The 71,796-nt window shown below is 38.5% G+C and overlaps 3 protein-coding genes across 4 annotated transcripts; 1 reads left to right on the top strand and 2 right to left on the bottom strand.

Moving 5' to 3' along the window:
• Positions 1-5,249: 5,249 nt before the first annotated feature.
• metap2 (methionyl aminopeptidase 2) lies at positions 5,250-12,947 on the top strand. Its single transcript, XM_023350591.1, has 11 exons — positions 5,250-5,431; positions 7,319-7,414; positions 7,500-7,562; positions 7,660-7,762; positions 7,851-8,012; positions 8,833-9,014; positions 9,110-9,204; positions 9,281-9,377; positions 10,712-10,815; positions 10,889-11,004; positions 12,060-12,947. The coding sequence occupies exons 1-11, from the start codon at positions 5,275-5,277 to the stop codon at positions 12,310-12,312; spliced, it is 1,428 nt and encodes a 475-aa protein (XP_023206359.1). The 5' UTR covers positions 5,250-5,274; the 3' UTR covers positions 12,313-12,947.
• A 1,433-nt stretch (positions 12,948-14,380) lies between these two features.
• Positions 14,381-27,007, bottom strand: usp44 (ubiquitin specific peptidase 44). Of its 2 annotated transcripts, none has more exons than XM_014474618.2 (6): positions 26,923-27,007; positions 22,397-24,105; positions 20,826-21,024; positions 19,819-19,927; positions 19,515-19,720; positions 14,381-15,615 (listed from the first exon to the last, which is right to left on the bottom strand). In XM_014474618.2, the coding sequence occupies exons 2-6, from the start codon at positions 23,933-23,935 to the stop codon at positions 15,491-15,493; spliced, it is 2,178 nt and encodes a 725-aa protein (XP_014330104.1). In that variant the 5' UTR covers positions 23,936-24,105; positions 26,923-27,007; the 3' UTR covers positions 14,381-15,490. The 2 variants fall into 2 exon arrangements, with proteins under 2 accessions (XP_014330104.1, XP_023206072.1); XM_023350304.1 differs by having other exon boundaries at positions 19,819-19,924.
• Positions 27,008-35,620: 8,613 nt separating this feature from the next.
• ntn4 (netrin 4) lies at positions 35,621-70,559 on the bottom strand. Its single transcript, XM_005814228.3, has 10 exons — positions 70,107-70,559; positions 67,173-67,726; positions 54,296-54,574; positions 47,593-47,719; positions 46,464-46,649; positions 40,291-40,504; positions 39,466-39,560; positions 39,153-39,221; positions 37,188-37,361; positions 35,621-36,437 (listed from the first exon to the last, which is right to left on the bottom strand). Exons 1-10 carry the CDS (start codon positions 70,150-70,152, stop codon positions 36,298-36,300), a joined length of 1,884 nt encoding a protein of 627 aa, XP_005814285.2. The 5' UTR covers positions 70,153-70,559; the 3' UTR covers positions 35,621-36,297.
• Positions 70,560-71,796: the final 1,237 nt, after the last annotated feature.

Raw genomic sequence — 71,796 nt, 5'->3', positions numbered from 1 at the left:
TTTTGTAAACAAAGTCTGCTTAGTGGATACTTGTACAAGTTTGAATCGGTCGGTTTTCAGTTGCCTGGCTGGCGCAACCGATAGTGTCTGTGCTTTGGACACCTGAATCCTGTGTTCAAGTCCAGCTTGTGACCTGTTATCATCATTTTGGAAGCAAAGTCTGCTTAGTGGATACTTGTACAAGTTCGAATCGATGGGTTTTCAGTTGCCTGGCTGGCGCAACGGATAGTGTCTGTGCTTTGGACACCTGAATCCTGTGTTCGAGTCCAGCTTGTGATCTCTTATCATCATTTTGTAAGCAAAGTCTGCTTAGTGGATACTTGTACAAGTTCAAATCGATCGGTTTTCAGTTGCCTGGCTGGCGCAACGGATAGTGTCTGTGCTTTGGACACCTGAATCCTGTGTTCGAGTCCAGCTTGTGATCTCTTATCATCAATTTGTAAGCAAAGTCTGCTTAGTGGATACTTGTACAAGTTCGAATCGATCGGTTTTCAGTTGCCTGGCTGGCGCAACGGATAGTATCTGTGCTTTGGACACCTGAATCCTGTGTTCGAGTCCAGCTCGTGACCTGTTATCATCATTTTGGAAGCAAAGTCTGCTTAGTGGATACTTGTACAAGTTCGAATCGATCGGTTTTCAGTTGCCTGGCTGGCGCAACGGATAGTGTCTGTGCTTTGGACACCTGAATCCCGTGTTCGAGTCCAGCTCGTGACCTGTTATCATAATTTTGTAAGCAAAATCTGCTTAGTGGATACTTGTACAAGTTTGTATCGGTGGGTTTTCAGTTGCCTGGCTGGCGCAACGGATAGTGTCTGTGCTTTGGACACCTGAATCCTGTGTTCGAGTCCAGCTTGTGATCTGTTATCATCAATTTGTAAGCAAAGTCTGCTTAGTGGATACTTGTACAAGTTCGAATCGATCGGTTTTCAGTTGCCTGGCTGGCGCAACGGATAGCGTCTGCGCTTTGGACAACTGAATCCTGTGTTCGAGTCCAGCTCGTGACCTGTTGTCATAATTTTGTAAGCAAAATGGTCATGGCTTTTAGATCTTATGTGAAAATGCTGTGGTATTTGTATACGTTCGAGCGACTCATCTGTTGGGCGCTCTGGTGGCACAGTGGTTTGAGACTGTGCATGTGGCCCAGTTACCCCGGGTTCAAGGCTCGCGCCTGGAGAGAGATAGAGAGAGAACGAACTACGTAGGTTGAGTGAGTGACCCTGGATCTCTCCCTCTACTTTATCTTTGAAACATGACTATTCTTGTATTATGAATTTATTCTTGAAGTATTATGACTATTCTCAAAATACGACTTTATATTTCATTATTTCGACTTTTATTCTTGTAATTTTATTTTGTTTATTTGTTCTTAGTATGGCCCTAGTACTACATCGTGGAGGAGGTCTCACTCAGACTAAATATTTTTACAACAGTTTGTAAAAATAAATGGATAATTCCTGCAGCATTCTGTATAGCTGATGCTCTATTTTTATTCTCTTCTTAAGTGAAAATAAGTTTTATACTCGTATTTGTCTTGTAAGTGAAACATTCAGCTGAACAAGATATTTGAGAAAACGATCCATCTTTTTATCAGCTTACAATAAATATCTGACTAACCTGTATCATAAACACTTCTAGAAGAATTAGCTGGCTATTTAAAAATTTTATTATTTATAAAATGTTGAAAATTACAATCCATTGAGTCTTAAGTGATTTTATAATTTTGGTCACTGGAACAGCGTTGCCATCTAGTGGGGTTTTCTATAGCTGCTGGTCCCAGTGGTAAAAACTTCTATCAGTAATAGAAACATTTTCATACATGCATATATTACAGTAGGCAGGTACTAAAATACATATGTAATAAAAAAATATACAGTGCAAATTGTAATATATTAAGTTAATTTATGAAAAATAAACTTTTTATATAGTATTATATAATGTAATACATTTTATCCCATATTTGTTTTATTTGCTGAAAATATTTTAATTATATGACTATATTGTATAATCTATTGCCGTCTTTTTTCTTTTTTTTTGCATAGCACACATTAGTTATTATTTTTATTATTATTATTATGAAACATGTTTAATGCATGCGTTATCTAAAGGTATTCCATCTTTGGCCTTCGCTGAGTCGGCAACTTTTTACCTTGTGAGGCGTTTTGTTGCTTAAATCTAGCTCGGATATTTACCCACTACGCTCATAGCTGTAGATTTTAGTTCATAAATATTGAGTTGCTTGACATATTAACCTTTTGAAGACGATGTTTAAGTCTATTTTTGGTTTTGGAACAAAAACATACATTGCAGGAAATAATATAAATAAATTTATAAACAAAGGCTAAAACTGTAATGCAGCGACGACTGCGGTTTTTGTTTTTTTGTTGTTTAAAAAAAGCTCGCTAATATTTTAGAGACTTTTGGTCTAACACAACATGTCAAACAAGCAACACACACTCAAGGACACACTGGACCTGGTTATCAGTAAGGGTGTGAATATTTCCAATGTCTCTGTAACTGATGTCGCCCTGTCCGATCACTTCCTGTTATCTTTGAAAGTTCTTTATCCTTTAACACACTTATACAAACAGAAACCATCACAAAACGTTCTCTCACTGAAAACACAGCAGAAACTTTTAATCAAATCTACTCTTCTTCCTCACCCTTAAGCTGTAATGATGTAGATAAGTTGGTGAATGATTTTCAGTCTAAAGTCTCAGATATTATTGATTCCATTTGTTGCTCGGCTCAGGCACAGATGACATTCGGAGTTGTCTTTGCGAATTACAAAGAAGATTGTATTTACCTTTATACAAAAATACAGCTTGACATACTCGGTGCCTAACGCTCCCCAGAAGAACAGAAACCGAGCACTGGACCCCAACGTCCCAGGAACATTCAATGACATAAAGGAAATATAAGTTACTAAGTTATCAAGCTACAATGAAAAATGAATGAACTTATTATAATGAACAAAACAAATTGGGAGGGGTACCTGTGAACTATAATACACATGAACAGTATAATAAATAAATAAACTAATAAATTCGGTGTCTCTCACACATTGCCCCAATTAAAATGAAGGTTGTGTCTGATAAAAAGAAATCTCCATGGAGAAATACACAAACAGTTAGATCTGCAAGACAACTCTGTTGTAGGGCAGAACAAAAATGGCGTAAAACTCAACTCCACGTTCATTGTGACATATATAAGGAAAGACTACGTAACTATCATTTAACACTAAAACATGCAAGAGAGGCTTTCTTTGCAGATGTCATAAACAAAAACATTTACAATGCTCGAGCTTTATTTGCAACAGTTGACAGAATCACAAACCCTCCTGTGACGTTACCGCCTGAATTCCAATGTATTGCCGCCTGCAACCAGTTTTCCAGCTTCTTTTCAGAGAAAATTCAAAAAATCAGAGGATTAATCTGTACATCCACTATAAAGTCAGTACCAATGCCCAAACAAAACAAATAGAGGAAAAATGACCCAATTTCAACTACTTAATTATAAAACCTTAGAGGAAATTATAAGTCAGCTAAGCTCCAGTTCCTGCTGTCTGGATGTTTTACCCACACATTTCTTTAAGAAAGTCCTGCCTGTTATTGCTGCGGATCTGATCCAGATAGTAAACTCATCGCTCTCATCAGGCGTTTTCCCCCAGGCTCTAAAAACAGCAGTAATCAAACCACTTATAAAAAAGAACAATCTGGACAAATCACTAATGCAGAATTACAGGCTGACCTCTGACCTCCCATTCATCAGCAAAGTTATTGAAAAAGCTGTTTAAACAATTAACTAGCTTCCTAACTATAACCAACCTCTTTGACTCCTTCCAGTCTGGTTTCCATGGTTACCACAGCACAGAGACCACCCTCGTAAAAGTGTTCAATGACATCCATATAAATACGGACTGTGGCAGAACCACAGTGCTGGTTCTGTTGGACCTCAGTGCAGCTTTTGACACTGTTGACCATGACATATTACTGAATCGACTGGAGAGTTGGGTCAGACTCTCCGGTCCAGTGCTAAACTGGTTTGAATCCTACATAAAGAACAGGGATTTCTTTGTTTCAATTGGAAACTTCTCATCAAAGAGGTCAAAGGTCACATGTGGGGTACCCCAAGGTTCAATTCTAGGACCCCTTTTATTCAATATTTATATGCTCCCACTAGCTCAGGTTATAACAGGAAATAATATTAGCTACCATAACTATGCAGATGACACACAGCTCTACATTACGATGTCACCAGGTGACCTTTGACCCCATCCAATCACTGAACAGATGCTTAGAACAGATAAATGTGTGGATGTGCCAAAACTTTCTCCAGCTGAACAGAAACAAAACTGAAGTTATTATTTTTGGACCTAAAGAGGAACGATCTAGAGTTATAGATCTAGAGTTATAGATCTAGAGTCAATGCACAGCTTCAGTTATTACAACTGAAAACCAGCGATCAGGCCCGAAACCTGGGAGTAGTGATGGACTCTGACCTGAACATCCAGAGCCACATAAAGACAGTTACAAAGTCAGCCTTCTATCAGCTGAAGAACATTTCCAGGATTAAAGGACTAATGTCTCAGCCAGATCTAGAGAAACTCATCCATGCGTTCATCTTCAGTCGTATTGATTATTGCAACAGCGTCTTCACAGGTCTGTCCAACAAATCAATCAAACAGCTGCAGCTGATCCAGAATGCTGCTGCTCGCGTTCTCACTAAAACCAGGAAGATAGAGCACATAACACCAGTTTTAAAGTCCCTCCACTGGCTCCCTGTAGCTCAAAGAATAAACTTTAAAATACTCTTGTTAGTTTACAAATCACTGAACGGCTTAGCACCACAATACATTAAAGATCTGCTGTTATTGTATCAACCTTCCAGACCTCTCAGGTCTTCCGGTTCTGGTCTGCTCTGCATCCCCAGAACAAGAACCAAACGAGGAGAAGCAGCTTTCAGCATCTATGCACCACAAATTTGGAACAAACTTCCAGAAAACTGTAAAACAGCTGAAACATTGACTTCTTTTAAATCTCAACTAAAAACCCACCTGTTTAGGATTGTATTTGAAATGTAATCAATTACAAATTTATTGATGGAACTTGATTCTATATTGCATTGTGTTTCTGTGTTTGTAATGATGTAAAGCGCTTTGAAATGCCTTGCTGCTGAAATGTGCTATACAAATAAAATTTGATTGATTGATTAACGAGTGTCCGTGAACGCAGCAACACTTCCCTCCTGCTTCCTTTTCCAGCAGCGCCTGCGATCATGGCGGACGTTGTGGCGGAGCAGATAGTGAACCAGAAGCCTGTCCACGATAGGGAGCTGAACGGGGACGCCGAGGTCCGGGAAGAGGCCGACCCAGTGGACGAGGCAGCAAAAAAGAAGAAGAAAAAGAAGAAAAAGAGCAAGTCTGCAACGACAGGTGAGGGTTTTCTGTGGCTGCTGTTGTGCTAACAGGCTAACGAAGCTAACATTAGCTTAGTTAAAGCTGCGTCAAACTAGCCAGGGTTAGCCGCGTCGGAGTCGGAAATGTTTAAATGTAGCCCTATAATGTACATGACATAAATGCACACACACTTATATTTACTACTCTTACATTGCATACTTGTTTTAGAGTGAGTTTGAAATATTTACCTTGAAGTTTTGAGTTATAGCGGATCGCTAATGATAGCAAACTTTCTACGTTAATTACAGCTGTGAAACGCTAAGCCAGCTGCAGTTTCTTTAGTCTTCAGCCTGTGAGAAAGTAGATTATATGTTGCTTTAAAAACAGGTAAACTAAAAGATGTCAGTTAATAAAAACTATTAAACTTGTGCTGCGTTATTCCACTCACTTTAAAAATACTGGTTATGATATCTGAAGTGGGTGAAACATTTCCAAATTGGATGAATTCAGTGTTATTGTTTTTAAATGTAACAAACCAAAATGAGAACCTTTCAGTTTCCCCAGGTTTGTTTTCAACAAATGTATTCAATGTACGACAGTTCTGTTTTTATAGTCTTGTTTTTAAAGCCTATTCTCGTGCTCTTCGGTTTAATTGACAAAATTTTTTTTTAAAAAGGCTTCAATAAAGCCAATGTTACGTAGAATGACGTAGCTTAGGATTAACTAGTTACATTTTTTAACTATTTGTGTTACTTTAAAGGTTGAACTTGCCCTCTAATGGATTGCCATTGTTGTTTAACATGGCAATTTTTAGTTACTAAAACTTTCCTTCAGAAATAAGTGAATCTCCTTACTTCCGGTAAGTTAAAGTCAGCGTTGACAAAATCCGACAGCTTTTCTAGCAAAACAAGTAAAACTCAATTTAGCTTGCATAAGCTTTTCAGGCACCCAGTTTTATAGTCTTAAAAAAACCTATACATCTACGGGCGTTTATTTTGAAAGGGAAACCGGAAACACCGCAGCTAACGGGCGGAACTTGACGTTTCCCGTCTTTTAGCCATGCGTGTTTTACAGCAGAGTATATTGGACTTTGTCAGGCCTCAGCAAACGCTTCAGAACAAGAAACACGTCTTTAAGTATAAATTGCATAAAATTAGTGTTTCAGAATATTTGTAAAACTCCTTCCTGTTATCCGATCCCACCTTTTGGCTGCTGCTTACCGATGGCGTTGAAACTCTGCCAAGTTTTCCTGTTTCGTAATTCTCTTTTGAATGTAGTTATTAGGTAAGAAAACAGGAGAATGTGTCATCAGTAATCAGCAAATTAAATAATAAATTAATCAGATTGTCTCAGCCGCTCTCAAACCAAACTTTGCATTATATTTCACTTTTGTTTGTTACAAAAAATTAAAAGCCAACTCTAATGATTACAACTTATATTTTGCATATCTAATTATTATTATTATTATTATAATTATTATTATTGTTGAATAAAGTGTTTGTGTAGGCAAAGTATTGTACATATTTTTTCACTTCAAATAAACTTTAATAACTTGTTTTATATTTTAATTATTTAAAAGTTGTAGTCCATATCACCTAAATGTGGACTTTATTTGTTTGTTGCTTATTTTACAAAAATGCACCGTGTGATGTAGTTTAAAGTTTAACATTTTAATTTAACGGTACACAGAAATAATTAGTTTATGCTTTTTAGCCGTAAAGAAAACAAAACAAGTCTTTCTTTCCTCATTTTATTCAACAATGTGCAAATTATGAAATTTAATACCTTCCTTAAGAGATAAAAAATGTCAATTATAAACTAGATATTGTCCAAAGAACGTTTAGTAGTCGTTCTTTTAACTGTGAAAAAGCACTGGTAAATACTGCAGTAGCTGAATCATCTCCACCTGTTTCCCTGCTGCAGCTTTGGAGCCTGAGGCGGACGGCGTGGTGGAAGTGACTAAGCAGCTGGAGAAGCAGGCGATCGAGGACAAGGAGAAGGACGAAGAAGGCGAGGAGGGTAAATATTTAAACAAATCAGCAGTTTGTTATTCGGTTACTTTAACGTCTCAACGTGTCGGTTTAACGGCTGTTTGTTTGTTCAGATGGAGACGACGGCGAAAACGCAGCAGGGAAAAAGAAGAAGAAGAAAAAGAAGAAGAAAGGATGTAAGAGGACAATTTTTTTTTTTTGAAGATTCAAATTCTAAGATAAAGTCATGCATTGTTTTTTATTTATTTGTTTATTTTTTGGTAAACTTTTCAGCCAAAGCTCAAACGGATCCTCCGTCTGTTCCCATCTGTGAGTTGTACCCAAGCGGCGTGTTTCCCATCGGACAGGAGTGCGAATATCCCGTCTGTCAGGACGGGTGAGTGTTTTTGCTGTCTCTTTATTTTCGGTGAACATCATTTGGTTCTCCGAGGTTGTCGGTGCTAACCCATGTTGTGGTTTCCCAGTCGGAGTGCGACGTGGCGTATGACCATGGAGGAGAGGCGGGTGATGGACAAAGCCAACGAGGAAGTGTGGAACGACTTCCGGCAGGCGGCCGAGGCCCACAGACAAGTTCGGAAACATGTCCGCAGCTTCCTGAAACCCGGACTCACCATGATAGAGATCTGGTGAGGTGGCTCACATCTCAGACACACACTTGTTTAATAAAACGGTTATTTTCTAAATGCCTACACATTACTTTATTTTATAATTATTAGAGATGAACCCCTCTGGAAAAAATTAAGAGACCACTTAAAATTATCAGTTTCTCTGATTTTACTTCTTTTTATAGGTTTAAGTTTGAGGAAAATGAACATTGTTCTTTTATTCTATGAACTACTGACAAAATGTCTCTGAAATTCCAAGCAATAATTTAGTATTTATTAGCAGAAAATGAGAAATGGTCAAAATAACGAAAAAGATGCAGTGATCTCAGACCTCAAATGAAGCAAAGGAAACAAATTCATATTAACTTAGAAACAAGAATACTAATGTTTTCATCAAGAAGAGTTCAGAAATCAGTATTTGGTGGAAAAACCAGGAGGTTTTCAGTGCAGTGGACCCTGCTGGACTCTGGCCTTTTAATTTTGAGACAATCCAGAACTAATACCCATTTTTTAAAAGCATTGGATTCCCATTCACACAATTTCTCAGTCTTTCTAATACAATAACTTCAGAAATTAAGTTTTTCCCCAACTGGATTGAAGAATCAATAAACTAATCAATTATGGACTTCCTACACATTATTTTTATATTAAAGTTAAAAAGTCTGAACTAAGAAGAGTATTGGTGTGAAATTATCTAAATTTTCCACAAATTAAGACTTCAAAGTTAATAAATAAATAAAACTGATTCATCACTCAGTTCTATTTGTGGTTTTTAGCCGGTCAAGCCTCTTTTGTTTGGACGTTTTCCTTCCCGGTTTTAATGTTTTGCTCCTCCGTCCAGCGAGCGCCTGGAGGATTGCTCCCGTAAGCTGATAAAGGAGAACGGGCTGAACGCCGGGCTGGCCTTCCCCACCGGCTGCTCCCTCAACCACTGTGCAGCCCACTACACCCCCAACGCGGGAGACGCCACCGTCCTGCAGTACGACGACGTCTGCAAGATCGACTTCGGCACGCACATCAACGGTAAAACGCTGCTTCAGCTTCGCTCTCCGACAACAGCTCAAACATCAGATCTCTAAATTTTCCGCCATTCTCCTCGCTTCCTGTGTTTCCTGCAGGGAGAATCATTGACTGTGCCTTCACCGTCACGTTTAACCCAAAGTACGACAAGCTGCTGGAGGCCGTGCAGGACGCCACCAACACTGGAATCAAAGTAGGACTCAAACACGTCGGCCATGTTTGATCTGTAAGGAACCTGCAGCTGACGCGCTGCTGTTTGTCTGTTGCAGAACGCCGGCATCGATGTGCGTCTGTGTGACGTCGGCGAGGCGATTCAGGAGGTGATGGAGTCCTACGAGGTGGAGCTCGACGGGAAAACATACCAAGGTGTTTATTAGACCTGGTTTTATAACAACGTCCGAATAGCGGATTAGCAAGGTTGCTAAACTTGCTAAGCCCGGTGGTTGGGCGCTTGGGGAGTCATTCATCCAGCGGCCCGTCGTGTTTTTGAGTGAAGAAATGTTTAAAGTTGACAGGAAATTCTAAAATATCACTTGATAACCATGTGTTATTGGAAGATTAATACCTGAACACTGAATATTAAGTCTTAAAAAATCCAAACATTTTTTAAAAACTTAAATAAATAAGCAGTGGTTAGCCTGGTGGGGGCACAAATAAGCCTGGTGGCCCGCCAGGCTTATATTACACTGGAGGAAACCCTCTGATTAGAAATGAATGAGTTTTTCTTTTTCATACCAGATACAATTTCTGATTTTACTGGTTAGTATATTTACTGAAAGGTTTTTATTAAAAATATACAAATGTATTGAAACCACCAATGAGAAAAATAAAATAATAATAATAAAATCCACCTATAATAACGAACAAACCCAGTCCATACTCTCATTTTAGCTCTATAATACCAGATCAACCAGTTTAACTAAAATCCATTTATTTCTGAAGCTGCAACGAGAGTTGATTTAAAAATAAATAAATAAAAAATAATATTTATAGTCACATTTTATTTTATTATATTTTTAGACACTATTTTATTAGAACATCTTTAAATTTTGAGGAAAAAAAGTTGTTTGAAGAAGAAAAAAGCTTGGATAGTTCATTGTTCTGTTTCATTTTGGAGTTCTCTTAAAATTGCAACTACATTCGCCTAATATTATGACTTTTTTTTGTGCATTTTGACTTTATTGCCGTATCACTTTATTCTTATTTTTATTGCTACTACGACTGTATTATCGAAACATTATGACTTTATTGTAAAAAAAACTTTCGCTTCACCTTAATATGACCTAAAATCAAAGTCCAAATAAATAAAACACTTGTTAAACACGATGGCGGCCATCACTCTGAAATTTGGAAGCACAAGGAGTTCATTGGTGGAAAAGAAATTTTCAAAAACTGGATTAGTCATAATATTATCAAAATAAAATAGATCTTTCACCCCGCTCCAGGTCCAAGATATGCTTCCTTAAAGCTAATAAATGTTTATTAAGTGTAACAAACATGTTGCACCACACAGCAACAACAATAAAGGAATATAAGAGACGTAAAGTTGTAGAAAATCATCTCATGTTCCTGTAAATATTTAGATTCACACCGACTGGAAGCAGCTGAAATATTGATAGAAATGGATTTAAGATGCTTCTAATAGCATAAAAATACGGAAAAGTTTTTTATGTTCTTATTGGTTTTATTTATTTCTTCAGTGAAGCCAATCAGAAACCTGAACGGTCACTCCATCGGCCAGTACAGGATACATGCTGGGAAGACGGTTCCCATCGTTAAGGGAGGCGAAGCCACCAGGATGGAGGTGGGTGGTGTTTACTGGTTTTAATGGTTGAACTGGGATGTCGGTCTGTGCTGAGTGTGTTTTCTGTGTTTAGGAGGGAGAGGTTTACGCCATCGAGACGTTCGGCAGCACGGGGAAAGGCGTCGTCCACGACGACATGGAGTGCTCCCACTACATGAAGAACTTTGACGTCGGCCATGTTCCAATCAGGTGAGGCCGCGCCGCATTCGCCGCTCAGTTCAGAGAAGATTTCGATCCCATTTCACTTTATTCTTGTTGACTGAAGACAGAAAATATTCTGTCAAAACTGTCCAGCTGAAGTTTACTGAATCCAAAAGTTTTCCACATTTTGTCACGACAACTTTGAAGTTGACATTTTATGTGAATCGTAATCATAATTATTGGAATAATCAGCTGATTTAGTAATTGGACAAACTTAAAAAAGAAAATCTGCTGAAAGAAGATCAGCAATTAATCCAAAACTGTATTAAAAAAATATAAGTTTCTATGTAAAAATTAAAAATCTTTGTAAATATGTCCTCAAAAATTAAATTAAATTTAAAATGAATCTCTTATTAAACTCTGTTTTGTAATTATTAATCAATTAACCCAAATTAATAATGGGATTAGCCCTTTAATGTATTGATAAGTCAAGCAGAAAGAGCTGAGATTCTCACCTGCTGTTATTAGAAATATTTTCCTTAACTACAAATGATCCGATGTTCACTAAAGGAATGCTGTTGTTGCGTTTTAGACAATAAAATGTTTATTTTCCTATTTAAAACAGAAATTGAGTTATTAATTTGCATGTTTTAATGTATTTCTAATATTGTATGAAAGAGTATTAAATGTAAAATCTGCAGAATATACCCAATTTTAAAATCTGACTAATCGATAACTAAAATAATCACTAGTTGAATATGAATGTGCATCCTATTCTTCAGATGTTTATTTTTGGTTCACTTGATAATGACACAACTTTTTGTTACGGTTGAATCGATTCATCAGCGCAAATTTCCTTAACTTTGGGAGCGTCTTTCTTGCTACATTTAACGACATTTCAGACAAAAAAAAAATTGGTATTGGCCAAAATTGGAATCAGAAGGTCAGGCTTTTTAAAGATTGCCCAGAAAACCCCCTTTTTAAAATTTTGATCAATCTATCAAATAAAATCTCTATAAACACATTAAAATTTGTGAATGAACACAACATAGGTATTGTGTGAAAGTTAGAGTTAAATCCTGCTGCTCTTCTTTTCCCTCCAGGCTGCCGCGAGCGAAGCACCTGCTGAACGTGATCAACGAGAACTTTGGCACGCTGGCGTTCTGCCGCCGCTGGTTGGACCGCCTGGGCGAGAGCAAGTACCTGATGGCACTGAAGAACCTGTGCGACCTGGGCATTGTGGACCCCTACCCCCCGCTCTGCGACACCAAGGGCTGCTACACGGCTCAGTTCGAGCACACCATCCTGCTCCGGCCCACCTGCAAGGAGGTGGTGAGCCGAGGAGACGACTACTGACCCCTGACCCGACCTTTCCACCCGGCGCCCCCTCACCGCTCCTCCAGACACTGATTGAGAAACAGCAGAACAGAGCCGTTTTATTCAGAAGAGTCATTAAAACTATGAGAAATGTTGTTGTAGGCCGCCTACAATGCACTCCTCAGCTTCCAAGGAGAGATAAAACTCAACAGCAAACTTTGGACCTTGTTTAGAAACGTGTTGCAGCTGCCAGCGAACTCGGTGCGACCCCCAGTATTAAGAGAAACGCAAACCCAGAACCTCCCTGTCAGGTCTAACGACTCCACTCTGAGACCTTAGTTCCATAATCAACGAAGATGCAGATGATTTTACGAAGTATTCAGCTCAATGCATGATGGGAAATCACTGCATACAGACTTTACTGCACATTTAAGCGCAGGTTGCTGTAGTAATAGATGCCATCTTCATTCAGACGCCACATCCCTGCAGCTGTGTGTCCGGCTTCTGTCGCTACAGGAGGGAAATCTGCACTCTGACCCTCCAGTCTCTGTAAAATATCGTAGAAAAGCAGCAGCAGAGACTGTATGCTCCCAGTTAAGATGCTTCATTTGGAACTCTCCTTGGAAATGTTTTTGTAAGAAAAAAAAGATTGATTAAAATAATTTTTGCTCATTGCTTGTTGTTTTTAATGTTTATAAAAAAGAGATATTTGACAAATTCTTCTAACTTTTTAATATTTAGATCTAGTCTGACTACTCTGTTGAATAAACATTTTATTGAACACTTGATAATTTGTAGCAAAGGATGCATCTGTAGCTAAATAATACTGCTAGCGTCAACATATGGTTAACTGGTTAATAATTACATAGCAAAAGCTGGTTACTAAAGTTTTTGTTTTATTTTTTTTAGCTAATTTTATCCAATATGTAAGCTAAAACCGTCACATATTTCTATATGAAACATTTACATACAAGTTTTATTTATTTTTATCTTAAACACAGAATGTTCATACATATTTTGAAAGTTTTGGATTAGTTACTGCTCTGAGTATGTTCAAATTGCCTTTTTGAGTGTAAATTCCAGTTAACGATTAATTGCTTACCAAATTAGTTGAATCTGATAAATCGTTTCAGCCCTAAATATTTCTATATTTTTATTGTTTTGTTCCATTATAATAAAACACATAAATATACAATTGAATGTCAATTAGTATTTACTTAAAATTTTTTAAGTTTAGAATAAGTTAAAAACGTAAATCAGTCGTCCGTAGTCTTTACCTCTTTACCAGTGGTTTCCTAACTCCAACGGTCATTTGGTGGGACAACATAAAAACACACTAAATTAAATCTAAAAAATACGGAAATTAAATGTTGGCAAGGCAAAAGTCCAGCATCTTTAGCTGGTAAATTACTATTTGTATTTTATTGTACGTAAGCACCAGACAATTTAATTTTTCGATTGGCTACTTGAAACGAAACGGCATTAGTAAAAAAAAAAAAAATATATATATATATATATATATATATATATATAGGCTATATATTTATAATCAAATGTCTCAAATTCATTTAAAAAAAATGCAGGTTAGCATGACATGTTAATCACAGAACCTAAATTTTGTTGTATCAGGACTATTTTATCTATTTTTTCTGGCGGGGGCGAGCAGACATCTTGATTGCTCCAGGCGGTTAAATCTACAGCTAGCTAGCTGCTAATAAACTGCTGCTAGCTAGTTAACTTTTTACATCTATCATAAGTAGAAATATATCGCCAATTGGCCCAATTTTGTTGCCAACCATATAATGTAAGGCACATTATGTGCAAAGAAAGACATACACAGTATTACAAAAATAAGAAATACACAAAGCCGCTGACAAGAAACCCCAAAATGTCAGTTTTTGCTAGCATGATCTCCCAACCAACCCCTGTATTTGTATTTTTTTTTCTAAAATTTTATGTAAGGTGGAATTAGGAAGTCCTAAATTTTTCTTAAATTGGACATGCTCTAACCTGTTGATAAACTTTTTTTAAATAAAGTAATAATCAAATATTGACTTTGTTTAAAGTGGTCAGATACCATATTTTAAAAAAGACAAAAACTCCCATCTTTGTAGAAAAATGAAAAAATAATCTCATTTATTGAGGTAATTTTTTCTAGACATAAAAATTGAGGTAACAATTTGCATAGCATAACTTCCATAAAATTTACACACACACACAAACACACCGTGAAGTAGTAACCAAAATGCCAGAAACCGACCATTCAACAGTGAAAGGAAAACCAAGTGTGCTGTGATTCTTCTCTAATGAACAGATTCATACAGTAAAATCTTTATAAAAACAGATGCTGGTGTTGAACAATGGATCATAAAAAAATTTAACATTTGATGGTCGAGTTCGTAAAACCACTGAAGATTGTATAAAAAATACATTCATAGACTAAATGCTGGTTTTTATGGATCACAGTGCTGCTGAATTGATAAGAACTATAAAAATACTTCTGCTGAATTGATAAGAACTATAAAAATACTTTGAGACAAAAGGGCACTTTTTCTATTATTGTCTGCTTGGGGATGTTTCTGTTAAAGCAGTTACATTCTGGAGCAGAAGGGTGGCAGCACAATGCTACAGATCATCCCTTGGGAAAGTTTCCACCATGTTGAATATTTATTCAAACCCAAACTTCCTGTCCTGTAGGTTTCCATATTTTTTTTTAAACAACCGTAATTTGAGTACAAAAAGAAGTTAAAAACTGTATAAACTAGTGCATTTCTGGCAGGAAAATGACCCGAATGCCATCTTGAGTGACTGACATGTTAACCTACATCCACTTCAACAATCTAAAGTGACTGAGAAACATTTCAGCTGCTAAACAGACAAACATTTACAATCAACAAGCGGGCAGATGAGAACTCTCCCTGCCGGAGACAAACCTTGGCTGATACTCTCTTCTTAATAAAATACAAATTTACATAAATCACATCAGCATTTTCTTTTAAAATACCTACATATATAAACACCATTTACAACAAGTTCACAAAGCAGAACTGGGTTTTTACAAAAGGAGTCCTTCCTCTTATTTTTCCTAACTTAGAAATACAGACAAAAAAAAAAAAAAAGTCCCATGATCCCAGGTTTTAGAAGAAATACTGGAAAAGGAGCGACAGGTTGGGTCGGGATACAGTGGAGGTCAAAGTTCAGGAGAGAGGTCCTGATTCTATAGTGGCCGGTCTTTGTCCTGAGTTACTCGCTGTGTGTAGAAGAGGATGTAGGCCTGAGCCCGACAAACCTCGTCCACTGAGCACACATTCAGTTTAGAGTCATTACAGTGAACCCAGAAGCCTGGAAAAGAGAAGATTAGAACAAAAATTTACTTTTTCCATCAAAACAATGTAATTACTTTTTATACAATAAAACAGTTATTTGTTGAACAGTCGAGTTCAGAATAAAGAGAGAAATTTAATCAAGTCGGTTATATAAAACCCCAAAACAAGGAAAAACTTGCTACAAGAATATAGGCAACATCTGAAGTTTGATAAAAATGTACAAGTTATGATATGCCTGCTGTTTTATTTACACTTTCCCCTCTTATATTAAAATCCTGATAGGATTTTATCGTGAACGTTTTATGTTGTCAAATGTTTTTGATTTGAGGTCTGCATTCTTAGGTGGGTTGAAGTTTTTAGTGATTTAAAAAAATAAATAAAAAATTTAAACCTCATGTTCTTTTACACTCATTTTATTCAGGCACTTGGCAGACACAGTAATAGAAAGTACCGTAGGTTAATCATGGATCGTTAATCTATCTGTGTTCAGAGATTAAGTCACGGGGCTGGAGTGTAGCATGAAATTAAATTTTTGATCAAACTCAGTAGTGAGGAGATACTTTATTGCTAGCATAATAAAAGAAAACGGGTTTTATTTACAGAAAAAAAGGGATGATTCACTTTATTTGGGAAATGCGTATCAACAAAGCTATGTATTATATATTTTACAACATTGCTGGTCTGTGTCAACACTGATCCATATCAGATGAACAACAGATGTTCTTCCAGTCATGATCCATTTCCTATGTAAATATGTTTGAATGTAGAAAAAAACTGATAAGAGTTATACTTTTTGGCTCAGAGAATTCAAATTACAATTAATTGTCAATAAATAGTTACTTTGATTAGAATTAGTTCCAGTCTATTAACTAGTCACGTCCGTTGGACTTTCTTTTAGTGTTGTAGTTTGGCCGCCATCCAGCAGAGGGCGCCGTTGGTCATCCTTAAACGGAGCCGTTCATACAGAAACAAAGATGGCGGCCATATAAGAACGTTAAAAAAAAAAAGAAACGGTCCTAATAGAGTCAGGTGCGGCATGTAAAACGCACTTTATGCGGTTCTGTTTAGAAATATAAACACTTCTGAAGTTATTTTGAAATATAAATAGTCGACAAGTTCTTTAAATTTCACCTTAATAGGGCTCATTTAGCCGAGCTACATGACGGAGCAGTCTACTTCTCAACAGAAAATAATGATCTGCTACGAAGGTGAGGATGTGAAGACGGAAAAGCGAAGGAGATAACGCAGAAAAATTAAGAAAAACATGATTTTGAGGGTTGTCGTGAGTTAATATACTTCATGGAGCGGGGTTTTGACATTCGTTCGAGTAATTACAAACTGTACGAATATCTGCTCGTATTTAACTTATTTTAGTCTTTTCATCTTTTATTTTTTTAATCGGCTGTAATACCTGTTTTGTTTTAATAACATGTCTAAGTTTGATCATTCAAGAAAATTCAATGAGTATTTAATACAGATAAAACAAAAATAATGTTAAAATGTAATGTTTTTTAAGTCAGCATATTATGAAAAAATGAGCCCTTCGTGTTACTGCTACAGAAAAAAAATTCTGGTTTTAGTAACATGACCGCTTATTAATTAATTGTTAATCGAGCTATAAGATTAACTAACTGTAGATTGACTCATTAATCAATAACTATGGCTGACTAAAAAAAACAGTCATTGACGCACTACTTCACCATATTTTTACTCAAGTAAAAGTAAAAAGTAGCCATCCATGAAATTACCCGAGTAAGAGTGAAAAAGGTGTAAAAAGGCTACTCGTGTTATTTTATGTCACCAGATGGACTAAAAATATAAAATTATGCACAAATTCTGGAATATTTAAACCTAAAATGAAAACAGTGATGCATACAAATATCACAATTACAAAAAATTAAAGCAGAAGAAGCACTTTTAAATTTTTTTTTCAATATAAAACGTATGTAACTCGTGCCTATAGTAGGTTATGTTAAAACAGGATAGCATACTTCCAGTAGTAATGCATAGTGGTACATTCACTTGATCATTAAATGGCACAAGAGGCTCGACAGCAGATAAAAAATAACATGAGAACAACAAAACAAGAAGTCTCACTTTAACATAAAATGTAGATTTGCAACTGATGCATTTTTGGTAAAATATTTTCATCCAGTCAAGTTGTTCATAGTAGAGTATTCAAAATTTTTACTCATTTAAGAGTCGTGATACTTCATAACGATATCACTCAAGTAAATGTAATTAGTTACATCCAGGGGTGGAAATTAAAAATTTTTCACCAGCCACTGTTTTTTTCTTCTTCTTTCAATTACAAATCCCACCAGTACAATCAAATGACATAAAATACATGATTTACTCTTAGCTCTATGAAAACTAATTTACTGACAATACGTTTGCCATACATATGTACACATACAAACTAATTTAACATAAAGCATGGATACCTTAACAGAGGTGTAGTGCAATAAGTTCACTTGTAGTAATTGCTAACAGCAAATTTAACTACACAACCCAAACATTTTTGCAATCATTTTCCATGTTGAACATTTCCACATTTTGGCTACAACTCCCCCAGACAATATTTACTGAAGATGTCTTAAGTAATTTTTAAAATTTTTTAAAATGGTATCAATAGCTGTTTTCTAACAGCTATTTGTTGTTCCTACGTTTTCTATTGAAATTCACAATTATTCTTATTACTAAAAACATCTCAAAACGTGATCATTATTCATTCCACATGCCCTCATCATTCCTGTGTTATCCCCATACCTGTCCAGTCTTCCGTTTTTTCCAGGAAACTATTGTATTTTACCTACTGTGTTTTATATCCCCCATTTACTTCCCTCCCACATTAGCTTCTCTCCCTCCCCGCCTTTACAGTAGTAATACTTTTGTGACGTGGTAATTAACATATCGGTTAGCTTGACACATTTTTCTGAATAGACTTACGCACTTTTTAGCTTTAGTTGTTGTAGTTTTTCTGACCGATTAGCTGAAATGGCTCTATTTATAACCTCGGTGGAGAGGGGCGGGCCAAGGAGGACTGAGGGATTTCATTGGATAAGCCCAATGTCCATCAATGAAATCAATCAATGTGCTGCCGTGGTTGTTAAAATTTAGATTTGATATATTTTTTTTGTTAAATTATGACAGCCTGGTTCCATCCCACATACAGTATGTACATCAGTCTGTAGTTCAGTCAGCCACTCCTTCCCTGGACAGAAGTTGAAACTGAATGCAGCTTTTTTTTTCTGTTCAAATTGTCAACCTGCCACAAGTGTTGCTCCAATTTACACGCCACTTCATACTTTTACCCGCATTTGGCCAGTGGCAGGTAGTAATTTCCACCCTGGTTACAACCCAACTCTGGTGATACAAATCAGGTTTAATCCATGCAGGACCAGAACTATGGATGCACCGATCCACTTTTTTTACTCTCTGAGGTTTAATATTGATGGATCTGATACAAAAAAAAGTTCTGGATTAACTTAAAACATATTTTTAAACATAAATGTACTGAATTACAAATGTATTTGATAACTCTGCACCAGTACAGCTCACTTAAATACACCAATGGCTTCAAAAGTTTTGTCAAACATGTAAAAACAACAATTTGCTCAATCAGTACAATTAGGAGTATAACAGCCAATGGAAAGTAAATAATCAACAAACTGATAAAAGCAATAAGCTGACTACCTTGGTCAAACATGTCAAAACAAACTGTAAAACTTTCTTTCAAATGGAGCAGAAAGATAAATTAGAAATTCTAGCATGAAGTTGTTCAGCGAACAAAGCATAGAATTAGACTGAATAGATGTGCCCTTAAGGATACCTGATTTATTTTTTATGTCATGACCGATACAAACTGTATTTCTTTTTTGTTCATTCTAATAATTTCAGCTTTTTCCCCCTCACCTCCTTCTGTGTTGTAGCAGTAGGCAGTGTAGTGGCCTGACCCAAATCCCTTCCCATGATGCATCACGACAGCAGAGAGCTCGTAGAGGAAGTGCTTGGGGCGCGGAGACCCCGCGGCGCTGGGGCTGCAGTAGGACTCCATGTTGAGGAGCTGGTCGAAGCTGACGTGGACTCCGATCTTCTCCCGGTGGTTCCGCCCGGACCACCTGACCATCAGACACAGTGAGTCAACCAGCTGAAACCTGCTGCCGTTTTACCAAATCTGTGCGGCTAATTAGCATGCTAACTTGAAGCATGATCTCACCTGAAGCGTTTGAGGTGGAGCCTGAGGACCTGAGGCAGTTTAAAGACCATCAGCTGTTTCTTTGCTTCGGTCAAGATGACTGTTTTGGAGCATGTGCGTCGTCGGGCTGCTGCGAGAGGAAGGTAAAATATAAACTTCTATTACACTAAATGCTTTTAATACAGAGCATTTAGCTTAGAAACAGGTTCGGAGAGGTCTATACAAAACATCGCTCTTAGAAAATTAAATTTTAGTCTTGTCAGTTCTGCCTTTTTTGAGCTTCTTTCAGAATGAGCAGTTTCAGGGCCTCTGTCACTTTAAATCCTGATAAGCTGCTGCTGGCCAAGCCCCCAAACTCAATGTTTACACTCACACGTGAAAATGGCTGCAAACAGATATGCAATTATTGAAACAGCTGAAACAATTGATCGGATTAATCGATTATTAAAATATTAGTCGACTAGTTTAGTAATCAATTAATTAACTGGAGTACACACTCCAAAAAATGGCATTTGCTGAAAGAATTAAGACAAAGCAATCAAGTCAAAGCTGTAAAAAAAAATTAAACATTTTGCATTTAAGATGAAAACAAAAACCTTTTTAGTCTCTAGATATGCTCTGCCAAAAACTTCTTTTGATCATCAACATAATCGATAGAATAATTGATTACTAAAATACCCCTAGAATTTATATAACTTTACATCTTTGAAAAGCAGAAGTACAGCCTCCTTCACAAGCAACAAGAATGCAACATGTAGTTTGTGAACGTTGGGCAGCTAGTCTTTTACAGCGGCCATTGTACAGCACATACCGCTGTATGTGCGGTATGTGCGGTACCAATCAGCTGGTAAAACCAGCTTGGTTTTACCAGCTGAGGGTTTTTTTAAGCACTTGGGTTTTTTCCAGAAGCAGTAGAGACCCAAATGGAAGTAAAAAAATGTTGCACAGTAGGTCCCCATTAAATAAAATAAAGTATCAGGTGTAAATGTTTTAAAAGCGAGGCGGCTCAGAGTGTTGCACTCACTCACCGTTGCACTGATCGCAAGCATAAATGTTTCCCTCCAGCGCTTCTGTTTCTGTAAACTTGGCCAGCATCTCGGTCAGGTGGCACGGCGCCTGCGTGGCCGACTCCCTGCTGTTTCTATGGTAACGCTCGGGGAACTCCAGAGACAAATCCCAGAAAGGCTCCACAGTGTTGGAGCGATGGCTGCAGGCCAGGCACGTCACCTGCATAGATGAGTCGGGATGAGTGGAGCTTCCCTCTTTGTCATGCAGTCTGAGTCGGGGTTACGGTGAGCAGTCAGAGTAGAGAGTAGCTGAAGACACTTGGCCTTCTGTCCAGCTAGAGCAGGTGTCTCAGTGTGTGCCCATGCTACAAGGAGGCATTGCTCATCTTCTTCCACATACACATCCTCTACAGAGCCCTGCAAAAGTATTTATTAGGGATGCTCCGATCAGGTTTTTTGCTGATCACCCATGAGGGCCCATCATCTGGATTGGCTGTTAATTTTTCGCTTTAGGTATGAATGCTACTATGTGATCTGGCAAAATGGAAAAATTATCTGGCTATAAATTGACCTAATTTAGACATAAAACATGTAAAGTACTTGCAGCAGCTATTCAGTCAACAGGACAACTGAAAAACCTGAAATCAACAAAACAATATTTAACAGTAAGATTCTCTGTACCATAAATTATATGAGTCAAATAAATCTCAACACTGCATATATCAAATAATGTCAACAAAAAAAGAAAACATTCATTCCAAGTCAAATGCAGGTTGCATCAAAATAAACAATCCCGAGTTACTAAATCAAAGTTTCCTGAGAGCATGGCTAGCTGATTAATGCTGTCTCTGATTGGCTAGCTGATTAATGCGGGCTCTGCTTGGCTGTTTCTGACTGAGCTGAGTAATGCTGCAGGACACAGTGAGGAGCCTGAGGAGATTGATTTTTTTTTTCTCCAGAGATGATCTGTTTTAGCGAAAGTTTTAATTATGTAAAATAATGTTTTTGTTTAAGTTACATGCTGCAGATTAAGCAGACGTTCGGTGTGAAAGTTCACTGCCGGATGGAGGTTGAGCGGTGCTACGTCTGTAGCGCATAGCAGCGGTCCAACAGCGAGAGCGAAACCAGCGTCTTACAGCGCTAGCTCGTTAACTTAAATAATTTTTTGGGTTATTTGTTTAGCTTTCTCACCATGATGCTCTTCCGGGTGAGTGTTGACAATTTCTTTACCTGTTGTCTAATCGCTCCGGATGACTTTGTTTTTTCTGCAGTGAGCCTTGATGTAGCCAAACTCTGTCAAGTGCTTGTTTTTTAAATTACATATTAGATTTGTGGTGTTGACGCATTTTGACGTACTGCACCCCAAGATGTTTTTATGCAACACTTAACTCTGGTCACATTCGAAAAAATCCAATCTGTGTTGCTCAAACTGTCATAAAACAATCAGACGCAGGTCACTTTATGGCAAAAAAAAATTTATTTGGGTCACTTCAGGCTGCAGCCTCAGTCACTAAATGCATCTGTGAAGCTTAGAGCAGAAGCTGGACAACAGGGTTAAAGGTGTATGTTGTGTGTGTGTGTGTGTCTCATACCTGGCTGAGAAGCTGGCCGTGGAAGATGGTGTTGACGACGCTCAGAACCTGCTTGATGAGGCGTTTCTGTGGGACTCCGGCTGTGTTGGTGTGCTTTCCGGTGCTCTCCAGCTCCTGCTGCACCTTGTCCAGCAGTTCGCACAGGAACTCCTGCGCATCCTGCTGGGCGTAGCCCCTGAACGCGGGGATCAGCTGCCACACCGAGTGCAACATGGCAAAAGGCGAGACCAGCGCCCACTTGCCGGACCACATGACCTGGAACAGGGTGTGCAGCTCGTGGCAGAGGGAGATGTGCTTGGAGCTGGGCTCTTTGGGTTGGATTAGCTCCATGCTGCGGCCGCGCGACGCCCCGCCGCTCAGCCCCGACGTCGACTGGAGCCCCTTTCTCTGAGACAGGGGGAACTGCGTTGTGGTTTTCACCGTCAGCTGGCCGTGGACGGCAGACGCCAGCAGCTCCAGCGCCTGGGTCAGGTCCAGTCGGAGAAAGCACTCCCTGAAAACGTGCAGATGGCTTAAAACCTGCAGGATGGAGTTCATGTAGCAGGTGTTCCCCAGATTCCTCAGACCCGTCACGCCAGGAGTAACGGTGGGACGCCGTTTGAAAGGCGAGCCTTCCTGCTTGCTCCTCTGCCGGCGGCGGACTGGCGTCTGGGCTCCGCGGGACAAGGATGGTGTAGTTCTGGGCTTAGATTTGGGGTTAGAGGAACGTCTGTGGGATTTGGGACATGGAGGGGACTTTTTCGTCCGACTCACTTTCTTAGGCGCAGCAGCAGAAGGACTTCGAGTCCGTGACCTGCGAGAACGAGATGAGACCGTTTGCCTTTTTCTCTTCTTGCGATCTTTTTGAACAGTCGGCACGATTGTCGCATCCACGACTCTCTGGCTCTTCCGACGCAGACGACGGCTCTTTCTGATCGGAACGTTCTCCAGTACCTCCTGCAGCTGCCGTTTCAGAGCACGCCGCCTCTCCCTGGCCTCCCGTTTCTGCTCCTCCTCTACCTCCCTCCTCCTCTCCTCTTCCTCTCTTCTCTTCCCACAATCGGTTAAACCAAACCAGAGGCGGAAGATGCGTCCGATGAGGGCCCGGCGGCGATGCCAGAGGGCGGTAAACATTCGGTCCTCGTCTCTCAGCTGCAGCTCGCTGGCGCCGCATGGTATGAGCGCGTCCGATCCGAAGCTAGCCGAGCGCAGGGTTCGCCCGCTGCGCGTTGTGACTTCATAGCGCTGGCTCTGGATGGCGCTGAGGGTGCTGCGGAGTAGCTTCAGATCCCCAGTAGCGTTATCGTTCAGCACGTAGTCATCACACAAGTAGCAAAACACATACAGCTCGTTAACCTCCATCGCCAGCGGGTGGCGCTGCTGCTGGAAGTGCTGAAGAGCATGCTCCTCGATGTAGCGGCCGCACGCCACATGCGCGCAGCCCAGGCAGGCCCAAATAGACTCGGTGGTGTTGCAGTCCACGCAGTGCCACTTCTGGGGGTTGAGGATGGAGTGGTCTGGGGCCAGGCGCAGCCGCCCCACGTGTTTACACCTGTCCATCACACAGGCCTGCCGGCCGGCTGAGCACTCTGCCTGCGACAGTCAACGCCTGACTGCGGGTTCGCGTACGAGGCAGAGAGTGCGTGTGTCTCTTTCAAACTAGCCTCATATTACCATGGTAACCACAGTGAGCGGAGAAATGGGAACATCCCAGGACATGGCTGTGGTTTCTGGAAGAGAAAAAAGCTGTATCTAGTCTGTACTGAAGGTTTTATCAACTCTAAACTGACAGGCGGCAAACAAATTCTAACATTACATTTAAAAAATAAACCAACTTTTCAGTAAATAAGAGTTTACTTTGTGCTTTCAAACAGTTTAGAAAACATTGACAAAATTCTACTGTAGAGCCATTTAGCCAACCATTTAACATAGAGCTGAAATGACTCCTCTGAATAACTGATTATTGAAGTATCTGTCAGCTACTTTTGTAATCCATTAATCATTATATGTGTTTACAGACTCAAGCTGTCATTTACTGAAAGAACACATTCAGAGCAGTAATTAAGTCAAAACTGTACAAAAATATAAACATTTTGTACTTAAGATAAAATATCCCTTTGTCTTTAAATATGTTCTACTTAAAACTTCCTATTTTGCAGTTTTATCTTTGGCTGGTCCAGATTCTGTGTAATAAAATCTCTAATTAAGAACCTTTTGCTATCCAATTATTAATCAGTTAATCCAAAAAATTGTCAACAGATCAGCCCTACACTTTATTGATTAGTCACTGCTGATTTAGAGTACACAAAAAAATGTAGGCAATAAAAGGTATTTCTTATTTAAAAGACAAATTGTTTATTTGAACCTTTTCATGTATTTCTAATGCTGTGTAACAAAACTTAAATGAAAAATCTTCAAATTAATCATCAGTATAATCTATAGATTAATTAATAACTAAAATAATTTCAGCCCTAATTTACTATTTCTTTCATTTAAAAACTGAAAATAAAAATTGATTGGTGCAGTAGTACATCTGCTAAATGTAGTAGTAGCGTTCAAAAACTTACTGCAGAGTAGATGAAACATTTTTATTATTCTTCCCAAAATAAAGAAACAAAAAAATTTCCAGACCACCAATTTGGCCTTGTAAAAAGAGAGAAAAAAAGGGATATTAGCTCTTCTTTTAGCCACCTGACCAGCAGTGTGCAGCAACAGTTAGACAGTCTGTGCTTCATTAACTCTATGAAGATAAAGGTCAGCGCAAAAAAATTAACGACTTGTGTTTTAAAGTAATCCTTTAAATTAAGAAAAAATAACATTCTATGATAAAAGATTCCTGGCTGATGGAAAATAATCTTGTATATTTTAGAATTTAAAAACCAACCCAGGCCTAAAATAGCCAGTTAAACTTGGATGTGAAACATCAACCTAAACCTTTTCTAAAAATAGTAACAGAAACACAAACTCACTGAGCCCAGAGACACAAACAGCATTAGAGAGGCATGGATTAGCACTTCCTGTTATGAGCTAATATGGATGTTTTAGTTGTAGATAATAAACACATGTCGTGTTAGTTTCAAACCACTTTTAAATGTAATTAAACAATCATTCCGGAAATACATTTGAGTAAATCTCTTCTTCTTTTGGATTCAAAACTACAACCAATAAAAATACTCAGACCACCAATTTTACTCAGACCACCAACGTTAGGCATAAAAAAAATAATCTGAAATTGGCATCACTCAGTAAAAGCCTGACATCATTTATGGTTATAATGAGGATGTTGAAATTTCCACACCAAGGTATAATCATCTGTCCTTTGTACTGTTACTCTCCTGCATAAATCCCTCAAGGAAAAGCAATTTCTTCATTTATGGACAGTGTGTGACTCACTCAACCGTTGTTCCGACTAGATCAGGAAGTCAACACGCTACGACTGCATTGGAATAACTAAATTAAACCGCATTCTTTCTGCCTTATTAAAACTACAAAACTCTTCAACTTCAAATAAAGAAATGAGACAATCAGCACGTTTTGATCTACAGTAACAAACGTGCTGTTTGGTCTGAATAAGTCTATTACATGTTTATTAACTCATAATATTCTGGTGTTAATTCTCCTTCAGAGGATTTTTTTTTTTTTTTTGACAGACAGCTCTTTAAACTTTTGCAAACTTTACGTACTAAAAAGTTTATATGCAAATCACCGATCATAAAAGCTAAACGTTGTTCATGGACTCGAGTCGATAATTGCGCTTGTTTACCTTTTTATAGTGCAGGAGTGGGCGTGTTTATTTGTTTTATAAACCGTAAATATCAAGGATTATACAGTAATATAATATATTTGACTTTTCTTAAGACGTATCCACTTATAGCTGCAAAAGAACATTCACTTAATATGTTAAAATAAGAGTGGTGTAATTTAGCATTAAGAGTCGTGATTGTTCAGGGAGCCAGCCAGGATTTCTTAGCGAGTTAGCGCGCTTTACCAGGGTTGTCCTTGTGGTTGCCTGGTCTGAACATGAAGCTTCATTGTTGCATAAATGCATAATAAATACGCCCAAACTGAAGACAACCATTAAACGGTAAAAGAAACAACAATTCATTTCACATCAGTATGAGAATGCCTTCTGTTTTATTATGCTAATATTTCAAAAAGTGGTACATCCCCAGTTGCTAACTTGAGCCAGCTAGCTTCGGCTAACCCGAGATCTCTGAGGTTTATAAAACAAAATATAAACCCAGCGACTCATCAAACACGAGGAACAACACCGTCGAGCAATTTAAACTTAAATTAGAGTTCATTCACAGTTTCCGGTGCATATTATTCCTGATCTCAGATTTGTGATTAAGAGATTAGTGAGCTGCTAATTTTAACCTAGCATGCTAACTAGCATTAGCATGCCGGGCTGATATCCTAACTAGTTCACGCGTTTATCGGCCCGCCTTTCACTGCGTCCGTCGGGACTTTCCACCAACTCCCAGATTATGATCAAACACAGCTCTCATGAACAAGACAAGTCGTTATTTTAGAAGGACGCAGCTTACCGAGGCTCCCCTTCACGGTTGTTACTCCTCTGTTTCTAAAATGTTCGCCATCTTGTCAATCCCTGTCGCGTGGTGTTAGTTCGAGCGCGTCCACGAGACGTGACGTTTTTGTTGTTGTTTATATTGTTGCGGGTAGTTTATTACTATTTAGTTATCATTTACAACCAAACTTGTGCGTCACATTCACTTTTTCATTTGCTTTCTTCAGTTTGACAGCTTCAAAATATTCTTACGTATCTTGATGAATTTATTAAACACCAAATTTGGATTTATTAAAATGATTATTTTTATGAAATAATTGCAGAGGAATCATTTACAAAAGAGAATAATATCACCACAGTTAGATAGGTGTTATACATCCTCTATAGCGTGTATATTACTCTACATTTAATATATGCTTATCAAAATCACACTACCTTACTGACACAACAGATGACCAACTTTAATCGCTAGAGGGAGCTGTTGCAGTAATTTTGAATTGCGTCAAACAGTGAGTTAAGCAAGTCTGTAAAACAAATGTAATATCGTTTTTAGTTTTGACTAGTTTTCTGTTAAACCAGACATTTTTACCTGCCAAGCTCCAATTTTGTTTGGCATGAAACTGAAAAACTGGACCTTCAGCTAGAAGTAAAGAACATAAGGTTTACAATTCAATCCACAGGCTGGATTTTGATTTATCATTTTCCAAATCTTGATTTTAGATAAAGACGATGGACAAATATTGACTTTGAACATCCAAGTCTGGAAAAGTCGACATAACTCTGGTCCATCCTTTGAGTTTTTCCTTCTTTTTTTTTTTTTTAGTTAATGAAACAATTGAAAGATATTTTTATTCTAATCTGTTTCAGGTAGCGTGGTGATGTCACTTTCCAGGACGTAACATGTGTATTTATTTTCTGTTGGCTTGTGTTCCTGTTTGTGTACCTTCAGAGTCTCTGAGCTACTGTAGGATACAGGTGCAGAGCTTCATGCTGGCTTATGGAGGCTGCATGGTGGTAGTCACCATCTAGATCCCATCAGTGCAAAGAAAACATCATTACGTCATCTGTGATAGCAGGAAACAGTGCAATAACCATATGATAACTGTGCATAAATATATGAAATCTTTCTGTGCATTTTTCTGCAGAGGCTCAAAGGCATGAGTTAGGTTTCATCCAGGAAAGTTTGCTTGAAGGCTCGTGCTTTTCATCTCAACACATGCTCCCTGATTGCATGTGAGGAATCCCTCTCATGTTCTGATTAGTGGGGAACTGATCCATTCAAACCTTGTTAAATCTTCCTGTGAGAAGGGGGGAGAGTGCAGATTAAGGATCGTTTGTGACTTGGAGAAAGAGGTATGTGTTGATGTACCATGCAACGCCTGTGAATCATCTCTAATGTTTTTTCTCCCTTAATGTCCCCGGGCAATAACTGCTTTCATGTCCACACATGCAAACCCTCGTTCCCTCGCGTGTTCTTTTTATGCACCCTTCTCATAAACACTTTATTCACTATTATTTAACTGCTAAAGATCTTGTGAGATGAAGCATATTAAGTAATTTAGCGTCAATATTTAATAGGATTTTTACTACTGGCGAGATGAACAGATTTCTATTCGTTGTTGTGGTTCGCCTGCTTTGCCTTTACGGAACATTTAATCTCATTCAGTGTCACAATTTTCTCAGGAAACCTTGTTTTCAGTTAGCAGGCTGAGAAAACCTGCTGTACTCAATATTTTCAGCACCAAACAGCAGAAATGATAAAGTCGAATGTAGATTTTCCCATGAGCTGATGGAGATTTCCAGTCACATCTTAATGCCTGACAGATTTGAAGATATGGATGGATAACATCAATTTTCACAATGCAAACAAAGACCTTTCTGTTAAATTGAATAAATATGCAGTCCTTGTTAGTAGTAGATTAAAACACCCCAATGTTTATTCCCTCTTGAAATGGCATTACTTAAACCTCAGACATTTAGGCTGGTGTGCTCCTGACAGTTGAAGTGACTGTGAACTTCATGGTAAGATCCAAAAAGCTTTCTGGTTACAGATTTAAGGAGATCTGAAAAAAGAAATAAAGGAAATCAGCTATTTTGCTATGCAGAAAAAAAACTCCCAACATTCCCAGGTCTCTATGCAAGTTTACCTTTAAAGCAGGCTGAAAAACGCTAAAAGAAGAGTCCAAAACCATGCCTGCAAAATCATAACATAGATTACACAACCTAGAACTTCTGGAATAATGACAGATGAGTGAAAAATGAAAATATTTGGACAGTATATTAGGAAAAGAGCTTCATGCTAACTGTGGAGCATGGAGGGGGAAGTGTGATGGTTTGGGTTGCTTTGCTGCAGCAGGAACTGACCAGATCATCATAAAAACCAACATGAATAATTCTGGGTATCAAAGAGGGATTGAGGGAAGTATCTGTTTAAAAACAACAACAACCAAAAGAAAGTTGAAGCAGAACTGAACCTGCAGCGTGATGATATTTTGTTGCTTTGGAGACTTCTTGTAGCATTTTGCGATCTGCTTTAAGGATTAACATATTGCAAAAACACAAAGTTTTATCAAATATTTTTGTCTAGTTTCTAATCCAAACATCTTAGCACACTTGAAATAAGACAAAACTAACTTACAAATAGAACTTACAAGTAGATATTTTCTTAGTATTGATAAAAAAAAGGTACTAATCCCACTGGCAGATCCTTTCACTTACAAGAAAGTTATAAGTGTGAAAGAATAACGAATTCTTGACTTAAAATAAGCTCCTTTATCTTGCTAAAAATGGTACTTGTAAGTCAATTTAGTCTAATTTAAAGTGTACTAAAATATTTGCACTAGAAAATAGACAAAAAATACTTGGTAAGATTTTCAGGTTTTGAAGTGCAGTTGGTCTGAATGTTCTCCATTTGTAAATTTTCTGAAACCTGTTCAAGATTTATAAACCAGTTCAATCTTTTTTTGGAAGATCCAAGATGGCGTTCACTCTCACTTCAGCAGTCAGGAGAACACGAAACTAAAGGTCAAAGGTTTCAAAATGTGCACCTCATGCCATACATCAATGGGATTTTTATTTGTTTTTCTGTTTTACTTGCATTTCTCAGTGTTGATGAAATCGATAACGCACACGAGTAGATCCGAATATGTTAGAATACACGCAGGTCGCTGTAGGTTGTCCTAATTTTATCACTTGGATGTGTAAACAACAGCAATGTGCAGTGAAAGACGGGGAACGCTCGGTGCGTACCATTTCTCCCAGACACCTGGACCTCATAAAGATAAAAATAAAAGCCCGCCCACATGTGTGAAACAGGCAACATGTTTTCATGTTTCGCTGGGTTGGTGTTTCCAGAGAAAGGAAGCCATTCCGGTGGTTTCACGGTGGTGTTAGCGCAGCTGGATACGCCGCTGGTTTTGTGGTTGGCTAAAACACAGGTGCAAGTGAAGCCAGAGGAAATGCTCCAGAGCCTGTAAACAAACACGCCTCCTGTAAAAATGTCCTCCCCCTCGCTCTGCGCACTCAGGCTGGATGTTGGCGTTGGATGCATGACTTCTCATCTATTTTTTTTTTTTTTGGGCTGAATAAACTGACGACATCAGGATCTTGTTTTGTCATGTATGTAAAAATGATCAGCAGTTGTGTTTTGATCCCCGTCCCTGTTCTGGCTTGCTCTTTCAACATTCCTCAAGTGTTTTTAATGTGAAGCCAGCGAGCTGTGATGGTTTCTGAGGAATATTTTTCCTTAACTCTATTCACTGACTCAGTTTCCGATGCATAAATCTTCTCATTTCCTCTGTAAATGAATCACGACTGATGGGGTAATTCTGACCACATGACTCCCTGATCTGGCACACATTTCCCTGAGACTATATGAAGGAGATTAAATCCAGTCTTGGTGTATTTTCTGCTTCCAGAGCTCTGATTCTGGCTCCTGAAGCACATGGTGGGAAATGTTCAGATGCTGGAAGGTGCTGGAAGGTTAATTATTGGGTCAGTGTTTTTTAACTTCCCATTTCTGAGTGAAGTTTATAACCTCAAACCTCCAAAGGAGCCAAATATTTATTTACTGAACTAATGAGAAAATTACCTGAACTGAAAGGTTAGAGGAACCCTGGTTCTCCCATTTCTGTAGAACGTCCGTCCGTCCATCCATCTGTCTGACCAACAAACTCTTAATTCCATGTATCAATTCTCTATTTTTCCACCATCCATCTGTTTTTGTCCATCATTCTGTCCTTCCTTCTCTGATCACTGTACAAATATCTGCCCTAAATTCATAATTCATTTTTCCATTTGTACTTTGAACTTTGATCACTGCGACTCTGTTGCAACTAAATATAAGCGCATGAATTAGTTTCTCCAGATTTTTTCTGCAACATTTGTCCTTTAATCCTGGAAATGTTCTTCAGGTGATAAAAGGCCAACTTTATAATCGTCTTTATGCGTCTCTGACGGTTCAGGACTTGAAACCATCACTATCCCCATATTTCAGCCTGATCAGAGCACACAAATGTGTGTAGAATGGCCTACTCAAAGTACTAATCTAAAACTTAAAGAGATTGAAAGCCAATAGCTGACTGAGCTTAATCTATTTCGTAAAGAACTGGAAGTACCGCAAAAAACTTGATGATTTAATTTCAGGAAATGAAGGTTTCTAACCTGGAATGATGTGAAAAGGTTGCAGGTTAGTCTGTGTTTTTCTACCTGTCCCTTCATACATCCTGGATGCTGTTTGCAGCCAGTTTAGGGATGTCCGTCTTGGTGCATTGTGGCTGGCTGCGAGGGGACGGGAAGGTGGGGGAGGTTATTGTACCCCGGCCTCCAGGAGCTGCCACGCACTCCAGAGCCAACCGCAACACAAGAATTCTGCCGGGACAAAGGCCATAACTCCATTCTATAGCGACACAAGCGAGGCATTGTGTTCATACAGGCGTGCACACATGCATGCATTCGCTGTTACTACAATAACACAAAAACTATACTGACTGGCATGCCAAACACTCATTCATCAACCGGGTTCCCACACCAGGCAACCCCCCGCTGGACATCTCCATCACAGGCTGAGAATGGCCAGTCAATCCTGGGACAATGGGCGAGCGAGCACGAGGGAGTGAGAGAGGAGGTTTGTGCTTGAATGTGTGTTTGCGGTGGCCTGTTGTGTCTTCGCCTCAAGGCCGGTTCCCACAAACACCTCCTTCGGTCTGATCCAAAGGTCTCCCCGGCACAGAGAGGGACACTTTCAGGTACTCTGCACATGGAAAAACTCCTCTGTGTGTTTTTTTTTTTAAACTCCAGATTTAACGCTTTCAGTGAATAACTGCTGTTACTTCTTGAAGCTTTTCTGTATCGAATCCAGGAGTCACTGGGTAAATGTCAGAAAATGATTAATGATGCCTTTAAACAAACAGAAAACACTTCTTTTTCTGTGAACCTTTTATTTAAAACCATTTTTTTCTCAATTGAACAAAAAAATTATTAGGGCTGATACGATTAATTGGATCAATCGATTATTAAAACAATCACCAACTAATTTAGTAATTCATTAATCGTTAATTGGATGTGGATACAGACTCAAAAAATGACATTTGTTGAAAGAATAACACACTCAAAGTAGTAATTAAGCCAGAACTGTGCAAAAATATACATATTTTGCATTTAAGATGGAAAGATCCAACACAAGATCCTCTCCTGGGGCTGCCACCTTATCGTGGTGGAGGGGTTTGAGTGCCCCAATGATCCTAGGAGCTATGCTGTCTGGGGCTTTATGCCCCTGGTAGGGTCACCCAAGGCAGACAGGTCCTAGGTGAGGAACCAGACTAAGTGCAGCCTGAAGAACCCTTAGATGAGAAATAACATTGGACTTGTTTTTCTAGAAAATCTCAGATTAATCTCAGAATCTCTTAGTTTTTTCGGCAGAAATTTATTCCATTTTGTTCCGTAAAAATCTGTACTTATTCCATGAACTGTAGCATTCTGCAGAAATATGTCTGTGCAACATGATGGATGGTTCGGAGAGGGACATATGTTGTCTGCAGATATAGCCGGTTTGTTCTAATCTTTTCTTTCAACATTCCTCTTCCCTTTTGCACTCATTCACCCTCCACCCTGCTGTCTGGAAACAGCTTACAGAAACCCCCAGCGCTGCCACAAATCTTTAAACAGGTCAGCAAGTAGGAAATATGGCTACTAGAGGCTATCCGGCTGCGGTTTCTGAGGTGAGGTGGACACAGGTGAATGACCGTTGACCCAGAGAGCCGTTCGACTCGCCAGGAATGTGTTCACACCTTTCGGCCAAACGCGTCACATCGCGAGCGGAAGACAAGCTCGCCGTCTAAACCCAAACAGAGTGCCGGTCGGGGGCTCTCTCTCTGTTATGGTTTACATTTTGCGGTGTGGTGCGACTGTACAGGAGACTGATGGATGACTTGATCTGAAAAGATGTGTGTGTGTGTGTGTGCAGTGTTGTATAAAGTACTGAAATCTCAGAGTCAAGTAAAAGTATAAGTACCTCTCCAAAATATGACTTTGGTAAAAGTCCAAGTCACTGACTGAAATGTTACTTGAGTTAAAGTCTTAAAGTATCTGAAACTTCTTGTACTTAAGTATGGAAATTACTGTAAAAATGGATGTACTCAAGTAAGGTAATGAAAAGTACAAGTAAAAAGTAAAACAAGGCAAATGCAGTTTGAATGACATTTTTTATATTTTGGTAAACTTGTCAAATACACTTAAAATAATGTACACAACCAAGTGCAGGCAAAATTAAACCTGCTAATAGATATACCTGCAGGCATCATTTAGTTAAGAAAATTAGGTGCTTTACCTATAGCACAAGGTTAACTTAACCTGCTTTACAACTGAACCAGCTTCTTAGTAAACCCTCCAGGACAGAAAATACAAAGTTTTTGTAAGCCTTAAGTTTTCCCTTTAAGTAAGGTCAGTGCTGAAAATGAGAAAAATAAATAGTACAGAAAATGCGGCCAACATGAAGAAAAAGAGCTGTTATGATTACTCTACTTCACAAATCAGTGAATCAGTCAATAGGTGGTGCACACAACTGGTCATTATGCAAAAGAAAAAAAACCCAGAAAACTTTGGAGCGGGGTGGTATGCTGCCCACTGACGCGGCTCAGGGATTACGTGACACGCAGCGCCGTGCGCAGTGCCCTACAATGCACTGTAAGCTATGTAATGTGTTTTGAGGCAATTGACCAAAATCCCGGACAATTTTTTAATTCCCCCCGGACATCTTTTTAGGTCTGAAAAGTAGGACATGTCCGGGAAAAAGAGGACGTCTGGTCACCCTATCACCAGCTGGTGGTTCCCCTGGAGCCGTGTCCAACGTAGTTGCAGTCATTGTGGTCTCCGTCTCCTCCTCCATGTGGCTGCTGCTGATTGCGAGACTTGCTTTGTGTTTAATGGGAGAAGCGAAACAGGTGTATCCTATTGGAGGTGATGAACAAGCCCAGGCAAGTAGGCTACAGACTTTGTTCGGTAGCCTGCTTGCTACTTGCTAATCAGTAGGTGGGGTCAAAACACTTCGTTTCTCTCTCGCTTTTTTGTAACGAGTAACTAAACCACACATTGAAAATGTATCGGAGTAAAAGTACGCAATTAAGTTAGGAAATATAGTGAAGTAAAAGTGAAAGTCATCAAAAATTTTCATACTCCAGGAAAGTATGAAGTACTCCAAAATATACTTAAGTAAAGTAGTGAAGTATTTTTACTTCGTTACTATACAACACTGTGTGTGTGTGTGTGTGTGTGAAAGAGAGAGAGTGGGTTGATGAGGATATTTTAGTCTAATTTATGTGAGATATTTCAAGGCCTGTGCGGTGATATCTACTGCTGTTGAGCTGCTGTTCAAGTGATTGTGTCTGGGGTTCGCTCTACACAGAGCTTATTGTAACCCGGATGTGCTACTTAAGATTTTCTTCTACATTTTAACTTTTGCCCCAAGCTTCAAAGTACACTGCAAAAACACAAAATGAAAGTATGTTTTATTTAGTTTCTAGTGCAAATATATTAGTATGGTTGAAATAAGACAAAACTTACTCACAAGGGACTTTTCAGCAATAGGAGCTTGTTTTAAGTAAATAATTCCTTAGAAATGATGAAAAAGTTCTAGTTTTACTAGTAGATTATTTCACTTATAACATGTTGTGTTAAAAATGAAATAATGTGCCAGTAAAACTAGTACTTTTTAATCATTACTAAGGAATTATTTACTTAAAACAGCTCCTATATCTTTCTGAAAAGTTCCTTGTAAGTTGGTTTTGTCTTATTTCAAGTGTACTAAGATATTTGCACTAGAATCTAGACAAAAATACTTCTTAATATTTTGTTTTTGTAGTTTATTTCAGTGAGATATTCTAACTAGCATTTTTGCAGCTTCCAACAGTGGCGCTCCCAAAAGGGGGATTTTAGGGGGCTATGGTTCCCTCTTGGAATATGTTGACCATCCTACAGAATCATAGATAGACATCATTAATAACCATATTCTTCAATCGAGTCGTAAAACCCAATAAATGAATAAATATATATCGAAAATTAAAAATATAAAAAAATCTACCGACCTAATAATCAGTTGTTTTTAACAATAAAAATATGTAAACATTGTTTTTATGGTTTTTCTGTAAGTTTATGCTGCTGATGTGCTTATTGAGGTGCTTTTTAATCTGCCGAAATACAAGAGTTAGACCAAACTTGTAATAGGCTGGATTTATCCTTTAATTTTACCATAAACAAAAAACAAAGAGGTGAGCGACAATATTTATAGAGATATATACAAATAATACTGTACATGGGCACAAAGGAGGGAAGAATAAGAGCATTTTGAGTCCACAAGGGCGTATTAGTATGAAATAAATTACATTATGCTGCGATGAAACGTTAGTGGGTTTATAACCTAAAACGTTGGCGATTGACTGAGCCTCACTCAGCCACAGCCGGGGGGAAATACATTCAGGTTTCCATTTGCTCTGATTTCATCACAGACACACCTGGACTGGCGAGGATTTAAGCACCTGTTGTGGTTTTTATGGCTTGCTTGGCGTCATTCCACGATGCTGCGTTCACTCCAGGCGCTTCTTCTTCTCCTCCTTTCTTTAGTGCGTCCGCGTTGGCTTGGTCCATCTTAGGCTAAAGTGCTGCAGAGCAGGAAGAGCAGTTCTGCACTTCCGGTGAAATCCGCTTGTACTCGAACATAATCACGCAAGAGGAAGTTTGCACAGGTGCAAGGGAGACATTTCTTAATAAAAATACCTCCAGCAGTGGTGGTATGCTGTCGGTAGGCAACAGCAGAGAGATTAAGGGATTCGTTCATCGCAGTTCAGTCCCTCAAAAGCTGCTCCAACAGCAGGAAACTAGAAACTCTCCGCTCCGTTTCCGTCTACCAGTTGCAGTCTTTTTTTAGTAGTGTGAGGACTTTGCGACCCAAACTGGCCTTCCACGGCTTAACAAAGCTCTTCATGTTGACCAGGAGTCGACCCTGCTTACGGTCCAAGTGACCCGCCACCAAGTACTCCACACCTGTTGGATAACACAGTTAGAAAAGTTTTAGAACGTTTTTTTTTTTCTGTTTTTACTAACTGAACAACTTTGTGTCCAAACATTATTATAACATTACAGCGACTCTGATAGAAAATGTTTGTATTTTTCATACTGAGAGGGGAAAAGGTATTTTCCCTTTCAAAGATTCTTCTGTTTTGTTTTTCTTTCTTTTTTTGAATATTTTAGATCATTAAGCAAATTTTACCAACCTCATGTGTAAACTATTGGAGATAACATAAAATGACTCTTTTATGTCACTGCAGACAAATTTACCCACAATTCTTTGCCAAATTTTAAAAATCTAAACACACTGGAGGTTTTTTTAAAGCAATGAACAAACATCTCAATGGGAGTTAAGTCCAGACTTTGACTAGGTCATCATTCCTACACTTGAATTTCTTCTTTTTTTCTTAGATCAGGGTATGATGCTTTGCTTTTTTAGATCTCTTTAAACCAAGTTTAGTTTGGAAAGCTTTTTAAAATTACCTAATGAAATCATTTTCAAAAGCTTTTTGTATTTACTGAGGTTATCTTCAGAGTTGGGTAGAACTGTTTATCAGAGGACACCACATTCTTTCAATTGAAGAAGTTTTCATTCCACTTTGCTGGTATATGCTCATTTTATCACAAAAAATCCCACTTAAGTGCATTGAATTAACAGTTTAAGTTTGTGAAAAACTAACTGAATGCTTTTGCAATGCGCTGTAAACTGCAGATCTTCAGTCTGACCTGGATTAAGGATGGGGCAGGTGCAGCCCCGTGTTGTCCAGGACTCGGGGTAAAGCGTGACCTGACCTCTCTGTATCTTCAGCTTGGTGTTGTGGCTGAGGACCTTTTGAACTTTGGCCTCTACCTCGGCGTGGGAGCCTTTATCGTGGGCCGACAGCACTTTCACCTTTAGCACTAAAGGTCAAGAAGGAGAAAACAGAAACTGAAAGCAAAATACAAACTCTAGAGTCGTTTTCACCGGGACTGTTCTGCTTTCTCAAACAAATATTTTAATCTTAACTTTTGTAAAATATGGGGATACATGGCTTTAATTGAGATATTTCAAGATATTACCACAACAGTTGGTAAAAGCTAGTGTGAGTTTAAACACTAGGTCATTTAATTTATGGTTCATGACTAAGTAATTGAAAAATAAATCACTGGACTTCAAGTTTAGAAGTTAAAAAGCAAACTCTGGCATCATAAAAGGAAAAAGACAATTGTGAAGTAAATTGAAAACAAGAACCATAAAATAATGACTGTAAAAACAAATGTCACTAAATTAAAACCCATATTTTTACCACATTAGAGGGAATCTAATAAAAGTAGCTTCTATTTGCTGCAACTGTTACAAGATGACAAAAGAGTATCTCAATAAAGCATGACTTTTTTTGAAGTCATAAATTGAAAATGTGTAATTTTAACTTAAACTGAAATGGCTAACACCTCTTGTTGCAAAAAAAAAGAACTAATATAATGTAGTTTTTAAAAGATTTAAAGGCGCTCTGTGCCAAGACCAGTCCTCCTGTAATTCACCTCAGAAAATGAACATTTGAGGTAAAAATGTAACTCCAAAAGCTAATTCTGGCTGCATTCAGGTAGGAAATATTGCTTCTACTCCAGGTTCTTTAAATAGCTCCCACCAGAACCCTTTAAATTAAAATTAGTAATAGATACCTTGGTTTTGTAAAACATAATAATAACAGTGAATGGAAACGGCTAAAAGTCACCATAAATTTTTTACATTGAACCGGATTTGTAAAGTAAAAATACTGAAATTTGCTGGTGCTAATCACTCATTTATATAAAGATGCAGGTGGAAAGGTAAGAGATCTGATCTGTTATCAAATTTATTAAGACTGATTAACTTCTATGCTGATGATTCTGTGATGTTTAGCACAGTGTGCTTTGAGATTCGTCTTAAACTTTAAAACTTTTATTCTTGCATTTGTTTGTCTGCTTTGTCAGACTTAATTACTGGCATATCTATTAAAGAAGGTATTCTTGTTCTCTACTTACACATTTATAGATAGATTATAGATTGATTTCCAGTTACTTCCAGTTGTATCTCTTGGAGGATCTCAGGCATTTTCTATATATTTTCTAGTTTTTTCAGGACAATAATCTCCGTATTCCTACCAAGTAATCAAACAATCCAGGTTTTTGAATTGTTCTGTGTGTTTTGTGTGATTTGGTAATTGCAGACACCCAAACTAATGTAATTTTACCAGTATACCTAATTAGGGCTGAAACGATGAATCAATTATAAAAATAATCGTCAACTAATTTAGTAATTGTCAACTGGAATATACAGTCTCAAAAAAGGCCACTTGTAACAAGAAAACAAATTCAGTGCACTAATTAAGTCAAAACTGTACAAAATACATATACATTTTGCATTTAAGATGAAACCTGTATTTACATATTTAAATTATTTACATATCTGTAAATATGTTTTACTCAAAACTCCTGAAATGGTGTAATTTTAGCTTCAAATACACCAAAAATAATGCTATATTACTGAATTATATGCAGTAAAATGTTTATTTTCTTGAACTGAATGAATTTGTTTGCATCTTTCCCAAATATTAAGGCTTTTAACCGATTAATCGTTAGCATTAATTTACATTCATGTATTGAGTAATTTAACATGTGGTCGTATTTGGACCCTGATGGTGGGTCAGAGGTGGATGTTCGAGTTCTTACCATATGCATAGCTCATGGTGCAGAAGAGTTTACTGTTGGTCAGCGTTTGCTCTTTGCACTCACACTTCTCTGCAGGAAACAGACACAAGCACCGATTTGTAACATAATCAAATAACTTGCATGTGTGGCGTGTTGCTGTGAGGTCTGGGACAGCGTATGTCCTGAGAACGCCAGTGAGGAATGTGGCTGTAAATGCTGCAGAGTTACTGATGAGAAAAGAAGCATTTTTCATTCTGTCATGTGACCTGAAAGCTTTCATGGTGTAAATGTTAGTGTCTGATTCACTAGATTGTTGTGAAAGGATGAATCTCACCTGAGTAGTGGAGAGCAGAAAATAGTTCATGTGGGCTGAAGATCCTGACTGGTTCACTTGAGTTTCCATCCAGGCTGTATATTTCCAGATCAGAGCTGTAATGGAATATCACACATTTAAAACTGAATCTATACAGCTGGAAAATATAGATGGTAGCACTCTGAAAATCTCAAAATGTAAAGTTCAAGCGAAAAGGTTAATTCATGTCAGGTTAGATCACGTTTGGTTAGATAAAACTTTAAGAAACAAGAATTTGGTCAACAAGTTTGAATTGATATAAAGTTTCTGTATGGCTTAAAGTTATAATATGATATAAATATTTGGATAAATACCATAATCACACTGTGTCTAATGTGTATCGTTTACATTAATTCTACTACAGTAAAATCATAATAAAATCAGTAAAACTGTATTAGAATAACAGTTAAATTGCAGTAGTTGCAGTAAGAAATCTGAATATTTCACTACTATCATAGTAAAATTGTAATATAATTAAAATAAAACTAATAAAATTACAGAGTAATTGCCAGTAGTTCACTGTAAATTATGCAGATATTTTACAGTGTAGCCATCAACAAGCATCTGTTATAATTCTGGTTGGATGTTTAACTGGGTTTTTTATCAGAACATTTGTAGCATTTGTTTAAATGTGTTTTTCTTTTTGGCTTATTACCATTCACAGCATTTAAATTCAACAATTCATCATTGCAGAATAACGTCTGCTCAGTCATGTTGGATTGAAAGTGTCTAAACATTAATTTAAAGCTTTATCACTGATTGGATTCTAACACATGAATATGCTGATTTTAGTCTTTTTTTACTTACCCATACATGCAGTCTCCAGTAAACGGGTCACAGTCTCCTGCACAGTCACATGGGCGACAGCCGTACTCATGAAAGCCCCAGTATCCCACCATGCACCTGTCGCACTGTGCTCCGCCGACGCCAGGTTTGCAAATGCAGTTTCCGTTGGAAGGGTCGCACAGAGAGCCATCGGTGACGTGAAAAGGCATGGAGCCCATTGGGTGACAGCTGCATGCTGAAAAATTATAAAAGTTTGATCAAATTTGATTAAAAGACTATGATGGAAATTAAATCCATAGCAAAAATGGTTAAAATAGTACAAAAATACGTTTATTTGCAACAACTTGGCGCTAAACGCAAAGTCTGAAGGTCTTTTAACCGCATTATTATAATTTACGACCAGCAGTTAGACATTTTATCATTCAGCAGTTGCACTATTGTTTGTCTGGTGTGGTAGGAGACAAAGCTCTCTATCTTTGTCTTATCCAACAAGCCTTTGTAGTTAATTTTTTATGACATGATAACCATCACAAACACAAACTGCTTTCTTCGAACTGAAAAAAGCTTTCTGAATGTCTGTCCAAAACCTAAATACCAGCCAACATTTGTCCAAGGACAAAAACTCTACACAAATATTACGACTCTCCCTCTCTCCACTCTGTCTCTCCCTCATGTCGCCTAATTGCGCTCTGATATGGTGTTCTTTAAACAAACTCCAAAAACAATATTTTTATGTCAACATTGTAACGTCCACCCAGGTTTTTACTGGCAGTTTGAGAAAAACTTCTGTCTGCTTGGATTTTTTGAGAGCAGAGAGGATGCCAGGCCTGCTGCATAAATCTGTTCTTGTCTGGAGCCTGGAGAAAGGGACACAAAGATGGGTTTCTGAGGCAATTTCTCTCTGATAAAAGTTGATGGTCATTGCCTTGGTGGGAACGGGTCTTCTGCTATAAACCTAGAAGGCATTTGTTGCACTAAAATTGGGAGAAATTTGTGTTTGGTTGTTGTAACCATGTTACTTTTAAAGAGTAACTAAACTCCAGATAAGCTGTACAAATTGGTCCTTGGGGGTACTATCTTTATTTTACTGGGCAAGTTGGGACATTTTCATGTAAACCTGCTCAATTCTAAAATGCGTGGTTAAAAAAAAAAAGAAAAAAGTGTGAGTGCTTCCCTCTTTGGGTTGAAATGTGGCTACTGCAGTTGAATTTTCCTATTGGTCACACTACAGGGTTTTCCCTAATGTAATATAAGCCTGGCGGGCCACCAGGCTTTACTTGTGTCCCCACCAGGCGTAGCATTACTTGTTTATTTAAGTCTTCTTAAAATGTTTGCATTTTTAAAACTTTATAATTGATGTTCAGGTGTTATTCTTCCAATCTTTCTATAGCACATAATTATCAAGTGATATTTTAAAATTCCCTGTCAACTTTTAAAAAATTTTAACTCAAAAACAGGACGGGCTGCTGGATGAATGACTGCCGAGCGCCACAACCACCAGGTTCTCAAGTTCTCTGGGGGAAAACTTGCAATGGTAGCACTTCGTTGATGCCTGTCAAACCTTAAAATGAACAGTAATCAGGTTTTTAATGGATCATAGAGATTTGATTGCCCAGTACACATATGCTTCGCAGATCTTGAGAAGGCTTTACCAAAGTATTGGGGCGCTGTAGTAATTTTTTGGTGGTCTGTGTAATTTCTGTGTAACCAGACCAAAATATGTCCAAAATTCTCTAAAAGCAGAGGAGCTTGGTTTGGTCTTGCACTCCTCCAGGGATGCCTCTTGTTTCTGCAGTGTTCATGGAGAGAAGGTTACATATTTTGGGAACGTCAACGTCTCAAATTGACTATATTACCTTGTTGGTGTCTTCAAGCCATGTTTCTCTGCGTTCACTAATTGTGAAGCAACCTGGATGAGAGTCAGCCACTCTCATGGTTTTCTGAGTTGTGGATGACTTTATATCTCAAGTTAAGAAATTCAAGGATCTTAGGCTGTTGGTTACAAGTAGCAGAACGATGGAGTTAGAGCTGAATTGAGGGGTTACTGGTTCCTCAGGTTCTGTTCTGTTTTTAACTGACCTGTTGAGGTCTTTAACTCCCCATCTGCTTCAAGGTTCAAGACATTCCCATCCATTTGACCTTTGACTTCAACAACACATTTCTCTCCACATATATGGATGATTTCTCTTTTTTGACCATTTTTTGACCAAACCTGTGAGGTTTACAGAAATGACTGAATCAGCGGTTTCTGAAACACCAGCAACAACGCCACGCTCAAAGCCCCTTAAAATCTTCTCTTACCCATTCTGTTCAGTTTGAACTCCATCTACTACATCTCCAAGCTTAAATGCACCTAGTTAATGCCATGTGATTGCTTGTAGGTAATGAACCACAGCATCAATGCCTTCTTTTGAACGATGTCAAATTTATCTTCAAAATCAAACCAGACAGTTATTCAGATCGACCATCCACCACTGCGAAGATAAGATAAACTTTATCTTAAAACCGAGCTGACTACAGTATCCATAAAATCATAAAGATTTCACCTCTGTATACCTAACAGGCACACAAGACGACGTCTGTGTTGTAGTACACAGCGTGGTAATATGTAACAGATCAAGCCTTGGTTGGAGGCAAAGCCCCCCAACACATGCGCTTCCTGATGGGACTGTGAGTTTGGATAACAGCGTGTGAATTAACAAAAACATGAAGATTGAGTGGATGTGTGTGCAACTAGATAGACAATGGAAACTTAATGAGCGTGACATGACTAGGCACAGACGGTAATCTCAAGGTGTAACCCTACCTTCAGTTAATCTGTTTGGGTGTGCGTTTCTTTCCAGGGCCTCTCAGAGGTTGGTATGATAAAAATGTTCCTCAAAATAGAGGGAAATTCCTCTTTTTCTCAGTCGGATTGCACAATCTATATGCCTTCATCTGAGGGGTGCTCCAAGCACGTAGAAGCTCCCTTTCCCCCCGATCCACAGGTGAGATAATACAGTCAATGTAATCAGTAAAATTCAGTTCTGACGTGGTTACAGCTGCTGTAAAGAAGGTGGAGAATCTGCTTCTGTGACCTTTATCAGGGATGCAGAGATACCAGGAAGACACATTATGGAAAATACCTTTAAGTTCACGTGCAATCCGTTAGTCATGACTGTCACTGAACACAAGGCAGACAGAGATCAGTGTTAGGTGGCAGACAGGAGAGAGACATTCGATTTGTGAGGAGGATTTGAAACGTAAACCGTTATGTGAAGTTCAACGTTTATTTTCTCCTTTGGTTAGACACACAAGGCCGGCGTCATCTTTTCCAGATATTTTGGACTCAGTCTTGTCCACGTGATTAATTTTTCTGATCTGCCAAACTAAAGATGGAGTAAAACTAAGTATTGGCAATATAAGTCTCTAGATGTATTTTATTGGGAGCAAGATGTCGGGTCAGAAAGTGGAAGAAAAGCAAAAAGCAACTATAGAAAATATCAATTATCTGTTGAAATGATTAATTTGCAGATTTGCTGGCTTTCAGCACAGTCTGTCAGTTTATCCATCCATCCATCCATCCATCCATCCATCCATCATCCATCCATCCATCCATCCATCCATCCATCCATCCATCCATCCATCCATCCATCCATCCATCCTTCCATCCATCCATCCATCCGTTTTCAGTGTCCATATTTCGGCCTGACCACAGTAGATATATTTTTCACTCCTTTGTTGTTTATATTCTTTAAATTTGGATCTTCATCTGAAACTGAGTCTGGATTCTGCTGTGAATAAAAGCGTTGGCTGTAGAGCTGCTGTGCGTCTGTAGCACAAACAGAGATATGACATCTACGACGTGCACACTGAAATTTTTCCAGCATCTCTCCTCAGCTCGATAACATCATCCTCTCTGCATTGTTTAACGGTCTGCTGCTGTTGGATTGTTCTGAATTCAATGAGATGTACATTGACGAACATACAGCAGGAATGAGCTCACTCGGTCAAATCTGACAGATAATCAGAGGGTGAATGTTGCCACCGCGCTGTTTGTGGATGACTATCTCATGTTTACTTAAGTCGTCCTCATCAGCGGAGGGCAGCACAACGCCCTGCGTCCCCGCAGGAGAAAAGACCCTCACATTTTTACAGCTCCTGACAATGACTATTCCTGAGCTAGCTGAGCTCTGAGTCACGTCTGAAAAATAGCAAAACAAGCCGACGTGGACAAGCGGGAGCTTTGTGTTGGAGCTTGAGTCAAGAAGGAGGAATGCCGCCATCTGATGATTAACTACGATGTTAACAGTGGATAAAGCGTGGGCCGTCTCACTCACTCATTCAGAGTCAGGTACCGGCCGGGACTCAGCGCAGTCCAACAGGTCCCGGCTTGTGATCGCAGCCTTCCTTCAGCGTTCCTTCTCAGAATGAGTGCTGTGCAAGCTTAGGTTAATGTTTTGATTCACACCAGCAACATTTTGTCAGACAGGGTGTAATTAATCACCGGTTCATGTTGTGTCATTTTGGAAAAACTATTTGCTCTAATATATTTACAGGCAGAGGTAGAGTATGCAAAAATTACACTCAAGTAAGAGTAGAACTGCTTTAACATATTTTTAGTAGAAATACTCAAGAGTAAAAAATATTTACTTGATCTTAACAGTGTTAACTTAAAATTTAAAAGTTACGTAATCAAATGGACCAAAATGTAAGCTTATGTGGAAATTTTGCTTTCCAAATAAATGCATTTTTACTTTTTTTTTAAAAGTAAAAAGTTCAGCTTAGTGAAGATACTCTTAAAAATGCATCTTATCCAAAATGTTACTCAAATAATTGTAACTAGTTTCTACTCAACCGATATTTACAAGTGACCATTTCTTGACTTATTTAATCTAAACACAAAACTTATGTTTTAAATGTACAGTTTACATTTTTATATCAGATATTTTCCCTCAAATGACTACTTGAAGGAAGTAAATGTTGTCTAAACCAGCTTTGCTACTGTGTAGAAAAGGAGACCTGTAGAATAAAAAGCTGCTTAAACCTTTGAGTCCGCCTGGATATTTTTGTTTATTTTAATTGTATGCAGTTCTTTAAATGTCCTGTGAGTAAATATATTTGTCCATATTTCCATAAACTGGAACCTTCAATATCTAGCCGTTATTTTCCGTAATTTACCATCTAATAAAAGTGTTTCATCATATTAATTTCACTCCCTGCTAGGGTGGGAGTGAAATTACCGTAATAACCCGATATTGGCTGGAAAGCGCAACGTCTCCCTTTTCAGAAACCGTTGATATTTTTCAGATGGCGCAAAGTGTGATGGAATTACGGTACTGCAAATTTGGCTGGATCATCCCCGACACGTTCAGCCTAGAAGGGTTAAATAGAACCAGTTTGACAACAGGAAGTGAATTACAGAAATTTGAAATAGCAACACATCACGCTGTGGTCAAAAAATACAAAAATAGATTGAAAAGTAACCTTATAAAAGGATTGCAAAGTAATTTTTTAAAGGCTTTGAGTCTCAAAACATGGAACAGTGGTGAACAGTTTAAATCACGTGTGTCAAACTGAAGGCACGTGGGCCAAATCCGGCCCGCCATAGCTTGTTATGTGCCCCTCTTAATCCTTGACTAAACACTAACTGTGTTTAGATATTATGTTGTTAATCAAATCAATACAGTTTTTATCTGTTTACTGCCAAATTTGATCAATCAGTCCCTCCAGTTTCTTGTGAATTATCATGGAAATTCACAAAAAACAACAAATCCCTGCACTATTTTACCCTAATACATAATTGGGAGTTTATTGCAGATTGCTCTCAAAACTTTTCAAAATCTTTCTTACTTGTGCTAAACAGCTGCCTCAGTCTTAATTGATATCAGATTATAGTCCATGATCTATATAAAAAGTTGCATTATTTACCATCATAAATAAGGGCAAATATTTCCAAATTAGTACCACAAAACTTTGATTTTTATTGAAAAAAAAATCACAGAAAGTATCATGAAATACTGGAGGGACTGAAAAGATGTTCAATAATGTTATTTAATTTTAAGAATTCGTTGATATTTTAACAGTTTATGAACTGGTTTTATCAATACATTCTGCAACAACCGGCCCTTTAAGAGCATTCAGGATCTCGATTTGGCCCAAAACGAAAACGAGTTTATGAAGTGTTATGCTAGTGTTTAGTTAGTGACTCTTACGTTTGCATGAGTCTGGAGCTGCGTGAGGCCGCTGTGGGTCTCTGAAGAAGCCAGCTTTGCATTTCTCACACTGACGCCCCTCGGTGTTGTGCAGACAGTTGCAGACGCCTCCGCTTCGCTGGCCGGAGTCGCTCCACACCGTCCAATCGAAACGGCAGCTCTGAGCGTGTCCATTACACTTACACTCTGGACGGGAAATAAAAGAATGAACAACTCGACAATATTTATACTGGAGTTTGGCTTTGTCATGGAACAACTTCCTGGTAAAACATTAAGATTTTTCATGCTTCTACTAAGAGATTTCAGATTTTCGTAATGTGTTGTAAAATAAGATTTTAATTTAAAGATGAAATAAAGCAGATATTAGTATTTTAAGTTGGATTTAGTATTTTAAATAATCAATAAGAGTTAGTAAAGCTAATCCCTTTAAAACATTGGTTTTATCTGAAAATTTACTTTAAGACATTCAGCCTTCTTATTGTCTGCTGAAAGTGCTGCTCTCTCTTGTTGCAGGCACTTCTCAACATGTTGTAGAAAACCCCCCCCACAATTTTATCAATTAATTTTGGTCTAGTTTTTAGTACGAATATTTTAGTTCACCTGAAAAAAGACAAAGTAACCCAAAAGTAACTTGTCAGCAAGATATAGGAGGTTGTTTTAAGTCAATAATTTCTTAATGTTGATGAAAAATTTCTTGTTATAAGTGAAACAATTTGAGAGTGGAGAGTGAACTAGGACTTTTTCATCAAACGTTACCTGTAAGTTAGTTTTGTCTTATTTCAAGCGAACGAAGGTATTTGCACTAGAAACCAGACCACAAATACTTGGTAAGATCTTGTGTTTTTGCAGTGAAGTAAGCTTCTTCAGACTCTCTACTGACACTGAAAATATCTTTTAGTTTTCTTTAAGTGCGTTGCTATCAGTAGTGCTAAATTACAGTACATTCAGTGATTGGGAAAACATTGAATTTCAGATTTACAAACAGCTGGACACACATTTTAAATGCCAATCAATCAATGGTCAATTATTCTGGTTTAAAATATAATTATTTGACGTTTTGCAGACCAATAATGGTGGCAGCAAGCATCACAGTAGTTCTTAATGAATTAAACATGTTTGTCCAGCTTACTGCGACATTCGTGCGGTGCTCCCGTCAGTCCGTCGGCGGGCTGCCAGGGTCGGTCGTTGTGAAGAGGAGCGCAGCGTTCGCAGTGATCTCCTGCGGTGTTGTGTCTGCACACACATTTCCCATGAACCTGCAATAAAAGTGAACGCTAAATAATGACCCAGAAAACAGAATTTTCATTTACGTTTCCCTTCTAATGTATACTTTCTAATTTTATCACAACTAAAAAAATCCTACATTGTAAAGATGGGAAGGAGGCAATTTTAAAGCTATTAATAAAGAAAAATACAATATATTTAAATAGACGTGTAGTGGTGAGTGAGATATATAAGACAACATTAGTTTTGGATTTTTGGGGCAGAAGATTATCAGTTTCTCAAATGTGAAAACAATTTAAAACATTTCTTAAAATAATGTCTGATTCAGTTTAAATCCGGCGCAGAAACTGAGGCTTGTAAGAACAACCTCTGCTGTTTATCCTCAAGACAATATTGGTCAGTTTTGAAATCAAATTTACGTCAAATTAAATGTTCGTTTGCACACCAAAAGTTATGTTTCCAAGAGGAATGGGACAGAAAAAACACAACTTAAATGCGTCATCACTCCATTAGGGAGTTTTAGGGACATTGCAGATGGGAAATGAAAGGAAAAATACCTTTTTGCTAAAGAAAAGCTCAGAAATTTTGAGATTAATTGCTGAAATTTTCTAGAAAAATTTCTAGAAAATTTTGGAGATTAATCTCAAAATCTCTGAGTTTTTTTTCAAACTTGGAAATTGAAAAAAAATGGGGGTTTTTTTGGTGGAAATGTACTCTTTTATTCTATCTACAAAGGCCCTAATACGCTGTCGTATCATACTGTACATGGATGAACTACACTTATTTTTCAAATCGTGTCATTTTTTTCTTCATCACAATCATCACATTTTCTCTCCATCAACATTTCTCTCCCAAAAGTAGCGACAGACTGGTGATTATTTTTGCTTCAATGCTGGAAATAAAAACAGGCCGCTGCTCTGAAAGGCCTGTGTGTGCGTTTATAAGTGTGTGTGTGTATGAGAAGAGTAAAAGTATGCGGTGCAGAGAGCACAATAACAATCTCCTTGTCATTCCTTTGAGCTGGAATGCCATGCATGCTGGATAATGATGGGGGGAGAGGGGTCAAAGCATCTGAGGAAGCTCTTTATTTGTTTGCGTTGCACTGTGCAACTGTAATGTAGGACACACAATTATACAATGATTAGGTAGGCACTAATCAACGCGCACACAAGCGCTGCCAAAGCTGCAAAACGCAGATAGAGTGTTGCGTCTGTTTCCCACGGCGACTGATGCGCAATACGCTGATCTGAGAGCAGCCTTAAACACACGCTATAGGAACGGGCCGTAAACAACACGCCGTCTGCAGGAACCACACGCTCGCTTTTACACACATTTCTCACTGACAGGGGGGAGCGGTCGCACAAATGAGAGGGCCAGACAAGCAAGAGGCTGGAGACCTGAAGACACCGTTTCACAAAAATGGAGAAGTGATTAATTGGTGGAGAGGGAGGCCAGAAAGGAGAGGGAGAGGAAGACATAAAGGAGAAAACAGCTGGTATTTAAACCCATTTCACATTTCCCATCCCATGATAAGGGACAGCATGTACACACTGAAAACTGCACACGCCCAGTTGTGTAAAGTCAACAGTACTTTGCAAACGTGGAACTTTTCCTCATTTTGTCCCTTTAAGTTCAACATTTAAAGGGGGTCTATTCTGCAAAATTCATATTTTTTGCATGTTTTTATCCTTCCTTTTGGGTTTCTATTGCTTCTATAAGCAGCTTAGGTGCTTAAAAAAATTAATTAATGTTTTCTGGTGTCTGGAAAACAAGTCATTTCAAAAACCTCCAGAATATAACGTCACAAATCAGCAGGTCCAACCTGTCAGCTAGCAACACCAGAGGAGTTCCACTGTTACCTAGCAACCCAAGCACAGCTCCAGCATGCTTTGTCAGCTGGTTTCACCACTATATGTGCTGTACAATGGCTGCTGAAAAAGGCAAGTGTTTTGTTGTTGACTTAATATCCAGAAATCACTTGCTGCATTCTTATTGGTTCTGCAGGAGGCTTCACCTCTGCTTTTCAAAGATGTATGGTTGTATAATTGCGCATCTGTTTGTAGCCATTTTCACGTGTGAGTGTAAACGTTGAGTCTGGGGGTGTGGCCAACAGCAGCTAGTTTGGATTTAAAAGTAACAAGAGGCCTTAAAGCAGCTCAAAATAGGTGGAACTGACCAGACTAAACTCTCATGATCCAAGACTGATTTTGTGCAAAAGATGTGATGTAAGATACAAAACATGTCTTGTATCACCCATAGAGCTATCTTAACATGTTCAGGAAAGCATAATAGGTCACCTTAGAGAGTACCTATTATTTAAAATTTATATTTTGCATGTTTTTCTACTTCCTTTTGGGTTTCTACTACTTCTAAAACCAGCTTTAGTTCTTCTAAATAAAAACAAACCAGTCATTTTTTAGCAATAAATTAATATTTTTTGGTGACTGGAAAAGAAGCCATTTCAAAAACTAATGTACTTTAGTGAAATTTTATATGATAGACCAACACAATACTGATTTGTGCTAAAAATTTTATTCTCAGGTAATCAGTTGATCCTTAAACATTATAAATATTTTATAATAAAACATGCCAGCAAAAGTAACACACCCCATTCTGATGCAGCTGAACACTGTGAATTCCACACCTTTGATCCCAACATAACCAGCGCTCCATAAAGCCAGAGAAACCTCTCATCACTCCAAATGTTTCTTCTGGAGTCTAAGATGATTTGAAACTGCAGTTTTGAAACCAAAATGGCTACCAATTTTATGTTTCTATGTTTCTGAATATGTACCACAAACAACTAAGCAGCAAAAGAAGGCAACGCAGTACATTTGAAGTTCAGTTTTTACAAAACAAACATGGACAAAACCACAGATGACGATCAAATGAGTCAGATTTCACACGAAAATCTTCAACTAAAAAATTGTGAATATTACAAAGCTGGAACGCTCAGAAACTGACATGAAAAGAAAGGAGCACGGATTTAGAAGCAGCTACTCTCAATTAGTGGACTAATTGCTGGTAATGCAACAGTAGCAGACCATGGATGTCACAGAGTGTGTGTTGGCTTTGTGGCCAGCCATCAGACAGTGTAATCACCCTGAACCGCAAAACCCCTGTGGAGGGACAACAAACAAACGAGCCCTTTTCGTCTTCGTGTCTGAACAGTAATGACTGCCGGGGAAACTTTCTCTGCTGATTACTGCACAGCAGCTCACACTTGGGGAAGACAAAACACTGCATTCCTAAGAATACTTTAGATGGACAAAAACAGGCGCAGATGTGAGTAAAGTCAACATGAAAAGGCCCAATTCAAAGACTTTAAATTTATATTGAAAAAATTAAAAATGAATAAACACAAGACCCTTTTTGTCCTTCCTGGGGTTAGCTTTAATCTCTACTCTCATCTCATTTCTGGTGCTGCTCTGCTTGTTTGGGTTTTGCCAGAACCAGCAGCTGTCTGCTAACATGGAGGCACAAAGCAAACTGCTGATAGGCAGGAAAAGGCATTTATATAACCTGTCCGTGTTTACTGACTGGACCTGGATGGTGCACGTTGCAAATGTAATAAGGCAAGGAAAGGACTTTTTAAAAGTAAAAATATTAAATGGGGCAAGACACATTTCTGTGAAAAGGCAAATAATGAGTATTTCTATGACTAGAGTTATTTTGACAAGCAGAACAGGGTTTTGGAGTCTTGTGGTTTAGAGGCCAGATTTTTTGCCCTCAAAGGAAGGAAATCCTTGTGAAAAACCAAAGAGCTACTTGGAATTTCTTGGCATGGCAATAGTCAGATTTTCAGATTTAAAGGGTTGTGCCCAATAAATCAGATATCAGCAGCTTTAGTCTCAAAGGAAACACATGAATAGTCCTGTCATGTAAAATATGCCAAAAATGTTTTGCTCTATTTTCAATTCAGAGATGAAAATGTTTTAGTTGTTATCTGCGTCTGGTTGTTGGGCTGTGGTGTCTTTGAGTAAATAACAGATTGACTGACTAATTAATGATACAAGAAACTAAGAACAATGTTTTTATTACATTTAAATTTAAAACATCAGAAGAAGTTTAAAATTTAGTTTTCATCAAAGTGCCAGTCTAACATTTTGGTTAATTAGGTTTAATTGTTGCTAGCAGCTAGTGTACTAGCATGTCAGCTAGCTTACCCAAAGTAGCAAAGAGACATCCTTCAATATTTTGGGGAAACCTAACAGGTTATCTGTTCTTATAATTCAAACTTCTATACTCTGAGAAGCAACAGACGCTTCTTAGCAGTCTGTGCTAAATGCTAACAATAGCTACAGATGCTAATTAACTGAAGCTGATATGTTTACTTGCTTTTCAGGTCAGGACTATCTTGTGGAAATGATTCTTTATCTAATTTAACAAGTGAAAGAGTCACAGTCTCACTGTGACTCTAGAAGCTAAGCTAAGCTAGCATGAAGATGCAATAGATGCTCTTTAGCAGTCTAAGTTAAATGCTAACAATAGCTACAGATGCTAATTTAACAAGTGAAAAAGACACAGTCTGATTGTGACTCTAGCAGCTAAGCTAAGTTAGCATGAGGAAGCAATAGGTGCTCTTTTGCAGTCTAAGCTAAAAGGTAAATGCTAACAATAGCTACAGATGCTAATTTAACAAGTGAAAAAGACACAGTCTGATTGTGACTAGCAGCTAAGCTAAGTTAGCATGAAGAAGCAATAGATGCTCTTTAGCAGTCTAAGCTAAATGCTAACAATAGCTACAGATGTTAATTTAACTAGTCAAAGTCATAAACAGGATCTGATTGTGACTCTAGCAGCTAAAAGTGACAAAACTACAAGCGAAACACAATAAATTCATCTCTGTATTTATGCTTTTAAATATTAAAGTAGCATATTTGCTAACAGGTCATTTGAAGTACTATTACTGCAGCTAATTTAATAAGATATAAACTAAAATGGCTAATTATTAAGTTACTTCTGCAACTATTACACACTGTGATATTATAAGTTATTTTATTGTATTTTGAAGTTGGATATTCTGACTTCTGGTGAGTTTTTTGATAGTAAAATCTGAAGTAAATATCAGAGTTAAAATGGACGTCTAACTCAGTACCACAGATTATATTTCCACCCACGTTTTCATTGTATTAAACACTATCAACTGTGACAAATGCAGCCCTGAAATCCAGTAATATAAAAGCAGATTACCTATGCAGTCTCAGTGCTGTTAACTGATGACTTTCACATTAAGCTGAAAAAACTGTGTTGTTTGCATTCTATAAAAGTAAAAACACAAGATTTGTATCACAAGAGTTTATTTTGTTAGCGGTCTGAAAAGAAATTTAAGCCTAACAGTCGATGCAGTGATACTGTTCATCTTGAGAAATACCTTCCCAGTTTTGCTTGTTTCAGAAAAACAAACGGATTGTGCGTCTTAAATTTGTGCTTGTGCAGATTTATTGATAAGCTCTCCACCATGACACACTCACGCCAAAACATCGCCGATTCACACCTTCATCAACAAACACAAACGTCCTTCTCTTGACTCTGTTATAAACAGATATTTATCTGGCCAAGACGGAAAGGTGACCCCTCCTCAAATGTTATAAACAAAACAGTCGACACAAAGAAACTAAACTGTTCTTTAGATGTCTGGTCCTAACATCTTGATTTCACCGAAACAAGAAAAAATGTCCACAGGGTGTGATTACTGCCAGATAACGATCAAAGACTGGAAAAATGTGTCATTTTGTCTAAACAAGCAGGGCCACTGCTGAAAACAAGTTTAAGTCAAAATTTGATTATACAGCCAGTTAAGTCCGGTTATAACTGGACATACTGTTTTACCTAAGGGCTTTTGCACATAATTAGTGCCTAAAAAGTGTCCATCAGAAGCAGTAATTGTAGTAAATTATGGGTTATGGCCATGCTTGCATACAGCGCCTCTTTACTGATTTATTCTGTTTTTTCTTTGTCAGACATTCATGTTTCAAAACAAGATAAAATATCAGACAAAGATGATCTGAATAATTATGTAAGCCAGTTTTAAAATGAATATTTGGTTGTTTAAGTTTAAAAATAACTATCCAAAACAACCTGGCTCTTCCTAGAGAGGCATAAATGGTATGTTTAAGCTCATGCTATAGCATTTTAATTAAATTTAAATCCAATGTTTATAAATAAAAAAGGGTCTGCAACATTTACAAACCAGTACAGCTACATAAAAATTGTTTGGAGGCACAAATGTTACGTAACCTTTTCTGAAAAGTAAACTTAAAAATTTTAAATATTTACTAAAGGAAATTTGTGGTCACTTTCAAAGAAATACCATTTTATTTGTGTTTTTAAGTTTTAAAGCAACAAAAAGCATAAAATGTTTCTGGAAAATGATGTAAATAAAATAGGACGTAATTTCTACTGTAATAATGAGAAAAAAAATAATACTAATACTTGTCAGTCAGATGTGAAAATTCAATCCACGATTTATTCCATGCAAAAAAGCCATTAAAAAATTGCTACTATTTGCATTTGTTCATATCTATATTCTAAAATGTGCACTTTTTTAGCCAAATTATCAAGAACCTGCAATGTGGGTCAAATTTCACAGACATTTCTGCTCTTACCACGTGGTTGGTGCGGTCTCTGGTGGGCTGGTATTTCGGCGCAGGGACACACTGCTCGGCGTGGCCGTTGCAGAAGCAGCTTCCTTTCACTATCAGGTCGTAGATGGCAAAGTGTTGAACAGGAAGAGGTTTCCTTGTAGAGGCGAGAGCTTTGACCTGGCAGGGGCACGACTGGTGCTTCAGCAGCCGAATTCGGATGTTGGTCACCCTCAGCTGCTGCTGGCCCTCCAAACCAAACGGATCCAGCGACTGCCACTTTGGGAGGGTTCGATAAATCACCTTGCAGTCAGAGAAAGATGTTTTCAGTTAATGATGTGGAATGCTACCGTCTAACTACTGTTAACAAAAAACCTGAAGAAACTTGACATGTCTGATGTAACTTTTCCTTCTATGTTTGAAATACCTGGGCATTCATACGGCCCATTAGCACCTGAAAATAGCCAAACTGTCCAAACAAAACAGATTTTCATAGCAAATACCTCACACTTAATGGTGTAGTAACACTTGTCACTCACTCCATTTGCAATATAAAGTAAATATATGGAGAGACTGATGTTTGTTTTTAAATCATTCAATAGAAGAAATTGGTTGGAGGGTGTGTGAGTTTCACACACCCTCCAATTGTGCAATCGTTTAATACCTCAAGTGCATAAACTTTTGAACTCCCAAACATTACCCATAAATAAAACATAAACAAAGTGAATGGAAGAGACTAAAAGTGTCATTTTTGTACAGTCTGGTTGTTACTTGTAATAGTTAAACTGAACTACAGTAACATAGTTGTCACAATGTTCTTCCAAGGTCATTGCCCTCCATTTCACTCTGTCAGCAATTAGCTTTTTAACATCATGCTTTTGGCACTAAAAGTAACTTCAAGCCAATTAGAGTGGAGACATTTTTGAGTCTTTGGATAGAAGAAATTGGTAGAAAGGTGTTTGAGTTTTACTGTGTTTTATTTTTCCTAATGTAGCTTCAGAGAATACTAGATCAAGTTTTGTAAATTTTTAAGACTTTTAGATCTGAAATACTTTTGTCTTTTGAAGATCTGTAACATCTACTTAATTCTCTTCTTTGAGGGGTTATGTCCGTTTATTGAGTGATAAAATAAAACACATCGGTCCAGCTCATCTGCTCCTTTATTGGGAGCTGGTTTAGAATCATTTGGGCCTTGATTTACACCCCAGCATCATTGGATGTGACCTCAGGTGACCTTGATGTTGCCTGGCATTCTTGCACAAGTGCATTCCCCGTTCTGTCTCTGTCTGTTCCCTGAAAATCCTTTGAATTGACGATCCCTTTATGGCCTGCCATTGCCATGGCTATTGCTGCCTCTAGCAACTAACACCACTGCTGTTGTTGTGGGGGAAATAGTTGGTGTCACTTCCAAATCCTGGCTGGAGAATAAAACAAGTTGATATCATTTATATTTTGGGTAAGATGTAAGAAAAGTCTTGGTGCTCCACCCTGATTGGCTGGAAGTGTGATGGGAGGAGCACTATTAACTTCCTTGTTATTGGATGAGGTCACAGGGGCACGGCTTTACGATCCACGGTTAAGAGAATACGACAAATAGGACGAGGAGGCGCCAGGTCCACAGGAGAGCATGAAGAGCTGGGCAGCACAAAGCCGGGGATGAAGATGCAGATCCACATAACTCAGGACTGGACAAAAGGCCAATGACAGCCCGGCAACGCCACGGCAACATGAACACACCCGTACACCGCTGCTGGCATGCACTCAAACACGCACTGACAGATCACAGTCCTACTATGGTCCACTTTGAGCTTTTTATTTCTTTCGGTTTTCATTTAAATTTAGAGATAAAACGTAAAAGTCCGCAAATACACTGATGACGCCTGTGTTTTTCTGAGTGTCCTATTATGAAAAAGCTCAGTATGAGTTTCAGGTTTATGATGTAATCTTTTTGAGTCACATGGTGTACCACCATCAGCTGGACTGTGACAATGCAGTGTCATGTTTTCTTGGTTCAAAGTCTACCTAGACGGTACAAGAATGTCCCAAATGAAAGCTGAATGATCATAGCATGTACAAATTATAGCAAAGTATCCAGCTTGAATGAGCTCATATGAGGATTTATATAGTGTTCATTTGCTGATTTCAGAAATAGGAGGCCACATGAAATGTCTAAGAAGAAGACCTAGCAAACAGGCACCCAACCTAGGAATTTAAAGGCGTTTTTCTCCAAATAATCAAATAACCTCATGAGGCTTAAACTGCACTAAAGTTGCACAAGTGACAAAACATTTTTTCTGGATGACACCATCTGTCCTACTTAAACTTCAGGCTTATTTTCAGTTGATTTTCTTACAACCCCATGATGTCTGGCCATTCAAAGTCAATTTAACCCTTCTACACCAAACGTGTCGGCGATAATCCAGCCAACTTTGCGGTACCGTAACTCTGCGATACTTTGCGCTGTCTGAAAAGTTCCAACGGTTTCTGAAAGGGGAGACATTGCGCTTTCCAGCCAATATGGGGTTATTACGGTAATTTCACTACCGCTGTAGCAGGGAGTGAAATTATTCTGAGGGGTGCTCAGGGTAAATTGTGAAAATAACTGCTAGATATTGAAAGTTCCAGTTGTTATGGATAAATTGGCAATGTCACATTGCCAATTTAAACACTACCAGGGCCAGGTTTTCGATTTCTCGCTGGATGGGCCAAAACAGGGCCACAAGACCCTGTCCAAACTGACGACGCTGATGGCTCAAATTAGCCTCCATTCGTCCATGACCCATTATTATGACCCTACCTTCCAGGCCAGAAGCTAGGAGTGTGAATAGCCCATGTTGGGGGTGGGTATCTATGATACCAACAGGAGATCAGGTCTCCTGTAGGTAATGCTCTTCAGTTTAGTTTTGAAGCATACATGAAGTGTTTTTGGAGAGATGTGACCTTTTGCAGCTGATCCATGATGTTGTGCTGCATTATCCAGGTCATTTTGCCAAATGTACATAGAGTTTGCAAAACATACAATCTGTTTCAAGAAATGTGCAAAGGTTTTTCTAAAAGAAATTAGTAATGTTTTTCTTTGAAATAAAGCTAAGAGGGTATAAAATGACAGTTCAGAAATAAACTAACCAAATCAACCTCAAAAAACATGAAAAAAGTGTAAGCAAAAGAGATCTGGGTCTCAGGAGGTTATAATGAATTCATTGTGCTTTGGTGCGCCAGTAATGGCTTTATTTACAGAACAATAAATGAAACCAGATTATAGGATGCAGGCTAAAGTTCTTCAGGTCAAATGTAAAACGACCCTTATCTGGTCATTACCGGGGTAATTACCGACCTCCCCCCTGAAAGTCCTGATAGAGGGTCAAAAGACCCTGATTACAAAAACTGAGATTAGCATCCCTTCTTCAATTGTGAATGTGGCCATTGACCGTCGGGCCAGAAGGTAGGAGTGTGAATAGTCCATGTTGGGGGTGGGCATCTATGATACCTACAACTCGTCAGTTTAGTTTTGAAGCATACATGAAGTGTTTTTGGAGAGATGTGACCTTTTGCCAAATGTACATAGAGTTTGCAAAACATACAATCTGTTTCAAGAAATGTGCAAAGGTTTTTCTAAAAGAAATTAGTAATGTTTTTCTTTGAAATAAAGCTAAGAGGATATAAAATGACAGTTCAGAAATAAACTAACCAAATCAACCTCAAAAAAATAAAAGGGTCTTTCGACCCTGGACAATCTCAGGGTCAAAAGACCCTGATTACAAAAACTGAGATTAGCATCCCTTCTTCAATTGTGAATGTGGCCATTGACCGTCGGGCCAGAAGGTGGGAGTGTGAATAGTCCATGTTGGGGGTGGGCATCTATGATACCTACAACTCGTCAGTTTAGTTTTGAAGCATACATGAAGTGTTTTTGGAGAGATGTGACCTTTTGCCAAATGTACATAGAGTTTACAAAACATACAATCTGTTTCAAGAAATGTGCAAAGGTTTTTCTAAAAGAAATTAGTAATGTTTTTCTTTGAAATAAAGCTAAGAGGGTATAAAATGACAGTTCAGAAATAAACTAACCAAATCAACCTCAAAAAAACATGAAAAAAGTGTAAGCAAAAGAGCCATTGACCGTCGGGCCAGAAGGTGGGAGTGGAAAATGCTGTGGAGTATAAATAGGGGACTGCTTCACTGTAGTCCACATCACTGTAGTCCACAAGAAACAAAATGCAGAAGAGGCTCTCCGCTCAGCAGGCATTGGAACTGATTCAGAGCAGTGCCAGCCCTTGGGATTCAGATGGAGAAGACATCAACCTTCAACTGGATTCGGACTCTGAGCTGTCTTCAGGTTAGATTTCTCAACCTACCTAATATATTTTCCTGACTATTTCTTATTTAGAACAAAACAAAAAGTTAATTTGAAATTGTTTATCTTGCAGATGAGGAGACTCTCCCTCCACCTCCACCACAAAAGAGAGCTCGTTTGGGGAGTGAGCCGTCAGAGACAGCGAAAGATGGCACAGTGTGGCGTGAACAGCAAGTGGGGACACATCTCCATGTCACTCCTATAGAGCCATACGCCACAGATGGAGAGCCAAGCGCTAAGGCCAGACGAAGTATCCGGAGTCGCCTTCAGAGCTTCCTCTGTTTCATCACCATTGGCATGCTTCGTAGCATTCAAGAATGGACTACTCAACATGCACGTCACACGGAGCAGCAGGATTGGTTCATGGGTCTCCCGGAACTAATGACATTTATTTCCGTCGTCATCTTGCGGGGGGTGAACAAAGTACCATCACTAGGTGACAGCTGGTCAGCAAACCTGGGAAACCCAAGGATCATTGCAACTATGGCCCGAAGCCGCTTCAAAAACATCATGCGACACCTACGTTTTGATGACATGCTTACACGCAGAGAGCGAGCGGAGACCGATAAGTTTGCTGCAATCTCCGATGTTTGGGGATCGTTTGTCACCAACTGCATCGCATCCTTCAACCCTGGTCGACACATCACTATTGATGAACAGCTTTATCCATCAAAGACTCGCTGCTGTTTCCTGCAATACATAGCAACAAAACCGGACAAGTTTGGCATCAAGTTTTGGGTGGCTTGCGACTTGAAGTCAAAGTATATCTGCAATGTCTTCCCATATCTCGGCAAGGACCCCAGTCGTCCCAGCGGGGAGAGACTGTCCGAGTCTGTAGTGATGAGGCTGATGGAACCGTTCATGGACAAGGGCAGAACTGTAACCATGGACAATTTCTTCACATCACTGTCACTTGCACAACGACTGCTTAGCCGGAAAACCACTATCCTCGGCACAGTCAACAAGAGACGCCGGGAAATTCCTCAATCCACTTCAAAGACGGATCGCACTGCATTCACCACTCAGGTGTTTTCAACCACTGGTGCCACGCTGACGGTGAATGCGCCCAAAAGGAAGAAGGCCGTTTACATTCTCAGCAGCATGCACAGCGTGGTTGAGACTGAGGATACCACCAAAAGGAAGCCAAACACGGTCACGGATTACAACAAAACAAAGTGTGGTGTGGATGTGATGGACCAAATGGTGCGGGAGTACAGCGTGCGTGCAGGAACACGGAGATGGCCAGTTGCGGTGTTCTACAATATGATTGACATGGCAGCACTGAATGCACATGTGCTGTATCAGGCATGCTTTGGGGTGAAGGAGAGACGGGTAGACTTCCTTGTTGAACTTGCTAAAGAGTTGGGTAACTTTCATGTGAATGAGAAGAAGGCACACAAGGAAAAACTGCTTCGGGAACAACCTTCCACACCCAGCCCAGGCAAAAGGGCGAAGTGTCAGGTCAACCATCGATGCAAGACCAATAATGCGACTGTGAGATGCGTTGACTGCTACAGGTACACATGTGGCAAATGCACCAGGGTCATCCCCTGGCAGTGCCAGGTATGTTCTGACAGTGCAGACGGACTGTGAGTGCTGAAATGCCAGTCACACAAGGACATGCCACTCAGCCCCCCATGTGCCTAGTGTAAATATGTGTGGAATTGTTTTATTTCTTGTATTTTTTGTGTCGTTTTTAATGACAAGAATAAAACACATTTAACCAAATAACAGTTGTTCTTTTGTATATTTCTCATGCTAGAATTTCAGTCCTCTTGACTTAGACACAAATACTTCTGGTCATTGCTCAAAGCTGTACCTGGCTGTAAAATGTCTAATTCTCCATTTAAAATATTATAATGAATTCATTGTGCTTGGGTGCGCCAGTAATGGCCTTATTTACAGAACAAAAGCGCCTGTTGAAAACAGCTAATAGGATGATAGCTTAAATCCTTCAGGCCAGTTGGACTATCTCCAGACTGAATAGGTATATGTCACAATGGACAACCTTCAGCCAATTGTGCAACTGTGATATGCGTTGAGGCCATTACCAAGGTACTTAAGGGTACTTAGGCCATTTGGCCATCTCTAGCCTGAATATGAGTGTTGTCTACGTGGACAAACTTCGGCCCTTCTAGTGTTTAAATGTCTAAATGTCACAGGACATTTAGTGAACTTCATATAATTAAAATAAGCAAAAATATCCAGGTGGAGATTTGAAACTTCCAGTAGGTCTTAAATGGTTAAGCTAACGCTACTTGTGTTGATATACATTTAGTCCAGCATTCTCTGGTTTATTTTGCTCAGACACCGAGAAAACACAGACTTGCAGTAGCAGCAAATTAACTATGCAGGAGAGTAGTTTGAAAAGATTTGAAATAAAGCGATGAATGTGATTTATGTCCAAAATATTTGGATTAGTGTACCTTTAGGCATTGAAAACAAAAGTAAACCTTTTAGTTACTAAATTTTTAGATTTCTTAGGCAATTTAAGTGACAACTGGAAGGACATATGTTGTTTTTAAACTTGTCCCTTTCATTATTTGATAAATATTTTCACAATATATGAAAACAGGAAGGTACATCAGCTGATAGAAAATAAATTGTTGCTAAACTTTGGTTTACCGTCACAAGCAGTTTCTTTCACTGTGTGAGTTTTGTGATCCCAAACAAGAAAATGTATAAAAATAAAATGGAAGGAAGCAGCTGAAAGTCTCACTTTTCTACACAGAAGACATCAATGGAAGGGTTTATGTTTGACTGCTTAAGGGGAGAGTCAAATTCATTGTATTCTATACAAGTTTACAAAATTCTTAAACTTATTTTTTGTGCAAATTCAGAAAATTAAAAGTAAAGTGACTTCTTTCACCGTCAGTCGTTCAGTACAAGGTTTATTCTACATGTTTAACATACTAAAAACCTGAAAGCCTCTAAAACTAAAAACTTCTTATTTATTTGATTTGATAAAATGTAAATATATCAACAAGAAACTCTAGGAATATTAGGGGCTTAAATTCACAAACTAATAAAACATTTAAAGTTTTATTAAAGTTTGACAACTGCAGCTGCTTGTAAAGCTGATTTGCAAAGGAAGTTAGACATTCTGCTGACTAATTGTGTTGTTGGTAGTTGTTGAGCTGTGTGAACGGAGAAAGAATCTCGTTTACTGTAAATAGGGCTGAGAATTGTCCTCCAAGCAGAAAGCATGGCGTTTGAAGCCTGGGAAAAAAATTAAATCAGGGCGAAAAACAAGATCAAGTTCATTTGTGCTCGTTTTTAAACTAAGCTTTTTATTAATTCAGTTTGTATTTGATCCTTTCTCATATTTCAAAACATTCATATTCATAAATCAACTATTACCGTTATTGTTGGAGGTTGAAAAGACGGAACGGATCGACTGTGTTCAAAGCACCTTTTGGAGATGAAAAGCCTTTCCCACCTGCCATTAAAAAATGCAACAGATTTCAGGCCTGAGGTTGTGAGTTCACTGCGGGACACTGAATATCTTTCTTCCTGTTTCAGTGTGCGAAGTAAAGTAAGCCCAGCTTTAACAGGCCTAATTCCATCAAAGCGCTGTGCACTGTAATCTGGTAAACAGGCACAATGGGCATTGATGGAAGCAGAAAGACGGAGAGAGGGAAACTCTGGGAGGGGGGCGGCGGCGGCGGCGTCTAGCCAATGAGACCGACATCCTTCAGAGAAACGGCACTTCCTTCCCAGCAGACAGACGGGGAGCAACTGTATGTTTATCTGAAAGGGCATGGAGACCGGAGTGTGTGTTGGAAGCACAGAAAAGGGAAACACGTGTGTGTGTGTGTGTGTGTGTGTGTGTGTGTGTGTGTGTGTGTGTGTGTGGGTGTGTGTGTGTGTGCATCAGAAGGGGGCAGAGTACCTAAAAATGGTACGAAAGTAAGAGTAGAACTACTCCAACATATTTAGCCGTCCAAGAAATTACTCAAGTAAGAGTAAAAAAAGTATTTGGTGAAAAGACCTAAATGAAGTTGACCCCACCGTCTTCTTTAAATCAGACAAAAATAGTGTAAAACGTTTGTGCAGCAAAAATTTCTGTTTGTGCTGCTTTGGCTTTGAAGATATTAATGACATTTTAAACATCGTTTTGATTTCATAAAAGTATGGGGGCTGGCTGATCTTTTGACCTTTAAACTTTCATTAATATCTTCAAAGCCAAAGCAGCACAAACAGAAATTTTTGCTGCACAAACGTTGTCAGGTTGATTGACACCAATTTTGTCTGATTTGAAGAAGGTGGGCTGCCAACTTCACTCAGGTGGCGAAAGGTTTACTCAAATACTGAGTAACTGATCAAATGATCAATGTTTAAAATTACATCACCAGATGGACCAAAATACAAAGGATTTTTGGTATTTTACGGATGAAAATGACGAAAATGTCTGTAAATAACAAAACATAACAAAAAGAAAATATCTCCAAATCAGCTTCTTTCAATAAAAAAACTTATTAAACTTTAATAAAAACTACAAGTGCGTCTGAACTTTTGGTAAAAACATATTTCTTCTTCGTTCAATGGGTAGGGAATCCAGAAATCTATTTAAATAACAGTAGAAATACTTCATTATAAAGTTACTCAAGTAAAAGTAAAAAGTAGAGCTTAGTAAAAATACTCCCAAAAGTACTTTCTATTTCAGAAAAATTACTCAAGTAAATGTAATTGAGTAAATGTAACTAGGTACTTCTTCACTCTGTGGAGTTTCCGTCTCTCTTCCCTCAGGAGGTCAGACTGTGTAACAAACACTTACATTTTTACAGCTGGCCTCATGAACGCGTGAATACTTTCCCTCCGTCTCTCCACCATCACCTTTTTACCACGTCACAGGTGAACACGGAAAGCTTTCAGCACATGAGATGACACGCTTTTATGTTCGCCAGAGAAAGGAGAGAAGCAGAAAACCGAGAATACCTGCTGCCTGCGATCGCTCCGAGCTACAAACCCACATCCCTCCCCACCATCACCCTCCCTTTCTCCGACACCCGGCTCCAAACCTTCAGTCTCACTTATCTGATCCCAGCAGCTCACATGCAACCCTGAGACCTTTGATGGCTGCTAAAAACAACACATAGAGCCTCGTTTTGACTTCTTATGCGGTCAAAAATGTCAGTTTTCAATCATGTTGATGCAGGTGGAAGCTAATTATTACTGTTAAGGATTTTGTTTTGCAAAACCAGCGTAACGGCATGGCTTATTGTTGTGCTGATTACACATTTAGCCTTAAAGGTGTCCTACTATGTTTCCTTGAATATGTTAGGAAAGGTTTATGGGCTATGCTAAAAATATTTTGCACAAAATCATTCTTAGATAATGAGTTTTTAGTCTGATCAGTTCTTGTCACTTTAAATCGAAATAAGCTGCTGCTGCCCAAATGCCCAACTCAATGTTTACATTCATGTGTAAAAATTCCTACAAACAAATGTGCAATTATACAAACAAAAAGCAAAAGTGGCGCCTCCTGCACAACCAACAAGAATGCAGCAAGTGGTTTCTGCATAGTAAGTTAACAACAAAACACTTGTCTTTTCCATCAGCCATTATGCAGCAGTAAAACTAGCTAACCAAACGGGCTGGAGCTCAGCTTGGGTTGCTAGGTAACGAGTTAGGGTTGTAGATTCAAGATTTCCCCCAGAAAACTTGCTATGCCTGGTGGTGGGGCGCTAGGACAGTCAGTCATCCAGCAGCTCGCATGTTTTTGAGTTAAGAAATGCTTAAAGTTGACAGGAAATTTGGAATTGTCACTTGATAATTATGCGTTATTGCAAGATTAATATCTGAACACCAATTATGAATTCTTAAAAAAATGCAAAAATTATTATTTTTTAAAAATAAATAAGCAATGCTAAGCCTGGTGGAGGCACAAGTAAAGCCTGGTGGCCCGCCAGGCTTATAATACAATGAGGGGAAACCCTGCAGCTGCTGATTTGTGATGTGACATTTGGAACGTTTTTGAAACAGCTCATTTTCCAGACACCAAAAAACATGAATCTGTTGCCATAAAATGGTTGGGTGTTAATTAAGCACTTTGTTTGTTTTTAGAAGCAGTAGAAAACCAAATGGAAGTAGAAAACCGTGCAAAGCGTGAACTTTTCATTTTAGGTCCCCTATGAAATGAAATGGGCTGCAAGTATTAAACAAAACCATATCCAACATCTTGAAAGTATACTTGTTCTCTTCTGTTTTTGATAGAAACTCGTTTATTGAGAATCTGGTATTGTTTTTCAGAACAACTCTGGAGCCCTTTGGTTCTGGCACCAGTTAGATTTTATAACAACCATATTTTCTACTGTATTATCAAGGATTCTGAGGATTCTCTCTTCTGACTTGATTCTTCAAAGAGATATTAGATAAACAAGCCAGTGTTTCTTCAATTTGTATTGCAAAACAATTCAGTAAAACCAACAACTGTCTTGTTTGCAGATTATTGTAAAAGTGATGCTGAAGGCTGGAGAGGTACTTTAAGCACCTTGGGTCAACCCTTCAAAGCTGCTGTCGGTGCAGGAAAGAAGTGAAGAAGAAGAAACAGGCCGGGTGGAGTGGTAGGAGACGACTGTCGAGGGTGATTTGTAACAAAGCACAAAGCTGCGAGAGTGACGGCAAAAATTTACAAGACAGCAGTGAGATCTGCTCTGAGGTTTGGTTTGGAGATGTTCAGCAAATCAGACAAATATTCCTGGATGCAATGTCCTGAATCTGTGATTCAGGATATTGAATCACACTGCAAAAACACAAAATCTTTTGTATCTTTGGTTTAGACTCTAGTGCAAATATCCAAGTTCACTTGAAATTAGACTAAAGTAGCTTACGAGTAACTTTTATGAGCTTATTTTAAGGAAATAATTCCTTAAATTGAAGAAAAACATTTGGTTCACTTACATATAAAATGTTCTTTTCCTGTAGCACCAGTATGTAAGCCTGTCACAATAATCAATAAATCAATTAATCACATGATAAATTAAAACAAACTCAATAATTTTGATTGGCATGATTAATTGTCTTTCTCGTTCTACCAAAAACTGAATTATAAAAGTCTTCAGTCCGGTGCTTTTGTCTCATATAGTACTTTTTTTTTTTACAGGGACTTCATAATTCAATCTATTTGTTGTTTTATTTATTTGGGATATTTAAAATGTCTTCTAGTTCCAGTGTTAAATGTTCATTAGAATTTAAAGTGTATTGATTACCATTTCAGTACTTAAAAATGGTCCCAAAACAACAATATTATCATTTATCACAATAACTTCTGGAACAATTTATCAAAATGTATCGTGACAGGGCTACTAGTACGTTATTGATATTAAGGAATCATTTACTTAAAACAAGCTCCTATATCTTGCTCAAAAGTTACTTGTAAGTTAGTTTTGTCTTATGTCCAGTCCTAATTTGGTAAACTTTGTGTTTTTGCAGTGTATGAACGAGGTAAACAGCCTCCTTGGTGTAAAGAATATGTGCAGCTGTCTTGGTTTTGCTCTGGAGCCTCCGGTTCAGGGGTGAATCCTAATTACAGAGGTGGAGAAAGAGCGGCCAGCTGAGCAGCAGGAGAAAACAGCTGGTCTGTCGAAGCGCTGCCTGACCTCTTCTAAGATCTGGCTCATCAGCTGAGTAGTCACAGGTCAAAGATCAGGCTCCCTGCACAACTGGCTCTCACTAACACAAGAAAGCCACAAACCAAGGGAGGAAAACAAAATGTTGTTTACACACAGCGCTCCAGCAGCTGTCAGAAACGGTTTGTAGAAATGACCGCCAGGCTACCAGAGCAGCAACACGCAGCTGCAGAGCGGCTCCCGACTCACACGGTTCCAATTAAACATCAGTGGATCTCAGGAAGCTCTGCAGCGCTGCAGTCAAAGCGTGCCGATTAAGCACTCAATCACCTGGCTTTGCTCTTGTTCTGCTTCCTACGCCATTCGCCTGTAGCGTGACTTTTCCGGTGACTGAGCCAACACGGGAAAATCGCTGATTCTGCAGCATGGATTACCGTCCATACGCCACATGTAAATTATCTCATCAGTGGAGCTTTTTTTTTTCCAGAGGTTGTTGGAAAATGCTGAAACACCTCCAGCATTTTCTCCGCAGGTGTGGTTCCGCCCCCCGCTCCACCTGTTGCATGTTTGTTTTTCTGGTGTTGCTTTCTCTTTCTACTAAAGACTGGATGAAACAGCTTCAGGTTGGTGGATTAGTCCTAACTAGCTGTTTTTTGTTCATTTACATTTTAGTTGTTGCTTTGCTTGTTTTGTTTATTTTGGATATTTAAAATGTCTGCTGGTTATACTGTTAAATGTTAGACATTAAAGTTTGTTAATATTTTAGATTGTGTACCACAATTTCACTTAAACGTGGTCTCAAAACAGCGATATTATTGTTTATCGCGATAAATTCTGAGACGATTTATTGTCCTGTAAAATTTGTTACTGTAGGTAAAAGATATCAAAAGCTTTTGGAAACATGTAAATGCACGGATAAGCTATTTCCTCTGAGTATTCAAGTTGTTTGAAAAGTCTTGACAGAGTTTCACCTCACCTCCCCTCGGCTGCAGGGATAAGCTCCAGAGTACTTAGAGGTGCAGCCGGCTCCATCCTGGCCTCCGCCTGCTTTTCCCTCCTCCAGCCCAAAGGTGGCGCTGCAGTTACTGGCGTAGTACTGCAACATCCTCCACGTTCGGCCAAAGTCCTGCGAGCGCTCCAGGGTCATGGCGGCAGGCCGGGGTGAGCGAAACACGAGGATGAGGTGGGTAAAGTAGAACTCCGTCTCCAGGTCCACCTGGACCGTCTCGGACTCCACGCCTTCCGCAGACTGCCACCAGGTGTTGGGGTGGCGGAAGGATGAGTCAGACATGGCGCCGGCCAGGTGGGACAGGAAAGGCAGCGCGGCGTTGCATTTGGAGCATTTGGGGGCGCTGCAGGCTGGGTTGGCGTTGGGGTCAGCGTAGGAGCAGTACAGCTCTGTTCCATTGTTTCCGCAGACAGATTGAGTCAGAACCCGCCGACCCAGAGCGAGGTTTCCCATGCGGGGGTTGCAGGCCCTGCTCTCACAGCGGGGAGCCACACCGGCTCGAAACACCCCCACCCCAACACCTGGGTAGAGGAAAAAATGAAGAGAAGTTGGCTTCACGTCATGTTGAGAAGGTTTTATACCCCAAACAGCTGAACTTACAGAGTTATTACACACAGAACCACAATAAGGTCCATTTTTTATTGGCAGGGCCGGCACAAGCCTTTTTGGGGCCTTCAGCAGATTTTCATTTGGGGCCCAACATACCAACAAGTCTAAATGCATCATCATTCCTAGGCTACTTTATATGTGTAACATACCTATTATCGTTAGCATCGTTCGCATTTAGCTTACATGATACCAGTGTTAGTATGGTTGTTGATTTTAACAAACTAAAAAAATAGATTTTGTGTTGCAAATTGGTACTTATGTGTGCTATATTTTAATTATCTTAAAGTAACATCAGATAATAAGCACTAAATTTACAGTAAACAAGCAAACATGTTAGTTACCTTACATTTCCCCAACAAGAAATCTTGTGTAACAGCTATTAAAATAAAATAGAAATTGTTTTTCTATGTGTAATAGCATTTTATCTGTATTATTCAGTGTTATTTTAAATATATTTACATATTTTATTATGCTAACTTGGTGCTCTTGGGGGCCCTAAGCAGCTGCTTAATTTGCATACTCTTTGGGCCGACTGTCTCTTTGTACAAAACCTGAAAAAAAATCAATATGACTTGATACTGGAGGATCATTGCAGTGCAGCAAGCATAAAATTTGTATGCTCACCCCTCTGGTTTTATCCTTTTATATCTCTTCAAGATGGCCGCAGTTTTTGAGCCTTTTAAACCAATTATTTCCGTAACATGTTACCCATTTCTATGACTTGGATGAACTCATGTTTTCGACTTTGGTCATCCTGTCCATGCAGCTTTAAAGTAACAATAGGAAGCAAACTGAAACTGTTTACAAGTCTCACACCAGTCGTCAACTAGAAGGAGATGGAGATGTGGCACACAGACTGTGACACGGTTAGCATTAGCTTTGGCTAGTTTTTTTTGTGTTTAGCAGTTTACGATTTCCTTCTACTAAACAAATCCCATGCATTAGCAGTTTAGTGTTAACTTCTGCTAATATTTTTATATGTTTAGTGGTTTAGCATTAGCTTCCACTCATATTTTGTGATTAGCGTTAGCTTCTGCAAAGTTTTTAAGAGTGTAGCAGTTTAAAATTAGCTTCTGCTAATTTTTTTTTATATGTTAGTAGTTCAGCGATAACTTCCACTCGGGTTAACGTTTTTTATGCGATTAGCATTAGCCTCTGAAAAGTTTTTTAACAGTGTAGCAGTTTAGTGTTGGCTTCTGCAAAACAAATAAAAACTGTACAGCAGTTTATGGTTATCTTCTGCTATTGGTATGTGCTTTGAGGTTTAGCGTTAGCATAGCTGCCGTTCTTATCTACTCAATCAGTTACATAATTTCTAAAGACAAATGGCTGCACTGAATTTTACACTTGGTCCAAATTTCTTGCTTCAAGGACCAAATTCACCAAGTTTATAATCTTTTTCTTCAATTAAAAATGCAAAAATACTATTATTGCAAATTCTTTCTCAATTCACAATAATTTAAACATGTAATATTTGAGTGAAAATTAAGCAACAGAATTGTTTAATTTGCTCATATTTGCCCTAATATTTACAGTTGTGTAACTTTTTGGGGCTTTTTTTGTTAAGATGTTTTTAGTTTATTTGGAACAACTATTTTATTTTTAATTCTTTGCTGTATTTAGCCAAGTAATGCATGGATGGTTTAAAAGTTGTTGCATGTTCATAGCAGCCCAAAATAATAGTATAATATACTTAACACTGCAAAACGTGTCAATTTTTGACAAGTTTTTAACATTTTTTATTTGCAGTTTGGTGCCACAACTGGTACCAAAGTAAAGGGAGCTAAATGCAGATTTTCATATGCAAAAAAATTTAAATACAATTAAAAACATATAGAGGTTTGTGGTTGTAATGTGACTTTTTGGTGGAATGAATACTTCTGCAAGGCAGAGTAGAGTTGCAGTCTGACTCACTGTGTCTATGTACACAAGTCAAGTGATTTACCTCGATCGGAAATGTTATGCAAAACCAGATAATGGAGGCATTGTGCACCTGCCTGCCGCAGACTGCAGCCAGCGTGGACTCTGACACAGATAAAGTTTGGCAGCTATAGAGCGGGATGAGCAGCATTCAGACGCCTTCCAGACTCTCCGTGACCCCCCTGCAGGGCCACAGTGTCAGGTTCCGCTGGATTTATTGTCCTGAACCTGCAGCTCAAGCTGGAAAACCTCAGAAACTGCCTCAAAATCAGTTCACACTGATTTATTATAACACTGTAAGCTTTTTACATAACAGTATTCGTTACTTGAGTGGCTGATTGCACTAGTTTGTGAGATAATAATTGGACTTACCTGCGTTTGACAACACGGCCAGACTGATCAGGAATAAAACCAGCATATCTCCTCGCAGCGATAATCCAAAGCGAACTGAACCAGACAGAAAACCATGCAAATGTCTTACAAATATAAAACAATAATTAAAAAAAGAAATTCTTCAGATCCAGTGTGGACTTTCTCTTTCACTCAGCAGCGACCCAATGAGGCGATAATAACGCAGCGCTCGGAGAAAACAACATGATCCCGGACGCTGCGTCCCGTCCCGCAGAGAGAGAAGGAGACCCGCGGAGGAGGAGGAGGAGGAGGAAGAGGAGGGATGAACGGCGGTGCTCGGCTCGTCTGCAGCTCTCAGACCCGCAGCGTGGTTCATCTCCCCGCAGTCTGACTCCGCCGCCCGGTCATCTATTTCTAAGGAGCGCACAGACGCGGAGGGTTTGTTTGGTGACGGCGGCGCTGCAGCTCCGCCTTTCTCCCTCCGCGTTTTTTTTATTATTATCCTGCTTAAAGAAACACCTCGATTTACGATTCAACCCGCTTTTAGTTAAGCTTTCATTTAAGTTTGTGCACATTTTGTCACACTATAACCACAAACTCTAATCTATTTTATTTGTCTTGTAGCTGGAACTGGTTATATTTACTTGAGTAACTTTTTTGAAAAAATGTACTTTTACTACGCTGTAAGTTTTACTTTTACTTGGGTATTTTATTATGAAGTATTTCTGCTCTTACTTGAGTTAAACTTCTGGATTTTCTATTGAAGAACAAACATGTTTTAACCAAAAAATCACCAGACACAGACACACACCTGCAGTTTTTATTAAAGTTTTATAAGTTTTTTATTGAAAGAAACTGATTTGGAAAAAAGTTTTTTTGCCTGACTGTTATTTTTTTGTTATTTATATGAATTATTGTGATTTTTTTCCCTTAAAATACCATCATTTCCACTTAACTTTATTATTATTATTATTTTCTGTCTGATGCTGTAATCGTTAAATATTAGATGATTGATAATTTGTCATTCACTCAGTGCTTTTTACAAAATACTTTTTTTTACTCTTTCTGCAGTACAATTGTTGGGAACTCTACCCACCTTAGTTTACATTTACTTGAGTAACTTTTTGTAAAAAATAAATAAATAAAACATTACATTTATTTTTATTTTATTGTTTTTCATAGGAATAGATACAAGAATCATATCAAGATCAAGGAAAGCCTGGATCACACCGTCTATAGCTGATTCACAACCTCAACCCTTTAAAACCTTTGATAGTTGGTTAAAATAAAACGTTAAGATTAACAGTAAAAACAATAAAATAATGTATTTACAACTATTCAGTCAAAACAATTACAATATTTAGACCTGAGTGCACTACAGAAGCCTTTAAATGAATATTTTAATGCCAGATGGTAATGAGTTTGAAAGATACAACTCAAATGGTATTTTACAGTAATTTGTGGTGCTTCTAGTGACTATTGCTTTTCTCTTGATAAATACAGGTAATGCCTCCTGTGCTACAAAATAATAAAGCTGTCAAAGCTCATTAGATTATACATTTTAATGAAGGTACAGTGATGATTGCGGGTAAACTGAGCTACAAATTGAAGTTTGTGGTCGCAATAGCCACTGTGTCCGGTGTAAATCCAAATTAGGCCACTTTATTACATAAACAGTTGTGTAATTGTGAATTCCCAGTGAAAAGCTGAT

This window comes from Xiphophorus maculatus, chromosome 17 (assembly GCF_002775205.1).
Source record: "Xiphophorus maculatus strain JP 163 A chromosome 17, X_maculatus-5.0-male, whole genome shotgun sequence".
Lineage (NCBI taxonomy): Eukaryota > Metazoa > Chordata > Actinopteri > Cyprinodontiformes > Poeciliidae > Xiphophorus > Xiphophorus maculatus.
This window is presented reverse-complemented; position numbering and strand designations above follow the sequence as displayed.

What these genes read in the sequence shown, in the direction of transcription:
- ntn4 (XM_005814228.3), bottom strand. Translation starts at nt 70,152, where the DNA reads ATGCTGGTTTTATTCCTGATCAGTCTGGCCGTGTTGTCAAACGCAG. An exon ending in AGCTCCAGACTCATGCAAAC is followed by an intron (nt 40,505 to 46,463) that starts GTAAGAGTCACT and finishes ATAATTTTTCAG; the next exon opens with CATGCAGCTGTCACCCAATG. An exon ending in CACCATGAGCTATGCATATG is followed by an intron (nt 37,362 to 39,152) that starts GTAAGAACTCGA and finishes CTTGACCTTTAG; the next exon opens with TGCTAAAGGTGAAAGTGCTG.
- metap2 (XM_023350591.1), top strand. Translation starts at nt 5,275, where the DNA reads ATGGCGGACGTTGTGGCGGAGCAGATAGTGAACCAGAAGCCTGTCCAC. An exon ending in GGACGAAGAAGGCGAGGAGG is followed by an intron (nt 7,415 to 7,499) that starts GTAAATATTTAA and finishes TTGTTTGTTCAG; the next exon opens with ATGGAGACGACGGCGAAAAC. An exon ending in GCGAAGCCACCAGGATGGAG is followed by an intron (nt 10,816 to 10,888) that starts GTGGGTGGTGTT and finishes TTCTGTGTTTAG; the next exon opens with GAGGGAGAGGTTTACGCCAT.
- usp44 (XM_014474618.2), bottom strand. Translation starts at nt 23,935, where the DNA reads ATGGACAGGTGTAAACACGTGGGGCGGCTGCGCCTGGCCCCAGACCAC. An exon ending in TGCTTGCGATCAGTGCAACG is followed by an intron (nt 19,928 to 20,825) that starts GTGAGTGAGTGC and finishes TTCCTCTCGCAG; the next exon opens with CAGCCCGACGACGCACATGC. An exon ending in CTCCACCTCAAACGCTTCAG is followed by an intron (nt 19,721 to 19,818) that starts GTGAGATCATGC and finishes TCTGATGGTCAG; the next exon opens with GTGGTCCGGGCGGAACCACC.